This window comes from Mustela putorius, unplaced genomic scaffold, assembly GCF_011764305.1.
Source record: "Mustela putorius furo isolate JIRA1106 unplaced genomic scaffold, ASM1176430v1.1 tig00000056_pilon_pilon_pilon, whole genome shotgun sequence".
Lineage (NCBI taxonomy): Eukaryota > Metazoa > Chordata > Mammalia > Carnivora > Mustelidae > Mustela > Mustela putorius.
This window is the reverse complement of record NW_025421263.1, coordinates 4,965,223-5,037,311: the sequence shown is the minus strand read 5'-3', so window position 1 is coordinate 5,037,311 and position 72,089 is coordinate 4,965,223. Positions and strand designations below refer to the sequence as shown.

At 36.4% G+C, this 72,089-nt stretch overlaps 1 protein-coding gene across 1 annotated transcript; it reads left to right on the top strand.

Annotated features, from left to right (window-relative positions):
* Window positions 1-21,860: 21,860 nt before the first annotated feature.
* MAP9 (microtubule associated protein 9) lies at window positions 21,861-55,998 on the top strand. Its single transcript, XM_004772029.3, has 14 exons — window positions 21,861-21,975; window positions 22,797-22,946; window positions 23,714-23,798; window positions 24,920-25,240; window positions 31,152-31,381; window positions 37,243-37,336; window positions 38,813-39,051; window positions 41,089-41,159; window positions 42,184-42,352; window positions 43,313-43,402; window positions 45,042-45,203; window positions 45,335-45,480; window positions 45,671-45,803; window positions 51,945-55,998. Exons 2-14 carry the CDS (start codon window positions 22,872-22,874, stop codon window positions 52,065-52,067), a joined length of 1,938 nt encoding a protein of 645 aa, XP_004772086.1. The 5' UTR covers window positions 21,861-21,975; window positions 22,797-22,871; the 3' UTR covers window positions 52,068-55,998.
* The last annotated feature ends 16,091 nt before the right edge of the window (window positions 55,999-72,089 follow it).

Sequence of the window (72,089 nt, the reverse complement as noted above, 5' to 3'; positions counted from 1 at the left end):
TAAAAGTACTTTAATTTTAAAATCACTCATTTATTTTAGCAATGTAAATAATATCGAGGTGATTTTTTTCCCAACAGTCTTCATTTTGTTTTTTAGATTGCACTCCTAAAATGAATACGACATCGACTATTGAATTAAATGTTTAGGAGAACATTATAAGAGTAATAGTTAAGGAACTAAAAATAAAAACAGATCACAACAGAAAATGTTTACGTTGTATTTGGTTTTGTGTTCTTGAATTCTTTTTTATTTTTAGTTTTCTTGTTTATTTTGTCAATCAAAATAAATTACGTGTTTGTTTCTGGAAGCACACAATAGTCTTGATTACCCCATTAAAGGGAGTCAAGTAGAGACATTTTATGGTTGAAATAATTCCTCTAGAGCATAGTGTTGGAGTACCAGCCAGTATGTGGGACAGAACACTGCCGGCCTTAGGTGTCCTCGGGAGCCTCCGGTGAACAGCCATCATCATGCTGTGGGCAGCTCACAGCATTAACAGTTGTTCCTCATACCTCACACCACCTGACTTCCTTAAAATTTGTAGTAGCTCCTCTGCTCTTCCTACCTAAAGGTTTTCCTATAGTTTTTTTTTTTTTTTTCTTTAAATCCCCTAATTCTCTATATGATATCCTTCTGGCTTTCAATACTTGGAATGTTTTCTGCTCTTCTTACTGAACCCTGGCTCATGGAACATTTGTTACCAGAAGTAGTTCTGGGCCTCTCAGAGAGCTTCCATAACTACGCAAGACAACCTTCTCCCTCATAGCTCCAACACTACAGTTTACTAAAGCAAATATAAATTTTATGCTTCTGCTTATAATTGTAGCACAAATTGAACTATAGTGAATTCATAGTCTGAGCAGGTCTTCTTTATGAAAGTCAGGACATGGTTGAGAAAGTGTGAGTCCTAAAGAACTGGACATGAGAAATTGGGGTAGATTCAGAATAATCTGGTGACCTTTATCCTTTAAATTCCACTGTTACTGTCTGAGAGAAAGGGCTTGACTTTCTTAGTCTCAGCCCATTAGATTTCTTTCCTTGGAAATCCTTCATTGCCTTTATTTGAGGCATTTTTCTTATGCCTCAAAATGTATTCTCCATACTTCTTCTTTTCTTTTTAAAAAACTGTCCTTTTTTTTTTTTTTGTAAAATTTTATTTATTTATTTGTCAGAGAGAGCACAAGCAAGGAGAGTGGCAGCCAGAGGGAGAAGCAGGCTCCCCACTGAGCAGAGAGCCTGATGCGAGGCAGGACCCTGGGATCATTACCTGAGCCTAAGGCAGACACGTAACTGACTGAGGCACCCAGATGTCCCTGTTCTCCACACTTCTTGATAGCTCTAGATCTGTAACTAGAGTCAGACTCCTATATGCTGCATATGAACAAGAAAAAGTATGGACAAGGAAAAGGAAAATATTACATGAAGACCAAAATAATCACAATAGTTTTCAACATATTTCAGTGCAAACCTGGAGAATATTTGTGAGATTGCATTCTATCAGTGTTAAACTGGGGGAGGAAGTAGCCTAACACTCTGTCAGATGGAATTTTTTAATGTCATATTTATCAGAGTGTCTTTGTTTAATGTGTTAGCTCAAGCACTAGAAGTAATTTTAATATTGGTTGTCCGATGGAAATCTGAATTCGATGGTATTGTGTAGTCAATGAACTTGAGATTCCAGAACTTCCTTTGTACAACCCAAAGAAGGAATCTATAGAATAAGGAGTTGGAAATGTTGGAGTAGCTTTATTATGTGTAGCTTAGTCAACCAACCTTTAATACATGCCCCGAAGAATCCAGAAGGACACTCTTCTGCAGCACTGACATATGTCAGTGAGGGGAGCTCCAGTATCCTTCAAGAGCTCTAACATATTTCTTTGCAGGCTCGAAATGATGGTAGATATTATACCATGAAACACACTCCTTAATTTTACTTGGGAGGGAGTAGGATCTGAGAATGAGAGAGGACAAGTAACAGTCCTGAAGGCAAACATGAAGTTACAGGAGTAGGTGCTTCCTATTTTTGTGGCATCTACTCCAACTGCATTTCACCTCTTTCTCAAACTAAACAAAGACTACTTTGGGAATTTCCTAGGACGAGCTATGGGGGTGTGGGGTGGGAAAAAAAGCAGGCAATCTGCTGATATCAGTCAGTAGTGCACTGGTGCAAAATGACAGCGCCCAAAGGAGAGTGAGGGTGAGAAATCCTCCAGTGGGCAGCACTGTGGGCAGTTGATCAGCTTATTCACTCTTAGTATGATAAAGGAGGGATGGCAGCTCCTCTACAACAAGGCACTGATCTGTCTGATGATTTCTTGGAAATAAAGTATTACGGAATTGATGACAAGAAAGTTTGTGGATAGATCATTTGGAAGGGGTCCCAATTTTTAGTTTATTGTTCTGAGTGCTAAATATAAAAAAGCCAGGAAGACTCTATTCGTAATCAGATGGATAAGATTAGCTAATGCTCTGTGAATGTTAGTCAGCCTTTCTTCAGCTACCCCTGTGTTTATTCAAAGTGGAATCCTCAACAAGGAGGGTGATTATACACGAATTCAGCAAATTAAATTCATCCTCACCATGGCTGTTTTGGCTTGTTAATGTTGAATTTCTAACCTTCCGACAGCAGACACCAACAACACGCCCCTGCTAGGGCACCATATGCAGATGGGACCGACCAGTCACTTTTATACAGTTTGATTCTACTAGACTATACTCATCGTGGAGGAAGTTGAGATTTGTGATTACTGAAATATACATACTTGTTCTGCATGTGGCTTTGTCTTCTCTGTTTAGATTGCTCTGCCAGAAACACCACCCAAAATGTTTTTTGAATGTCATATTTACCATCATGGTGTCCATCAGAGCACTGAATTTGACTGAGGAACACTTTTTAACCGAAGAAAAAAATGATGTACTACGGTGACCCCATGGGATCACTGGTTGTGTCATGTTTTCCCTTACTCAGAAGCAACTGGCTCTCATGTAATGGTTGAATGGATCTCAGTTACTGTACTGGTCAGAATAGGGTACTCTCCCACATGATGCAGTACGTGCATTGAACTGGGACAGATATTATGGCTAGTTCTCCCAAAGGTACACAGTTTCAGGAACAAGCAAGGAAGAAGGAAATCTTAACTTATTGTTATTCCTAATGAATTACCTGAAGATCATGTTTCTCATCCCTGAAATGGTGGGTTCTTTCTGTTTGAAAGGTCTTGCTTCCCAAAAGATTAATGCTTCACCCAGGATATAAAACAATGATCCCGTGTAGAAGTTAAGACTATAACCTGGGCATTTGGGTTTCTTTTGCAAGAAGAGAGTAAATGATCTTGATTAATTAAGGGGCAGTTGGGTTGTGTCTATAGAGATAGGAGGAGTTTGGAACATATAGTATGTATTTTATAACATATAATGTATTATATAACATATAATAAATGACAGAAAATGTAATATAAAAAACTGAAAGGTATATCACATATAAACAAAATGCACAGCTCCATCATTGACTCTAACATTACGATAATGTTTTCCATGTTATCTTTATTAATCTTCTCAACAGCAATCAGAGAAAGGTATCTTCATTTTTTTCTGTTTTGCAAAGGAGGATGCTTCAGAAGGTTGAGCAATTTACCCAAATTCACAGACCTATTAAGTGGAAGAGCCAGGATTTTAACACAGATTTCTGATCCTATTGCCCAAATTTAACTGACAAATTAAAACAGACAAAATGCCACTATGCAAGACACATGAACACAGTGCCAAATTGCAACATCTACTTTAAATCTACTTTAAATGTTTACATTGAAATTGAAGATGTGAAGAAAAGTGAAAACATGAAACAAAAGTCTAAAAAACTTATAAAAAGAAAAAAAGAATACAGAAGATTTAATTTTAATAAACAAATAGAAAAAATTAATGGATAACGACACAAAAATGGTACATAAATCTAAGAGCTACTCATATAATTGAATAAAATTTGATAGGTTTATATCTAGTTTCAACAGGCATTGAGAAAATTTCTGATTTGGATGTCCATTGATTTACAACGAAGAATTGGTGGTCAGAGCCACAGGTATGAGTATGGTCTTACAGTATTATTCCTGTTAATTAATCAACACTCTTGCCCCCACTGAGTTGATTTCCAAACTTGTCTATTATCTTGTTTCTGATCTTTTTCCTTCTAAAATATATTTTGATTCATTTTTTCAAAAAATTATTTTCCTCTATCTGCCATTTGCACAAGTCCAACAATAAGAATATTCTAAACTTAAAGGGAGCATCAACAATTAATGCCATGTCTGAATCATAAATGTCCAATTTAATCTTGTAAAAAAATCTTGTAATCTCTTGAACCACTGAAAGAGGAATGTTCCACCCACAAACCAGTAAGAAAAAGCCAGGATACAAGAAGATAAGCAGGGGTGAGTTCAGAGATTTATTCTAACACACATGCAGTGCAATTGTAAATGCCCTCTATACTGTTTTTGACTATCATATTTGCAAGCACTTTTAATATATTTTAATATATTACAAAGTAGTCCAAGCTTGCACTATTTGGGGAGCATAGTAAGAAAAATCATAAAATACTCTATGCTGAAAAAGATACGGAATAAGATTACCGAAAGAAGTTACGGTAACTGATTCAAGAAACGATCTGTTCTTCAGTGTGAAATTAGCACCTTTTCTATTATCACCAGAAACTAAAAGTAGCTGAACTCTCTTATGTCCATTGCGCTGCCCTTGGGAAAGACTGTGAAGCAAATTTCACCCCTCTCCACTAAAAAATACAAAAATTGAAATAAGTGCAACCCTTCTCTGAAGTAACATTTGACTAGAAAGACATGTAATTATGTAAGACCTATATCATATCTACACACAGAGAACACACAATACCCTTAATTCTGAATCCATGGAAGTTATATACAAGAATTATTTCACTTTTTCTATAAACACCCACATATAATAGAGATTAAATAATGGAATCTATCTATTTTAAGATCTGGACAGTGTGGAATAAAGGTGGATACTCAGGGAGAAATTATCACATTGTATTTGGTTAATTATAGAAGGTTTTGTGGAGGATATAAATGTGGGAAAGAATTTTGAATGATGGTATGTGGGAGGCTTAGAAGAAATGGCATTTCTATTTAAAAGATGCTTCCAAAACACAGTGTATCGGTAATAATAAAACATAGGTTTGCCTGAAAAAGAGTGGGATTGTGGGGTTGGAAGCAGGTGTGTAGTCATGGAGTTCTGTATTTCTCTAACTTTTATTCACATTTTTGATGCTCTTAATTGTATCAACCCCTGCAAGATTAGAGTGCTTAGTCCATTTCTCTTTGTAAAGCTGTCACACAAATTGGAGTTGTCCTCCCATAATGGTAGAAAAATTAAATATTGTGTTTTTAGGGAAACTGGTTTCAGGTTGTATAAGAACTAGGAGATTCTTCTCTTTCTCCTCCCATTCTCTTGCCTTAAAGAGTGGACGACATTCAACAATTCAGTGGCTATCAAAATTTTTGCTCCTACGTACTGAAAAAAGTATATTTTATTATACCACCTCAACATATGTGCATATACAATATGTGTATTAAATTTCTATTTTATAGATATTATATTTGTATATTATGTAATGTATTATAAATATTTGTTATATATTTTCCGTATATAATATATTCATTATATATGTGGGAATATAGGCTTTCTGAAATAGCACATACTTTTCTGGTTTATAATGTCTGTGTATTTATGTACTGTTCTAATCTAGCTTATGCCAGGAATCTCTTTTTAATCTTGATTATGATCTAATTAATGTGATAAGTCATTAGTGGTCACATTCACAGTTTGGGAAATGCTGCCCTTCCTTGCACACAGACACTGATGTAGTTGAAAGCACTTTCTGCTTCCTCCTTTACCCTGTGTTTCATTCTCTCCATCTCCTGGGTAGCACTCCCTGGTTTTCATATTCTTCCACTCTACATATATTCCTATCACCTCCATTTTAGAAATAGACATCTAATTTCCAACTGATTTGTTGAACAGGTGAGGAGATTATCCATTCCTGTTTATTGTTTCCTGTGCCTGATCTCACTACTCCATTGGTTCTACCATTTCTCTGTGAAGTTCCAGAGAGCAGAACCTGCAACCGCACAGTGGTCCTCTTTGCATGCCTATGGTTAAAAAAAAAAATGAAGCTCCCCACTATTCCCCTTTTTCAAGATGTAGCTTATATTGACATGGATATAAGGAATACAGTAGAGACATCATCACTCTATGATGAGAGTGCTGTGATAGAATAAGGTAAAATCTAACTCCAAAAAATAGAAGCAATGCCCAAAGTTATAAAAGATTTCTTATTCAATGATAGTTTGAATCCTACTCAAAAACTATGAAAGACTGTGTGTGTATTTATGTGTTTTTGCAACAAAAGTCTAACTATAAAATCAAATAGAAATAAATATTCTTATCAATAACCAAATGTCTAAAGATAGAAACTAAAAGAAATGGAAACATGTCTGTTGGTGTTTCCTGTAATAGAAATGCAGCTTATCCTAGGATTTGGAATAATTTATATGTAACACTCAAAAAAAAAAAAAAGAAATTCTTACATTTTTGAAATTTACTCCACCTACTCTATCAATGTCCCCTAACTAATCCTAGAACTATTAGGACTATTTCTGTTTTCATTCTGACTCTATGCTTAAATTCTTTATTTGCTAAAATAAAACTATTACTATACCTTTCAGTAGTTCAATATTCGATGCGTCTGGTAATAGTAATTTTTTGCAATGTAATTCTGTTCCTCCCAAACCATCTTAAAGTTTATCTGTAATTTAATTATATGTAATTAAATTAATTATATTAATTTTAAATATATTTAATAGTGTTAAATTTTTTTCTTCAAGTTTTTATTTAAATTCAAGTTAGTCAATATGCAGGATAATATTAGCTTCAAGTGTAGAATTTAGTGATTCATCACTTACATACAATACCCAGTGCTCATCACAAGCTCCCTCCTTAATCCCTATCACCCATTTAGCTCATCCCCACCACCCATCTCCCCTCCAGTAATCCTCAGTTTGTTCTTTACAGTTAAGAGTCTGTTTTATGGTTTCCCTTTCTCTCTTTCATCTGTTTTATTTATTTATTTATTTATTCAGATTTATTTATTTATTTGTTTATTTTTGTGTCATGTTAGTCACCATACAGTACATCATTAGTTTTTGATGTAGTATTCCACAATCCATTGCTTGCAAACAAATAGCCAGTGCTCCATGTAATCCATGCCCTCCCTAATACCCATCACTAGGCTAACCCATCCATCCAGCCCCCTGCACCTACCTCCACAACCCTCAGTTTGTTTCTCAGAAGTACGTCTCCCACTCTGATTTCTCCCCTCTCACTTTTCCCTTCCTTTTCCTAATGTCCTCTATGCTATTCCTTATGTTCTACAAATAAATGGAACCATATGATAATTAACTTTCTCTGACTTATTTTACTCAGCATAATCTCCTCCAGTCCCATCTATGTTGATGCAAAAGTTGGGTATTCATCCTTTCTGATGGCTGAGTAATATTCCATCATGTATATGGACCACACCTTCTGTATCCATTTGTCTGTTGAAGTGTATCTTGGCTCTTTCCATATATTGGCTATTGTGGACATTGCTGCTATGAACATTGGGGTGCAGGGGTCCTTCTTTTCACTACATCTGTATCTTTGGGTTAAATACCCAGTAGTACAATTACTGGATCATAGGGTAGCTCTATTTTTTTAAATTATTTCTTTTTTTTTTTTAAAGACTTTATTTATTTATTTGTCATAGAGAGAGAAGCGAGAGCAAGCACAGGCAGACAGAATGGCAGGCAGAGGCAGAGGGAGAAGCTGGCTCCCCGCCAAGCAAGGAGCCGATGTAGGACTCGATCCCAGGACGCTGGGATCATGACCTGAGCCGAAGGCAGCTGCTTAACCAACTGAGCCACCCAGGCGTCCAGGGTAGCTCTATTTTTAATGTTTTGAGGAACCTTCACACTCTTTTCCAAAATGGCTGCACCAACTTACAATCCCACCAATAGTGTAAAAGTGTTCCCATTTCTCCACAACTTCTCCAACATTTGTGGTTTCTTGCCTTGTCAATTTTTGCTATTCTAATTAGTGTAAGGTGGTATCTTAAAGCAGTTTTGATTTGAATTTCCCTGATGGCTAATGTTGATGAACACTTTTTCATGTATCTGTTACCCGTTTGTATGTCTTCTTTGGAGAAGTGTCTGCTCACATCTTCTGATCGTATTTTGACTTGATTATTTGTTTTTTAGATGTTGAGTTTGAGAAGTTCTTTATAGATCTTAGCTATCATCCCTTTGTTTGTAGTGTCATTTGTAAATATATTCTCCCATTCTGTAGATTGCCTCTTTCTTTTGTTAACTGTTTCCTTTGCTGTGCAGGAGATATTTATCCTAAAGAAGTCTCAAAAGTTCATTTTTGCTTTTGTTTCCCCTGCCTTTGGAGATGTGTATTGAAAGAAGTTGCTGTGGCCGATGTCAAAATGTTACTGCCTATTTTTTCTCCTCCAGATTTTGATGGATTCCTGTTTCTTTTTTATTTTAAGGTTTTATTTATTTATTTGACACGGAAAGAGAGATCACAAGTAGGCAGAGAGGCAGGCAGAGATAGAAGGGAAAGCAAGCTCCCTGCTAAGCAGAAAGCCCGATGCGGGGCTTGATCCCAGGACCCTGAGATCGTGATCTGAGCCAAAGGCAGAGGCTTAACCCACTGAGCCACCCAGGCACCCCAGATTCCTGTTTCAAATGGAGGTCTTTCATCAATTTTGAGTTTATCTTTGTGTATGGTGTAAGAGAATGGTCAAGTTTCATTATTCTGTATTTAGCTATCCAGTTTTCCCAGCACCCATTTATTAAAGAGACTGTCTTTCTTCCATTGGATATTTTTTTTCCTGCTTTGTTGAAGATTAGTTGACCATAGAATTGAGAGTCCATATCTGGCCTCTCATTGGTCTATGTGTATGTTCTTATGCCAGTACCATGCTATCTTGGTGATCACAGCTTTGTAATATAGCTTGAAATCAGCCAATGTGATGCCCAGGTTTGTTTTTCTTTTTCAACATTTCCTTGGTGATTCCGGGTCTTTTCTGGTTCCATGCAAATTTTAGGATTATTTGTCTCAGCATTTTGAAAAATGCCATTGGTATTTTGATTGGCATGACATTGAAAATATAGATTGCTCTGGCCAGCATAGACATTTTAACAATGTTTATTCTTCCAATACATGAGCATGGAATGTTTTCCCATCTTTTTGTGTCTTCTTCAATTTCTTTCATGAGTGTTTTGTAGTTCCTAGAATACAGATCCTTTACGTCTTTGATTAGGTTTATTCTAAGGTATCTTGTGATTTTTTTTGCTATTATAAAAGGAATTGATTCTCTAATTTCTCTTTCCACAGTTTCATTGCTAGAGTGTAAGAAAGCAACTGATTTCTGTGCACTGATTTTGTATCTTGACACATTGCTGAATTGCCATATGAGTTCTAGTAATTTGGTGATGGAGATATTGGGGTTTTCCACATAGAACATGATGTCATCTGCGAAGAAAGGGAGTTTGACGTCTTCTTTGCCAATTTGAATACCATTTTTTGTTGTTGTTGTCTGATGCTGTTGCTAGGACTTCTAGTACTATGTTGAATAATCGTGGCAAGAGTGGGCATCCTCCTTGTGTTCCTGATCTCAATGGGAAGGGTCTCAGCTTTTCCCCATTGAGAATGATAATCACTGTGGATTTTTCATAGATGGATTTTATGAAGTTCAGGAATGTTCCTCCCTCCCTATACTCTAAAAAGTTTTAATCGGGAAAGGATGCTATATTTTGACAAGTACCTTTTCTGCATCAATTGAGAAGACCATGTGGTTCTTGTCTCTTCTCTTATTTATGTGTTCTATCTCATTGATTGATGTGCAAATGTTGAATCACTCTCGTATCCCAGGGATAAATCCCACCTGGTCGTGATAGATAATCCTTTTAATATATTGTTGGATCTTATTAGCTAGTATCTTGTTGAGAATTTTGGCATCCGTATTCATCAGCTATATTGGTCTGAAATTCTTTTTGATGGGGTCTTTGCCTGGTTTGGGATCAAGGTAATGTTGGCCTCATAGAGAGTCTAGAACTTTTCCTTCTGTTTCTATTTTTTGAAACAGATTCAGGAGAATAGGTTTTATTTCTTTTATGAATGTTTGGTAAAATTCCCCAGGAAATCCTTCAGGTTCTGGACTCTTATTTTTGGGGAGTTTTTGGTTACTGCTTCAATCTTTTTACTGGTTATGGGTCTATTCAGGCTGTCAATTTCTTCCTGTTTCAGTCTTAGTAGTTTATAGGTTTCTAGGAATGCATCCATTTCTTCCAGGTTGCTTAATTTATTGTCATATTGTTGTTAATAATAATTTCTGATCATTGTATTTTTTTTCCTTGTGTTAATCATGATCTCTCCCCTTTCATTCATAATTTTATTAATTTGGGTCCTTTCTATTTTTGGGAGGGATAATTCTGGCCAGTGGCTTATCGACCTTATGAATTCTTTCAAAGAACCAGCTTCTAATTTGTTAATGTGGTTTTTTGTATTTCTGGTTTCTAATTCATTGATCTCTGCTCTAATCTTAATTATTTCCCTTCTCATGCATGGGTTGTGTTCAATTTGTTGTTGATTCTCCAGATCTTTAAGGTGTAAAGATAGTTTGTATATTTGGGATTTTTCTTTTTTTTTTTTTTTTTAGTGAGGCTTGGATGGCTATGTATTTCCCCCTTAGGACCTCCTTTGCTGTATCCCATAGGTTTTGGATCGATGTGTCTTCATTCTCATTGGTTTCCATGAATTGATTAAGTTCCTTTTTGATTTCCTCATTGATCCAAACATTCTTGAGCAGGATGGTCTTAGCTTCCAAGTGTTAGAATTTCTTCCAAACTTTTTCTTGTGATTGAGTTCCAGTTTCAAAGCACTGTGGTCTGAGAATACAGAGGGAATATTCTCCAGTCTTTTGGTATTGGTTGAGACCTGATTTGTGACCTAGTAGGTGATCTGTTCTGAAGAAAGTTCCATGTGCACTCAAGAAAAATTAATCTGTTGTTTTAGGCTGGAATGTTCTGTATTGATCTTTGAGGTCTATCTGGTCCAGTGTGTCATTGAAAGCTCTTGTTTCTTTATTGATTTTCTGCTTAGTTGATCTGTTTATTGCAGAGAGTGGAATGTTAAGGTCTCCTACAATTAATGTAATATCAATATGTCTCTTTATTTTGGTTAACAGTTGGCTTATGTCGTTGACTGCTCCCATGTTGGGGACATAGATATTCACAATTGTTAGATTTTCTTGTTGGATAGACACTTAAAGAATGATATAGTGTCCTTCTGTATCTCTGACTATCTCTGTATCTTTAGCTTAAAATCTAATTTGTCTGATATTAGAAAGCAGCAGTAGAAACCTGCTACCCCAGTTTTCTTTTGAGATCCATTGGCATGAAAGATAGTTCTCCACCCCTTCACTTTCAGTCTGGATGTACATTTAGGTTCAAAATTAGTCTCTCGTAGACAGCATATGGATGGGCCCTGTCTTTATCCAATCTGTAACCCTGTGCTGTTTTATGGGAGCATTTAGGCTGTTCACATTGAGAGTGATTATTGACAGATAAGATTTTATTGTCATCATGTTGCCTGTGAAATCCTTGTTTCTATGGATTATCTCTGTATATCACTGTTTTATATAACTCTTGGGGTCTTTCTCCTTTTATAGAACCCCCTTTAATATTTCTTGCAGGGCCACCTTAGTGGTCATGTATCATTCAGTGTCTGCCAGCCCTGGAAGCTTCTTATCTCTCCATCTGTTCTGAATGTCAGCCTTGCCAGATAAAGAATTTTTAGCTGCATGTTCTTCTCATTTAGTACCTGAATATGCCTTTCCAGCCCTTTCTGGCTTGCCAAGTCTCTGTGGACAGGTCTGACATTATTCTGATGTTCCTCCTCCTGTACAAAAGGCATCTCTTCCCCCTAACTGCCCTTAAAATGGTTTTCTTGGTTCTAAGATTTGCAAGTTTTACTAGTGTATACCTGGGCATTTGTCCACTCTCACTGATCTTGGGGGGTGTCCTCCCTGACTCTAGGACATGATTGCTTGTTTCATTCCCCAGGTTGGAGAAATTCTCAGCTACAATTTGTTCAAATATATTTTCTAGTCCTCTCTCTCTCTCCACCACTTCAGAGATCCCAATAATTCTGACACTGGAGAATTTCATGGTGTCATTTGTTTCTCTAATTCTGTCTTCACGGATTTTAAGCTGTTTGTTCCAGGCCTTCTTCTCCTCATCAGTCTGTCTTCAAGATTACTAGTTCATTCTTCTGCCTCAGTTACCCTAACTCTTAGAGTATCTAGATTAGATTGTATCTCATTGATACAAGTTTTTAAGTTTTGCCAAATCTGCTATCACTTCTGCCCTTAAATTCTATGTTGCCATTAATAGTTTTCTCCAGCTGACTATTGTCTTCATAACTACTACTCTGAAGTCTATTGACATCATACTTAGATCCATATCCATTAGATCTGCTGGAAAGACCATTGTCTCTGAGTCTTTTCTTAGTTGAGAATTCCTCCTCCTTGTCATTCTGTTGAGTTGTGGTTGAGGGGATGTACAGTCAAAAATTTCAACCACTATCCAGGCAAGGTGTATCCTAGGAAGTTTCAGAAGAATAGGAAGTCACCACCAATAAGAAAAGAAAAGAAAAAAAAAGCCAAATCCATATCTTTTGTCCCAAGAGTAATATTTATAAAGTATAAAAACAAAACCAAACAAATAAACAAAATACCAACAAAAGAAAAAACAATTCAAAATAAAAAGGGGGGGTGGCAGGAAGGTGGTTATAATCCCTCAGTATGGGTGAGTAAAGGTATTTCAGTTCTTCCTGGGTGTATCTTCTTATCTTTGTTTGAGAATTCAACTTTCCAGAGATACACAGACATTAAAACTGGTATATATATGTGTGTGTGTATATATATATATATATATATATATATATGAATAATTGAGTAGGGAATAAAGGACTACATTGAAGCTTATATTTATATCTATATCTATATTATAGCTACAGATATAAAGAAAAAGAAAAAAGTGTATGAAAATGTTCAAGTTAAAAAGTTACTATGAAATTTGCTGTATTAAATATCTAGTTGAAATGATAAGTAGGTTAAAAAAAAACAAGAATCATGAAAAATAATTAAAAGAGATAGAGAGAGAAAAGTTGTATCTAAGAAATATACAGACCGTTAGACAATAGCTTAATATATTGTTTTCCCTGGTGTTGGGGTTTTACAGTTTTATGGGAACCCTGTGGTTGTTGTTTTCTTCTTCCTTCAGCTTGTCTTCTGGGGGAGGAACCTGCTTTATTGCTGTTCCATCAGTCCTGCTTGGGCATAGTTGCCCTGCAGGCTATCAAGGGACTGGGCTCCATAGAAACTATTTTGGGGGGCTTTTGTTCTCTGGAGGCTCTTATTCTCTGGTGGCTTTTCGCACCTTTTTGGAGGGTCAGAGCAAAGTAAACTATCCGCACCCAGACCTTTGCCTTAGAGAGAAACAGACTGCTCATCTCTGAATCCTCCAGAACACAGACACCCCTTCTGCAAGCTCTGGTGAACACTGCAGGCTTCCACAGGTAGTGCGTGCCCCCAAGTGACCCGTTCAGTGGTCCCCCAAGGTCCTTTTTGTCTCTGTACCCCTGTACCACCAAAATCATGATCAATACAGTCTGAGCAAGCCTGGCACCAGTGGCTGTGGATCCTGGGACTGTGGGCTCCAGTCCAAGGCTGGTCCTCTCTGCCGCAGTGGCAGAGGTGGCAACAGTGGCTGTGGTGACAGTGGTAGCCATTGGTCCCAGGGACCCAGACTCAAGTACTTCTGGGGTCCTCTCAGCCCCAAGGGGTGGTGGAGGCAGTCACAGAGGTGGGACCCAGGGGACCCAGGGACCACTGACTGAAGCTGCCAGCCCCAGGGACTACTAACTCAACTCCATGCTGGGTCCTCTCAGGCACAGGTGGGTGGCAGCTGCAGCTGGTCCCAGGACTGTGGGCTTAGATCTGTGCCTGCAGCACCCCAAGGTTCCCCTCCCCCATCCCAGCAATTGTCCATTAAGCCCTTTTGTTCTATTTGAGTGTTACTATCAGTCCCTCTCATCCCACAGCCACTGGTTCCCAAGGTATCACTGGTCCCCAAGCACAGGGCACTTTTGCATTGGGGTATTACTTTCCAATAGCTCCCTTCTGGTGGCTCCCTCCCCCTTCTGTTTATCCTCCTGATATCTTTCTTCACAATCCCACCTCTGTCTTTTGTACCTCTCAACTGATGATCTGCTGTCCCATAGAGATCTAAACATATATAATCTTACATCTCAGGCAGGGTTTATGGGTGTCCAGAGTGCTCTGGTGGATATCCAGCTCAAATCAGGGGACCAGTTGAAATAGGGTCCCCTACTCCTCTGCAATTTTGTCCCCCTCCTCCATCTGTTTTGTTTCTTAAATTCCACATGAATGAAATCATATGGTATTTGTCTTGACTTATTTTGCTTAGCATAATACTCTCTAATTCCATCCATGTCAGTACAATTGACAGGATTTCATTCTTTCTTATGGCTGAGTAATATTCCATTATATATCATATAAGTGGTAATTCCATTTCTCTAATTATGGAAAGAGCCCAAATGTCCATTTTTGTTTGAGAATTCAAATTATCAAAGGCATATGATCATAATATACTCTTAAACATCTCAGAAATACAAACACATAAGTGGGTAGGTTTCTATAGGTCTTCATATTATAAAAATATAGCTATCTGGAACAACTTCTGAGGTTTTGAATTAGTGAAAGTTACTCTTTTAGGTATCATTTCTAAACATTTTACAATTTTTTAAAAAAGATTTCATTTATATGACAGACAGAGATCACAAGTAGGCAGAGAGTCAGGCAGAGAGAGAGAGAAGGAAGCAGGTTCCCTGCTGAGCAGAGAGCCCGATGCGGGGCTCGATCCCAGAACCCTGGGATCATGACCTGAGCTGAAGGCAGAGGCTTTAACCACTGAGCCACCCAGGTACCCGTCTAATGATATTTGTAGTAAATATCCTTGCCATATACATATCTTTATTAAATTTAAAGATAATACAAAAGTGAAAAATTGTATGCTGGATGGCAAAATAAGAACTCAAGAAGTTTTCTATAGAGTGAAAGATTTAAAAGAGTTGCCCCAAACCATACAATGATATTTAACACATTAAAATATCACATACATTTTGATTCAAAGTTTCTTTTGAATCATATTGTACCTAAAAAATCACAGCATCTGGTTGATACAAGTCCACAACATGAACCAATGGTAGAACCCATCTTCTGGAAAGACATCAACATAAGCTCAGACTGTTAGCAGTTTTCATGCCTTAGAAAGGAATCATTCCTTTACATAGGTTAAACCACATCTAGGTTGTTATTCTGCTTATCTTTAGACACAACTTTTGAAGGACAAAATCAAATTATATTATCCAGAAAAGAACAACCAGGATGATAATGGACTTTTGAAACTACAGAAAATAGCAGTAAAGGAAAAAGGTAAATGGGGAGAGAGAATATGCTAAATATATCCAAAATGGAAATTTTGTCATGTGATAGAAATATTAGATTTATTCTCTGAAATTCTGTAGCATAGAACTAGAATCGATGTATATAAAGTAGGATAGCACATTTTGATTAAGTATGAAGAATAAAATTGTGATAATTAAAGCTAAGAATGAAAACATGTATCAGATCTTGGTGTATTCCATCTACGTCATTAGAAGTATTCCAACATGTATTTTCCCTTAACATTGTCAACTCATATACCAAGGATTATGTTATTATTTCTATGGCATTCTAGGATTCTAACTTATTCTTGCAGGGTGACACAGTTTCATTTAGACAGCAGAACTCTCTAAGTGAGACATAATGTTCTTAAATTGCTTTGTCTAAAAGAAAAGAATCTAAAACATACTCAAATATAAACTTCGAAACTGATATTCATAAACCAGATGCAAAATCATGTCTCATTACTTCATTCCATCTAAAACAGTGAGATTTCCTTTTTAAAAAGGTAAGTCCAAACTTCCAAAAGATTTAAGTTTTGCAATCTTAGCCCTCTCCAAAAAAAAAAAAGTGAAAGAAGAAGAAGAAAAACAAAATCTGTACGATCTGTAACCTTTTAGACATCACTTTACCAACCCCTGACATATAACATTTCAAAATGTAAAATAAAACCAACATAATAAAAAAACAGGGAAAAAAAATAGATTCACTGGCAGCAAATAGGGAAAATTTTATCTTATCTAACAGATAGTATTGGCTATCTTAAAGGGAAAATTTCGTGGGCTTTCATTATAGAAGGAAAAGAAACATTATAATATGTAATGCAGGGGGAAAAAAAAGAAGAAGCCTGCATCGGATTTTTATAGAATACATTCCTCTTTTTTTCCTCCATAATAGAAAAAAAAAATCAGCTGGCTATGGGTTGTACGGACATGCTGTTTAAAATGAAAGGCTGACATCTGAATCCAAGTCAAGGAATATAAGCATCACCTTATATATTTACTCAGGAATCACAAAAGTTCATTTTAAGGTTAAGAAGCTTGCATAATAGAAACTTTTTACGAATGTTTATTCTAAGTTTGGCTACAGTATATGTATATAAAATGCCTAAAATTGAATCCTTGAGTGGGCAAATGTAGTGTCTTTGAAGTTACGTAAACTATTTAGTAATGCTTTAGCATTCATCATTGCCTGTTTTAAACATGAAGAGTTTTAATTTATGTTATTTTTCAGTTCTGTGACCTGATGGATCTCCTTAAGAACACTTTATTAAATAGTGCCTTCCTAATGTTAGGAGTAATAGTTATGGAATTAGGAGATTTGAAATGTTTTATTTTAACCTCCAGAAGAATATTTTTCTGTTAGATTTTAAAATAATTCCTTTTTTCTTTAACCATTAATGTTTCCTTTAAAAAACTGAAGGAAATATTTTATATTCATATTTTTACTTGATGTGTAGTTTTTTTATTTGGTGCCAATATATGACATTTTTTAAAAAGAGACAATTAACCCAGGAATTATACAATAAAATGATAAGAAAAGTTTAGTCTACACAATTGCATCTTATAAGGGAGCAATAAGGTATCTAAGTCATGAATAAATTTAGGTGAACACTATTCTTATGTTATGTTCTTATGCATATGTTGTAAAAACCTTTGTGGAAGGCATTTTGGAAATGAATATAAAGCCAGCTAATGTATTTATACTTTGACCCAACAATTCCAGCTCTCATAAAAGCTGGAAATAATCTAAAGAGAGTTCAATAATAATTTTAGAATATCCATAATTGTATAACCATAGAGTAATGCACAATTAAAATTTAATTAACATGAAAAGATACTCAAGTGAAAAGACCAGGTTATGTGTAACCTGGACATTTAAATGTGAATAGGAAAAATAGTATGTAAAAGAATGCTAACTCTTAACAATGACCACGGCTGAGTTCAGGAGAGTAGAGTATAGCTTGGAGTATGAGCAGTTATGCAGGTCTTTTAAAAATATTTATAAAAAAAAATATTTTCTTGTCACATTAAACTAAATTCCTAACATTCTAATGTAAGGAAAAGGTTGATCATTCAAAAAGCTTTATAAAATTATTTTAAAAGTAGCTTATTTTTCAGTGTAATTTTTAATCACTCTAAGCATAATAAAACATCCCCAAAATATTAATGATCATGTTCTTGTTATATTCCAGGATGCTAAATCCTTTGCTGCCATCTTTTGGAAGTAGGTTACTAATGCATGCCACGGATTTCTTTTGACCTGGAAGACTTCCCAGATTAGGAAAATCTATATTCTCACAGAAGTGAAATGCTAAAGCAAAATTATATTTTCTCCATAGTGTTGAAAAATTTGTTTTATTCACACTACCTACAGCTGGATTCTGGCCTCTCTTTCTTTGAACATCCTGAAAGGGGTGATCTTTTACAAGGAAACTCTGACTGACCAATGCCTGGACTTTCCTCAACACTGTATCTTAATTCCTCAGAAACTCAAGCATTTTTTGTGCAAAAACAGTAATAGTTTGTCTTCTTCTATCCCCAAATCAGATTTGTCTTAAGGTGAAGGTGCACAAAGCAGGAAGGTACTGAGCAACTCCAAAAAGATAGATGAAAGAGGGCGCTACACTTGGAAGAAATGACATGTAAAACCATTTACACAATGTGGGCTAATAGATCAGGAAAGAAAGAACACACTAGCTTAACTTCCAAAGTAAGAATAATTTCATTGTCTGTATGAAAACATTAATAAAACTGAAGATTTCTTAAAACTTCAGTAGCATCATAAAGTCAATATAACAAACCAATCTTGTCCAACATTTCACAGACGAAAATAACTACCTGATTATCAAGTTGAATAATATTTTTTCAAAACTACCTGAGTCTCAAGATGGTACATTAGACATGCTGATATAATAGACTAACAGTGGCTGGTTTCCTTCATTAATTGGAAGCTGATAAACACTTTTAATCAGTGTAGTTGTTTATCACTGGCTTCCTCAAGATTCCAACACTTTCCTTCTAGAAGTTCTCACCCCGGAAGTCGGCACTGGCATTGAGTAATGCACTTGCATCTTGGTTGTTTACTCTCATTCTCTTCCAGCATGAGCATTCAGTGTTTAATGTATATATAGTCCTTATCATTTGACATCAGTGAAGATTTGCTTTTTTGTAGTGCACTTCTCAAAATGCTAGACATGTGCTTTATTTATTCACCCAGGACTGGCTGTGAGTACATCCTTCGTCTCTAACTTGCGCTTGTCAGTCACAAGACAATAAATAATTTGCTTGCTGAGCAGGGCAGGGAACTTTTGAAGAAGTCATTCCTCAGTTGCCTTATGATTGGAAATAGATCTTCTCATTCACCTTGTGACCTGAAAGGCAACACACTATCATTTTGTTCAAATTCTTATATCTGCAATGAGATAGACTTCACATTCATAGACCATTTCCTCTGCTTAAAATATACTTCTGATCTCTCTTACTTCCTAAACTCATTAATCAACTCACACTTAGTTTCTCTGTGAAAACTTAGTAGTGTCTTCAGGAAGAATTCTATGCTCTCTCTTGAGACCTTCTCTCTTTGTACTTCTACAGAGAAATTAGCACAATGCATAATCACTGTGTGCTTACCCAACCTTCCAGCTGTCTCTGGTCTATAAGATCTCTAGGCAGAGACCTACTCCGGTTTACATTTGAACTCTCCGGATCTGACCTAGAATGTTATTGATATGGATGTACTAAATGAATGAATGAATGAGTGAAGGCAAGGTTTAGAAATGAAAAGGGCATAAACTCAAAAAATACTTGCTAAGCAAATATTTCTGAGATCAAATATATACTTGAAAAAAGAAAAACAAAATAAAGAGAAGATGTTATATAAGCTACTGAAATTGTGTGTGTTGTAGTGCCTTTTTTTTTTAATTGAGTATATGTGGCCTTTGGGGATGTTTCAAAAATTATTTTTCATTTAAAATGCTATTTGTTTATGCATGAGTTCACGCAACAATTATGCATTTATTGCAAATTATGTGTTAGATAAAATCATAGTATTAATTCAGGTATTATATAATGTCATTTTTAACATATTATACTGAAGCTACCTGAAAATATTGATAAAGTACATAATATTCTACTGCTTAGGATAACAGTAGGAAAATACTGTGCTTTAGATTTTGTGTAGAAATAAGATTGAGGTCAGGTTAACTGCTTTTGTTTACTATAGCTTTGTAAGTCATAGTTGGATATTGTTTATTAATTATTTTGTATTAAGTTGAAATTAAAAATCCAGTGGGTTCTATGGAAAAGAGTATTTTAAAGGCTTTTTCATTAATATTTTGTGTGACTTTTATTTTCTTAAATCACATGTAAATGAAAACTACATATTAGGCAGGTGGATTAAAAATGAACAGTTTTTTTGGATGGATATAAATATTCAACATGAACAAATTAGGACTTTGCATATTAGGATGATGTAGATCCTGTCTTCTCACTGTGGGCTCAGGTACCACAATGGAATCATACTTTTTTTTTTTTTTTAAAGATTTTATTTACTTATTTATTTGACAGAGAAAGAGAGAGAGAGAGAGAGATCACAAGTAGGCAAAGATCAGGAAGAGAGAGGGGGGAAACAGTCTTCCTGGTGAGCAGAGAGCCTGATGCGGGGTTCCATCCCAGGACCCTGAGATCATGACCTGAGCAGAAGGCAGAGGTTTAACCCACTGAGGCACCCAGGCACCCCATCATACTTATTTATTAATAATTTATATGAATTAGAAAGTTAACAGTAACTGGTAGGAATGAGAAATCTCACTCAAAAATGTTTGAAAATTCCAAAATTAAGCAAATGTTGATCAAACTTCATTTTCCAAACAAGTGGAACATGAACCAAACACAATTTTGAAAAAGTTGAATTGTAAATGTTGTAAATGTTGCTAAAAGCATAATTTTTAACTAAATTTCATATTTTTTGTGCACATTAAGTTTTCAATACATTTGTTTATTAAACCATATATCTCAATGGGATTTGTTTATAAATAATTGTTGAATGAGTGAAAAATTAATAAATTTTAGAGATATGGGAAAAATATCAGGTACAACTTTAATTACTGGTCAATATATTTATTTGGACAATTTAGCTTGGATTAAATATCTTTTAAATTAAAAATAGTACAAAATCCATGTTATTTTATTTTTTTTTTAAAGATTTTATTTATTTATTTGACAGAGAGAAATCACAAGTAGATGGAGAGGCAGGCAGAGAGAGAGAGAGGGAAGCAGGCTCCCTGCTGAGCAGAGAGCCCGATGCGGGACTCGATCCCAGGACCCTGAGATCATGACCTGAGCTGAAGGCAGTGGCTTAACCCACTGAGTCACCCAGGCGCCCCAAATCCATGTTATTTTGAAGTCTTTAAAGAAGTGTTTGTCTTTTGTTTATTGAAGGATTCCCTATGCTAATTAAGTGATCTTGATCTGGGTTCCTTTAGCAGCATGTGGTGCTCCAGTATTAGACCATTTTGTTTATTGACTGGTTTGATTTTAACCAGATTATCCACTTCCCATACAAAGGGGGAAGCTTTAAAGAAATAATTGGAATGGGTTTGCGCCTGTGTCCACAAGAGATGATTTCTTTCCAGGTGCTTTGTGACTGAGTTGCATAAAAAGTGTATCTAATATTGACTGAATGCAATCCTAGGCGCCCTTGCAGGTATCCCACCTGCGTTATTCCATTGGGTACTCACAGCAACCCTCTAAGGTGGCTATCATCATCATTATATTTTTCCCAGAAAAGGAAACTGGAGCATAATTTGCCTGACATCACACGGGTATAGGGAAGGAGTATCGGGATTCAACAGAGCAGTTCCTCTCCTCAGCCCGCAAATATCACTATGTAGCTATTCTGTCAGTGCACTATTCCGATTCACAGAACTACATATCCCAACTCTGGCAAAACGGTAAATGTGCTTTGGCTCGAGCAGCAGGTGGAGGTAAGGATCTCACTCCACGAGAAAACACAAGGCTCCTGGTTCCGGGTGGGAGCCGGAGGGGCCTGTCTCCTAGGCAACAGCTGTAGCGCTGCGGACGACAGTGCACCCTTTTCCAGGGACCCAAAGGGGTGACGTCATTTCCTTCAGCCGTTCCTTCCGCAGCGCTTCAGGCGGAAGAGCGGCGTTGGACCCGAGAGACCTGGCGGTTGGGTAGTCACTTCCTTCCGGAGACGCGGTTTCCTAGCAACCGTCTCCCATCTCCGCTTTTTAGTCCCTCCCCTTTGCTCAGTCAGGTGCTCAGTCCGGTGCGGTCCCCGAGAGCCGGCAGGCCCAGGTCAGGACGGGAGGCTCCGGCCCAAGTCCAGGAGCTCAGTGGGAGGCGGGAGCCCTCCGTAGGATCGGCTGGGGTGGGACAGAACGCGGGTCTTGGAGGGTGTTGGAGGAACGGGACGTGGATGGCGCTCGGTGTGCTCGGGCCTGGCGAGTGCTGGGAGCTGGGCGGGGAGGCGGCGCGGTGCAGTGCGGAGCCGGCTGGGACCCAGCGCCCTGTGAGCACTGTTGCGAGAGGGAAGAGAGATTGGGGGAAAAAAAAAAAAAGATAGATATGTATATGTGTGTGTATGTATATATACATACACACACATATCTATATCGCTGTTGAAGTGTAGCATTATGATCTTTGTCTTTCACTAGAGCTGTACGCAAGCTTTTGCTTGTTGGCTTGTTTGCTTGTTTTGGTTGTCCTTCTAGCTCTATCTTTTAAAAATGCTGCCAATCGCCTTTAAAACAAAGTATGGCTGTTTCATGGGCACTATTATATTTTCTGTATGGAACAGAAGTGAAAAATAAGGTGGTGCATTTTAACTGGCAACATTTTACCATACTAAGCTGTTACAGTCGTTTATTTGCTCATCCTTAAAATAATTGCTAATTCTTTCAGGATAACTTCAATTTGACTTTTCCTTTTTTTGATAATAAACTTGTGAAAATTTTATATTTCTTTATAAGGACGCTAAATATTTAAGTGAATATGTAGCACAATGTTATGAGATGCTTTTCTTAATTTTTTTTGTTTGCTCTTTTTTTTTTAGCACTAAGGAGTAGTAATAGAAATTCTCAAATATGCAAAAAAGTCTGATTTGTTTTTTATTTCAGATATCATCAGAGTTTGAATTATTCCTATTATTTATTAGCTGTTTTATAAAGGTAGAGTAAAAATAAAAAAACACTATGTCCGATGAAGTTTTTAGCACAATTTTGGCTTATACAAAGAGTCCAAAAGTCACCAAAAGGACTTCTTTCCAGGTAAGTATTTCAAACATTTTTATTTTGAGTGATTTTAAAGGTAAACATTGTATTAGCAATGTTGGATTTGAAATGATTCTACAAAGGGCCCTGTGTAACACAGGAGTATATCTTACATTCCTTTGGATGTTTTATCAGGTGGTCCTGTTTGGGCTCAAGTGTTACTTACTAACTCTTCTGTGTGGCTTACAGACTATTTAACTAGCTTCACTACTAGGTTCTTACTAAGTTAAAAGTTTAAATCAACTTTTAAAAGTTAAGTTATATAGAAACTTTAAATTTGCATGTAGTTTTTTTCTGTTATAATAACATTTCAGTTTTTTCCATCCAGTCACTACAGTTTTGAACTCAGCCTCTAAGTTTGCGGTATTACATTTATTACTGCAGTGTGCTAAAACAAAAGATCTTAAAAAGTACCAGTTTCTTCCAAAATGCCAGTTTGTAATAAATCTTGTCTAAATTGAGTCCTATCTTGTTTATTACTCTCCTGCCTTAATTACACCCTGTAACTAATTTATTTGCTGTTGCCTATCTCCTCCTGTTGAACTGTAAGTTCCATAAGGAGAAGGGGCTTGTCTGTGATGTTACACATTGAGTCTGAGGGCTTGGGTGCATGGATTCAGGTAGGCTTTCATTGAATATTTGTTATATGAATGAAACCCGAGTTTGAAGCAGTTATTAATCAAGCGTTGTTTGTTTAAAGAATTAATTCTAAATATGAGACCTCTATGTTTGGATGGAAATTGATTTTAATTATCTCGTTTCAGGATGAGCTAATAAAAGCAATTACAGCTCGCTCGGCCAGGCAAAGGAGTTCTGAATACTCAGATGACTTTGAGAGTGACGAAATTGGTATGTGTCAATGTGGAAAAGTGAACCACTTTTCCTCTTTTTGTTTCCTTAGTTATGTTTAGCTCATCCCTTCAAAAATAATCACTTATGTCAAAATAACTGGTTCTAAATAATTGGTTCTAAATTTCCAACTTTTTAGTGAGCAAAAAGCCACTCGGAAGCTCAAGAAGTTGTATGATTATCTTTGTTTATTTCTGAATGGTGTATACTAAAAATATAAATTAACTGATAGCAGTTTTGAAGTAAAAGTATGCCTGTCTGCTATAAACCATGTTGGACACAACAGTGCCAACTGTATGAGACTCTACAGCGAATTAAAAACTAGAGCCCAGAGAACTAAACTTTAGTGCATGTCATAATCACTTTTATAATGCTTTTTGTAAATCAGACTTTCTTTTGGCTGTAATAGGTGTTTAGTTTTAAAAACCTAGCATATCAGTGCTGGTATGACTTAATTTTGTCTCTTTCGGTACTGTAAAAATATTAACATTTTCGGTTTCAGATGTAAGCACACAGAATTCCAAACTTGAAATTCAGTGCTTTATACTTTAATATTAAGTGAATAATTTTTAATGTTCTCTGTGAAAATCATCAGAACAGTAGTTAAAGTATTGCTGTATAGTTAAATTGGCATTCTTTAATACTCTTCTCACAGTAAAATCTAATATTCAGTATGGATGAAATTGTAGTACCAAAGTTTTTATGGAAAAAAATTTAATTAGCTAGTAATAATTTAATTAACTAGTAAAATCTTCCACTCACCGGTGTTTTTGATTTTATATAATGAAGTCATTTGCAAATAAAAGCTCTACAGTCCAAAACCTAATTTAAATAACCCAAGTCATCTTTATTTTGAGGAACCTTTGAATAACTTCTCAGAGCAAGTTTGGCACACAATTCACACTCACTAAGTATGTTTTGAATAAATTAATGAAATTGAATTTTTTTTTCCAAAAATACCGATAACAATTACCTAAGTTAGCTGTGTGTTAGAGCTGCAGATACTTGTCCATTCATTGTTGTAAATTCATTTCTAGTCTTTAAGATAATCTTTTTGATTAATATGACCTTCACAGCTTTAAAAAGGCTATTGAAAACATTTTTTCTCTTCCATTTTTCAGTTTCCTTAGGTGATTTTTCTGACACCTCAGTAGATGAAAATTTGGATAAGAAAAAGATGAATGATTTCCATTTATCAGATGATGAAGAAAAGAATTCTCCAAAACTGTCATTTTTGAAAACCAGGAAATCAAACAGTGACATAATGGAAGATGAGTCAGTATTCTCCACCAAAAATGTTGAGGAAATGGCACCTGAAGGCTGTGGAGATATGGCTGGAACTCCCTTATCTGAATCTCAAAATAAAGACCAGGAAATTGAAAAAGACGAAATTAAAATGAAACCTAAACCCAGAATTCTTCCAGTCAAAGGCAAATCTTCAGGTAATTCATGTTACTATAATTATATTTCTCTTATTTAATTTATTATTTTTAATTTTTAATTTTTTAAAAAGATTTTAGTTATTTGAGTGAGAGAAAGAGAATGAGAGAGAGCACACGTGGTGGGAGGGATAGTGGCAGAAGGAGAAGGAGACTTGCTTCCTCAGGTCATAACCCTGAGATTATGACCTGAGCTGAAGGCAGACTCTAAACCCACTGGCCACTCAGGTGCCCCTTGAAAACTTATTTTAAGATAATCACAAAATATCTTTATATGGTAGCTAGTAAATATTTAAGAAATAGGCATAACTTTGTAATTTAGAGTTATAAAGCAAAATAATGGAACCACAGAGAAAACTCATAATTCTGATGTCCGGTTGCATGTTAGTCTTGCATGTATGCTGGTGCCTAACAGAAGGCCAGAGTACCTTGCCCTCTACAGCTGTGGCTCCCAAAGTTTTTAGGTCCAGCCTTCTGAGGCCTTTGGGCTTCAGTTTCGTTTTTAGAGATGGGACTGCAATGCAGTCCTTTCTAATCCATTTTACACTCCAGAAATTAGTTACAGCAGGAAGGAACTAGTCCTTCAATCATTCCCATGCCATCATTTGCCAGAAAATCTTTTTGACATTTGAGAATGTGAAGGGAGAGAGTTTTGTTGTTGGTGTTGTTATTTAAGCCTCCAGCTTGCCTTACGGAAACAGAATCCCCATTTAGTTTTTCTCTGTTCCCTGGGAAAATCCACTCAAACTCAGTTTTCTGAAGGGAAGTTCCTGGTGTGATTGGGAGTAGAGTCATTTCTTCACAATTCTACTGAGCTCTAGACACAATGGAGCAAAGACGAAGTGAAGCAGGAACCAGCCTCTCAAGAGGTCCCCTGGGCCACCATAGATACAGAAACGGGCATAGAAGTTTAAGGTTTTGGTGTCTTCTAGGCATTTTTTTTCCTGTTTTATAGAAAAAATATTAGTTGATACTGACCTTCATAAAAATATCTTTCCTTTATATCATCATCAAATATTCTACTGGTACATATTTCATATTTCACATATTAGATATCACTAGTAACATCACACAGAACTTTATTTCGGAAATTTTAAGGGAACCACTCCTTCCCCCACAATCCCATTGACTTTCAAATGTGAACAGAGCAGGAACTACTAGGAGAAGAGCCATTGTATTGTTAATTATATGTGACCTTGGCAAATAAGGTAGGCCTTATTGTCCTCTTGAGGAGGACGATAAAACCTGCTCTTGTTCTACTGAATTTTTTCAAGAATCTATTGAAGTATATTTCAGAAACTATATAGTTCTACCAAAAATATAAGCACAAGACATAATGAAACAGAATTAAGTTGCTGAATGTACCTTCCCGGTGTACTGAATAGCACCAAAAGTGGAGAGAAAGGGACATAATGGAACTTGGTGAGTAATCTAGTAATTCACCATTTCCCAAAGTACATCCTACAGTCTGTTCTTTGGTATTATTGGAAAAACAAAGAATTTTAGAAATTTTAAAGTGATTTCTTAGTGGGAGAACTTCTTGGAGCCATTAATAAAAAAATATGAATGGGGAATCTTCAAGAAGGATAGAGCAGACAGTATTACCTGGTTCCAGTAAATTTAGAAATCTATTTTTGTGGATTGTATTTACCATATTTGTCTTGATTCTGAAAAGCTTTTCATTAGGTAAATAAGAAAATGTAAGCATACAGAAGCTAAAAGTTAGTCTTATGTAGAAGTATTAGTTAGAACTGGATGGTGGATAATCATCAATAATCTATTAACACTTTAAAAAAAAAACTGTGACAAATTAAAATTAATAAAGAAATACTGTCTTTAAACCACAAGATGGCACCAAGATTCTAAATACTAGACACAAATGTGCAATACTTATTTTTAATGTCATTAGCCATTTGTAATTTATTTTATGTTATATAAAAATAATTACCAAAAACAGTCATTTACACTTAATTAGGAAAGAAAGCATTTTGAAAATGTATAGTTGTATTTTTTTTTTCTTTCTGAAAGCTTGACAGTACTTCTAGGAGTGGAGTGGAATTTTGGTATAAAATATATTAAAGTCATTATTCGTAGACTCTTCAGATTGAGGAAAAAAATTGAGATTAGTGTTTAGTGCCTGGCATATACAATTCAATAAGTATTTTAGTGTAATCATAAGTGAATGATTTCATTAATGAAAGAAAGAGTGTGGTTCACAAGTTAAGCTTTATCCTTTTCTGAATTTTTAGACTTTTTTCTTTTTCTTATGAAGTTTGGAACTTAGTGTTTTTAATGTGAGATATTGCCAAGTAGCAATTAAGGCTTTATAAAAATATTGGAACCTGAAAGTTTACTTTGTTCTTGCTGTCTTTTGTTAAAAGTGCAGTAACTAGATTCTTCACTTGATTGAGCAACTGTCACATGGGGAATGATTGCAGAAAGTAATTTTTGCAGGATGTGTTGCTTTTATTTTAACATTAAAATGACTAAAGTCATGAACTTTGGAGCCAGGGTGCCCTTGCTTTAATCCCACAAACTAGAGTTTATGACCGTGAGCATATGACCTCTTTGTTCCTCATTTTATTTGTCTGTAAGATGGGCGTAATAGTTGAACCTGAACTAAAGGTTTGAGACGATTAAATGAGTTTATATATTTGAAGTATTTAGAACAATCTGGCATAAAGCACTTTTCTAAATGCTTTTATTACTTAGCATTTGTTCGTAAGCAGATCATTTTATTTTTCCATACATATTTATTATAAATATAAATTTCAGTATGTTACAAGCACTGTGATGATAACTAAGAATACGACATTAAAAAACATTGTACCAAAAACAAAACAAAACAAAAAAACCAAAAGACATAGTACCGATCCTCCAAGACTATCTTAGTCCATTTGGGCCACTATATGAAAGTACTATAGACTAGATGGGTTTTAAAAAATGGAAACCTATCTCTCACAGTTCTTGAAGTTACAAGTCTGAGATCACAGTGCCAGCACGGTCAGGTGAGAGCCCCAGATCTCAGACTTCACATTGTGTCTTTACAATGGTGGAAGGGGCAAGAGAGTTCTCTGGAGGCTCTTTTATAATCCCCTTCATGAAGGTTCCACCCTTGTGATGGGGTCACCTCCCTACTGCCTTAATATTATCACCTTTGTGTTTAGGATTCCAACCTAAGAATTTGAGGGGTACACAAGCATTTAGACTGTAGCAAAGACTTTACCATTTATTGGGAAGGTATATAAAAGGTGTAGTAAGAACGCAGGAAAGGAGGCACCTAAGTTTACTTGAGGGCATCAGGTAAAGCTTCCTGGAGGAAATGGCAATAATAGTTCTGACTGAAATAATAGTACCCATAGTCAGGAGTCTTGGTTGCAAATGACTTGACTCAAACTTCAGTGGAAAGAAATTTATCACCTTATTGAGCATGGATGTCAAAAGACCTCTCTTTAGGTCTGATTAAATTTGTAAACCGTAGTTTTATGTGATCTGCATTCTCTACTTCTAATTCTTCTTCCCTCCCTGAATTCCAGACCTCCTCACTATCTCCTCCCACCCCTGTCACTGGCCCAGTTACTCCATCCGCTGGTCCTGTATTTTTGTCATTGGGTCTCTTTGTCTCAGACTTCCCTTCACCTGGCAGGAAAGAATGCCACTAGTAGTCCCCAAATCATATCCTTTGGGCCTTGTGACCTTAAAGGCATATCCTCCAACTCTAAATAGAAAAATACTGACCTGACCATCTGCTGTGGACAGGAGAAATGATGTTTCTGTGATAAGCTGGGAGGGTGACATATACTCTGGGCACACCCCTCTCACTGAGGTACGGAGGAGATGTTTGTTAACCCACTAGAATTACAAGGATGGAGAAGAGGAGAGACTACCCCAAAGAAAACAGGAGTGACAAACAAACCAAAAAAAAAAAAAAAAGAAAGAAAGAAAAGTTTACCACAGTTATTAATGTTCACTGAGAGCATTTACCATGAGTCTGGCACTGTGCTATGCACTTCATTTTCTCACTTAGGTGCCACAGGGGCCTTGGGAATTCTTAACTAATTTTACTAATGGGGAAACTGAGCTCGTGGAGATGATATGGTCATGTAAGGTTATAATGCTAGTAAATGTCAGAGCCAAGATTCATGTATGAAATACCTGAACTAGACACACTCCTCCAGACAGAAGGTAGAATGGTAGTTGCCAGGTGCTCTGGGGTGAGGAAAAGGGGGTTTGCTGTTCAACAGGTATAAAGTTTCATTACGAAGGTGAATATATTCCAAAGATCTGTACAACACTGATTCTCTAGTTAACAGTACCGTATTGTACGCTTAAAATTTGTTAAGAAGATAGGCTGTAACCACAGACCTGGTTACAGACCTACCTCTTAACAATTTTGTAAATTGTTCTTGCCACAATTTACAAAAAAAAAAAAAAAAACCTGACTCAACACCTTCTTTTAGGCATTATATAATATTCTGCTTACACTGAGGCTCGAAAGACAGGCAAGCATTTGTCAGGAGAAGCAGCGGGAAGTGGACATTCTAGTTAGAGAGATGAGCTGGGTAAAGGTATGGTAGCAGGAGGGATTGCGGCACAGCAGGGAGACAGCAGTGAGCCTGGCATTTCTGGAACACAGATTACAGAATGGATGTGCAGGTAGATGAGGCAGCGCCAGCTGGAGAAGACCATAAGACCTTAAGCTTTTATTCCACAGGATTTGACGCTGGGGAGCCATTGAGGCATTTTATGGAAAGGAGTAATGTGATCTGATTTTCATTTTTCAAATACCTTCGAGGCAGTAATCTAGGAAAGAGCGGATGAGGAGCTGTGGGTGGGGATGCAGGAAGTGGGTTAAATGAGAGATGTAGCAAGAAGAATCAGTGGGGTATCCTGACCCATTAGATAGAGAGGGAACATCTGGGATGGCTTGAACATTTCGCCAGGTTTAGAACACAGCTAAAATTTGCAATTGAAACATTTATAGTAGTGCCACTTGGTATGATGATGGGGTCTTCTAGCAGTGTTCATAAGGCCATGTGTAGATGAAGAGGAGGAAGATGCTGATTATTTTAGTTTGAAATTTTGTTAGAGGGAAACACTGGTAGAACAGTGAAGAAATGGATATGCTTAACAGGTAAAATTTGGGCAAAAAGTTTATGTAAAAACTTTCTTATATTTTGAGGGCTGGACATACACCAGCCCTAGATTGTTGTTTTAAACTTGGAAGTAATGGAAATAGTCACTGAGAAATTTGTAATAACTGCAGAAAAGTTTTATGGGCAAAAAGCAGCAGCTCATAAATGTTCTTCATTCCTCTGTCCAGGGAGAGCGAACACTTCTGCCCCAAGTACCGACATCATCTTCGAACTTGTAACAGAACTTACCTTTCTCTTAGAATTTCTGTTGTTTAGAACCACCTCCCCTCCCAATCTGTAAAACCCTGGACAGGGCCATGGTCACTGTCTTGACTATCAAGTCTGGGAATGTGACTAATCTGTATGCGGCCTAGCCACAGATACTGGCTGAAGGCTCATAGATGAGCCCCCTCCTGTTAAGAGAGGCAGAAACTGGGGCATAGTTGGTGGTTTTTTTGTTTGTTTTTTTGTTTTTTTTTAATTTTTTGCATGCTAGGAGAGTTCATAAAATTGAAGCGTTAACTTTTCACAAAACATAAGTATGCTGGTTCCTTCCAGGATGGCAACTCCTTTTAATAAAGAAAATTTGGTCATGAGCTGTTGCTTATTTGTGCTTCTGGGAGCTCTGTGTAGAGAAGGGTTGTGGGCTGCTTCTGGCTCTCCAGGACAGAGAGCCACAGTACGCAGGCACAGGAAGGAAGTGGGGCGGCGAAGTGTGGTAGATGAAGTCATGGGCACTGTTCGGTATGCTCACCTTAAAACGGTTTATTTTTCAACAGAAAATGGCAGCAGTCTTGAAGCAGACAAGCACTTTAAGCCTTTACCTCGTCCACGGAGCATGTTGAAAAAACACAGCCACAGGGAGGAGAAAGATGGGCTAGGCAAAGATGAGACCACTGCCCTCCATGAAGAATTAGAGGCACACTCTGCACCCTCCCCCTTTCCAAAACTAAGTGACAGACAACTAGAAGCTATGAAAAAATTGTTCTCCGAAACCCTCGATCCTGAGGTTAGCACTACTGTTGAATTGCTGGCTTGTGCTCTTGAACTGAGGTCTTTGCAGCTAATTATGGAAAAGAGAATATTTGTGTGCATGTATGTGCATGTGTGTGGATGTTTGTGTGTGTCATACATGTTTTCTTCAGCAGTTGATAGGGAAATCTAAAGTGTTTTTTTTTAATAAACAGTATTCCACTGAGTCTAAAACTTCACCAACTCTAAGATATAACAAAGATGTAGCATTATTTTATGTACTGCTAAGAAAGGAGAAAACTATAGACACCAGTAATTATAAAATGAATCATCCAATTGCAGAGAAAGTAAAATGTGAAAAAAAAAGTTGCCCTTTTGAATCTGTGTGATACTATCTTTCATCGTAAGAATTTATAGGTTTATTCACATACCTTTTTTTTTTTTAAAGATTTTATATATTTATTTGTCAGAGAGAGAGAAAGAGCACAAACAGGCAGAGTGGCAGGCAGACAAAGAGAGAAGCAAGCTCCCTGCTGAGCAAGAATCCCAAAGCGGGACTCGATTCCAGGACCCTGGGATCATGAACTGAGCCAAAGGCAGCCGCTTAACTGACTGAACCACCCAAGTGTCCCATATTCACATATCTTTGAATTATATTTTTTATGGCTAAGGATAATATAGCCAATGTCATTTTATTTATTTGGTTTTATTCACTCAACAAAGGTATATTGAATGATCATGGCATTGTCCTATATTTTGGGGATCTGCCAGAATGGGAGTAAATGTGACCCTTTGGGATTTCATCAGGGAGTTTACTATGTATTGTTATTAGGAGAGAATACTGGACCTCCCCTCTTTACATTGCACTGTCCCTAGTGAACTGCCACCTAACATTTAGAATGGGAAGAACACTCTGTCTCCATAATCTGCTTGAGCAAACTGGGGGAAAGGAATGGAGCGGTACCTGACTAAGCTTCTTTCTTTTTCTCCTCACTCCTCTGCTGTAGTGATGTGTGTAAAGATCTGGTCCCTGGAAGGTGGTACAGAGGGAAACTGGGGGTAACTCCTGTGTGTTATGACTAAATAAATAAACCTTTCCAGTTCAGACAAGGAAGTATGAGCACGGTAGACAACAGGTTCAAATCTGGTTTCGTAGTTTAGCTTTGCCAGTAAAGCTGACAATTTGATATAAATCTTTCTGACCTCGATGTGCCCTTTCCTAATTTGTTCTGAAAAATTCAAGAAAAGAAAAAGAGGTGTTCTCAAACCCAGTCATTTTATATTTAATAAAATGATCTGTTCAAGCAGATTTCATGTTAGTTTACTGTAACTGCTATAACAAGCTGCCACAAACTCCAGACAGAAGCCTCCAGTCTGGAGGCTAGAAGTCCAATGGGCGGTGCCATGTTCTCTCTGAAGCTTCTAGAGAAGAATCCTTCCTTGCTTCTTCTGTTGGTTACCAGCAGTCTTTGGTGTTCTTTGGCTTGTAGCAGCATCACATCCTTCCTTTGCTCCATCATGACGTGGCCTTCTCTTCCCTGTGTCTCAGCGTCTCCCTCTCTTTTCTCTACAAAAAGGCACCAGTCATTGGATTTAGGGCCCACCTATTCCAGTATGTTTTCATTTTAACTACTGCCATTTGCAAACACTTTATTCTCAAATAAGATCACATTCTAAGGTTCTGGATAGACATGAATTTCAAGGGGACACTATTGAAAGTGGTACTGGTGCCTCGCTTTAAATGCTCTTTGCTAACATTTCCGTATCCCTTGATTTAAGGGGGAAAAATGATATTCCTAAAGTTTTTAAAGTAACATCACATTATGACAAAATTTAATCAAATAAGACACCAATTTATAATCCCACAATCTCATAGTAACTATGTTTATCAATTTTATTTCCTTTTAGCCTGTTTTTCTAAACTTTTTTTTTTTATCACATTTGTCATCTTAACATAATGTTTGTATCATACTTCTTTTTTATCTCAATATTAGATCATGAAGTGTTTCTATGCTGCTGGGTGATCTGGAGACCATATTCTCCTTACTGATTATAACATAGACCATAACACAAAACTTTTATGTTATTGTGGGGTATATTGGATAAAACCTAAAGAAATTTTTTTAAAAAAAGAAAATACATTTAAAGAAAATATATTTAAAAAAATGACAGTGAAAGTGAAAGGCATCAAAAAAATGGGGTGCTCCTGAAGCAGTGCAGAGAGGGAAATTTGTAGTTGTCAATGGTTTTAATAGAAAGGATAAAAGGCTTATAAGCAATGAACCCATTTTCTAACTTAAGGGTATAAGTAAATTAAACCCAAAGCAAGTAAGAATAATAAGGGGGCACCTTTAAATGTATTTTCTAATTTTCTTTTTGACTGGTTATTTTGTGGTGATTAGTTTTATTTTCAAATATTTGTATCTTCTCTAGATGTAATTTTGTATTGATTTTTAATTTGATTTTGTTATGAGCAGAGAATATATCTTACTTGATTTCACATTTAAAAAATTTCTTTAGGTTTTTTTTAATGGCTCAGCCTAAGTGTATCTTATGAAAGTTCAATTTGCATTTATAGAGAACGTAACTTTTGCAGACATTGGGTGTAATGTTCTATAACTTCAGTTTGCTCAAGGTGGCTGGTAATGTCTCTGAAATCTTCTCCATCCTCATTGTTTTTGGGTCTAGTTGTTTTACCGAATATTGACTAAGGGGTGTTGAAATCTTCAGTTATGTTTGTGAATGTGTCTCCGCTTCCCTTTAGTTCTGTCAGTGTTTTATGACTCTGTTATTAGACACATACACATTTATTATCATTATGTCTCAACCCTATTTACATTATGAAATGTTTCTACCCCTGGTAATACTCCTTATCTTGCAGTTTGCTTAGTCTGATTTCTTAGCTTTCTTATTACTGGTATTTGCACAGTGTACCTTTTCCTATCATTCTCTTCAAACTACTTTTGACTTTCTTTTTTAATTTTTTATATTAACTCTTTTGTAATAATTATTTGGTATTACCTTTTTTTTATCAAGTCTGACAGTTTACTTTTTAATTCTATTCCATTTGTGAGTGTATAGTCCATTTACTTTTTTTTTTTTTAAAGATTTTATTTATTTATTTGACAGAGATCACAAGTAGGCAAAGAGGCAGGCAGAGAGAGAGAGAGGAGGAAGCAGGCTCCCTGCAGAGCAGAAAGCCCGATGTGGGGCTCGATCCCAGGACCCTGGGATCATGACCTGAGCCGAAGGCAGAGGCCTTAACCCACTGAGCCACCCAGGTGCCCCGTCCATTTACTTTTAATTTGGGACTGATTTGTTGCTGTGGGTTTTCTGTTTATTGCATTTTATTTAGTTGATTTATTCTTCCTCTATAATGTTTTCCCTGCCTTTTTTGTTTTTTTTTTTGAGAGTTAACCACATGGGTTTTAGTTTCCAATTTTGATTCCTCTTTTGCCTTTTTAGCTGTACTTATTTGTGTTATATTTTTAGTAGTTGCTCTGGATTTCAAGATGCAGCTATGAATTATCAGTCTACTTAGATACTACACTATTTCATATTTAATATAGAAATCTTGTGATAGTGTAGTTCCATATATTCCCTCGTCCATCCTGCTATTGTTGTCATATTACGCTACATTTATATATGATATGATCCTCACAATTCAGTGTTACAATTTCTCTTTAAACATAATTTTTTGTCTTCCACTTTTAATAAATTAAAGGAAAAAAATAAATACAGTTTTCTTAAATTATATATAGCATTTCTGAGGATCTTTATTCCTTCCTATAAGTCCAAATTACCTTCTAGTATTATTTCCCTTCAATTTTAATAACTTATTTCTGTTTCGCTAGTGATGGGTTCTGTAGTCTTACTTACCTAAAAAATATTTATTTCATTTTCATTTTTGAAGGATTGATTAGCTGAATATATGCTTCAGGGCCAACAGTTCCCTTCTCATCCTCGCAACTCTTTATAGGTTTCCATTTTTCCTGGCCTGTATTATTTCTGGTGAGAAATCAGTGGTAATCATTTTGTTGCCTTCCTAAATATATCTTGTTTTGGGTTTTTTTCTGGTTGCTTTTCAAAAATTTTTTTTAATTTTGTATTATAGCATTTGACTACAGAGTAACTAGATGTGTGTGTTTTTAAAAAGTATTTACTTGGGCTTCTTTGAGTTCTCAGGATGTATAAGCTGGTACTTTCTAAGAAAATGGGAAGTTTTAAAATACTTTTTTCCTGCCATAGTTTTCTTTTCTCTTCTTTTAGTACTCAAATCTTTGGTATGTCTCATCTAATCTCTAAAATTCTGTTCATGTTTCTTCAGTCTTTATTTCCTTTGTTTTTCAGATTGAATAATTTGTATGGCTCTGTCATCAAGTTCACAGCCATGTTCTGCCATCTTGATCTGCTGTTATCTATCCAGCAAATTTCTTACCAGCAAATTTCTTATTTCAGTATTGTAGTGTCCAACTGTATAATGCCCATTGGTATTTTTATATTTCTAGTATCTAAGATCCCATCTGTGTCAGCCTCCATGCGTGCATTTCCTTTAAGTGCTTGAGCATATTTATAATGCCTACTTTAAAGGTTAATTGTAATATATGGGTCATCTCTAGGTTAGTTTCCAAGGACTATTCTTGTGATTTTTGTTTTCATGAGTATGTGCCACCATTTTCCATTTCTTTACGTATTTAACAACTTTTTGATTGAATACAGGACATTGTGAATGATTATGTTATAGAGATTCTAGATTCTGTTATGTTCCTCTGAATGGTGTTTTAGTATACGGATATTGTGGCTGAACTCAAATTCCCAACTCTGTCTCCCTTGTTGCAGATATCTGCTTAGTTCTTTCAATTTGTAACTGCTGTGATTTTATAGGATCTTTTCTGATGTCTTTTCTATGCCATGCATAGATGAGCAAAGAATTTTGAGTGAATTTTATATGAAGATTTTGGGGTTCATGCCTACTGCAGCTCTTCCTCAAACTTACTGGCTGATCTTCTAGTCCTAGACTCTATCCTCTGCTCCCTTAAGCTAGCCCAGTAAGGCTGTAACCTTGTACCACTCGAGCTGCACAGATGGGTGAACTCACTCAGACATAAAGCTACTAACTTGCTAGTCCCCTCTGCAAAGCTTTGTCTCTCGAGGTAGATTCCTGTGTTTCATCCCTTTTGTCATCTTCCTAGATGGTTTCTATTTATTGCTTTTAACAAATAATTGTATTTTTACCATAAAACATTGTGGAAATAAAAAATAGAATTTATTATTTATACAACAAAGTCAAACTTCTTACAGTGTGATACCATCAACTTTTGGCTAGATTACTGTTCTCTAAAGAGATGTGTAGTTCACACACACAATTATTTTATTTCAGATATACTTTTCAGAATTTTGAGGAAGACTCAAGTGCATGAAATCTATACTATTTCTATCTAAATATTTGGTAGTAGCTGTTTACTTGGTTTTATAAATTGCTTTCATTTGCCAAATTAGTAATATTTGACACCAAGGGTTTTTGCCTACTGTCTCCTTTATGCTTTCTTAGAAATAAGAATTAGAGAAAAATATATCAAATCTTCATCTCAAATATTTATGAGATCTGATTTGAGATTAAGAGTTTTGAAAATCACTGAAAACAAATATCGAGATGCTGGCTCAAGAACTAGAATAGCTCTTTAGTGATCCCTTTTAATGATCAAGCCATCAAGTCTTCCACGTAAAGCATGTTAGCCTCCATAGGCTTAATGCTTTTGGTGTTTCAACAGCAAACTCCTAATTATGATGATTTCAGACTTTTAAAATGGGCTTAATAATGCTGTTGCCCTACCACAAATCTTAAGAACTAAACCTACATTGTAAATTCTTTCTTTCTTTCTTTCTTTTTTTAAACAGGAACCATGTTTAACAAGTTTATCATCGCCATCCCTTAAAGAAAGTCTTGGAGATTCCTTTTCACCAGGATCTGGAGGAAAAGCATCCATAAAAGGTGGTTGTATCAGATTATTACATCTTAGTTTATGTGTGAACTCTATACTGCTTAGAATCCTATTTGTAAAAGAAAGAATACATAGTTATAGGAATGACAGGTTTGTATTTGCCTCAAATTGTGCTATTTACTAACCATGTGATTTTAGATGCAGAATTAGACACAGTTCCAAGAGTAAAGCAACTAATCTCTCTGACCCTGTATACTGATCTTATAATGGGGATCATAAGAGCAACCCACCCCACACAGTGGCCATCAGAACTAAATGGGTTAATGATACATGTAAAGCACTGAGAACAGTGTCATGGTAAGCATGCAGTTAGTGTGAGGGGTAATGTATGTCTTTCCCTAGTCCTATGACTTAGAGCTTCATGAGAGCTAAAAAGGCATCACTGTTTCTAGGACCGAGATGTGTAACATTTATTAAGTGCTTGCTGTGTAGTATAGTTTTTGTCATTTTACAGATGAGAAAAACTGAAGTGCAGAGATATTGAGAAACATACCCAAGGTCAGTAACGGAGCTGTAATTTGAATCTTTGGCTCCATAGTCGTTCTTTTAACTGTACGCATTGATTAGCAGCTCTAAAGAATCCACTGATGGTACTTGGAGTCATGAGTGCTCTCCAGATGAACAGGTCTAACTCTATTACAAAATTATCTTAACTCCTGCTTACTGCAAAGCAGGTTTCAAAGATGGCTTTAATGAAAGCAGCAGAATTAAGACTTTGACAATAAAGAGACAAGGTTGCCAGCAGGTGGCTCCGAGTAGAGCTGAGAGTTGGTGATTGATTTCTTTCTGTTAAACGTTCCAAAGTGGGGCAGACAGAATAACAGAAGCAGTTCTGTGATAGCAAAATGGGATCTTCTCATGCCAGAGCCTGAGACTGTCCTTTGGAGCATGGAAAGGATAAGCAACAGGCTCACCTTTAGTGCCTGTTAGTAAAGGCAAGCATCTTAACAGGGATAAAGCTGTCTAGAGGATGGCTTTATTTGGTGTGATGACTCTTCTAAAAGTGCATGGGTTCTTGGTTCCCCTGCACCTATACAAGTTTACAGCTGTACTGATTGTGCCTCTGGTAACGTAGAGATGTGTGCCTCCAGCTTACATAGCCTCTTGTTCCAGCTAAGAAGGCCAGACTTTGAATAGAATAGATATTGCCAGCCTACTTACTTACTTACTTGGTTTATCATCAACAGGAGCTTTTGGTGTGTCTTTTGCTTTAGGATAGTTATTCCATTTTTTTACTCATATATTTTTTCTAAGTGTTAGGTATGTCAGGTGTTTTTGTAGATTGAGTAGCCATTTTCTCTTTCATAGATCACTGGAGAAAAGTTTACTCAGGTTGAATACAGTAGCTCTCCTTTATTGTATTCTGAAAGACAAAGAGTTTGTAAACACTCCTTTTAGTAGAAAGCAAATGAATCTGTCACTAGTTCGGAAGGGAGTTTCAGTTTTGTGACTCTGTCTCAAAATAGATCAGAACGAAGAACTCCCTGAAAACCACATGAGATCCAATGAAAATGAAGAGAATTCATTTTTGATAGACTTTGTCACTCCTCCAATTGAGAAATCCCAGGAAAGTCAAGTGATTACTGATGACCTTGAAGAAGAAAAGGAGAAAGCTGAACTGATGATGAATGACTTAACAGTTGATCCACCATTGTTGAAAGATCAGAGTATCTTAATATCTACTGATGCAACGGAGCCTTCAAAGGTATTTGTATGAAATTATGCCTTTTATACTACAGTTTGAAACTCAAAATAGACGCTTTAAATATTTTATCTGCCACATTATGTACTTCTGAATTGTCTGTGGAAAACTCATTTTTTGATAATGACATATTGTTAGGTAGACAATAGAGTCAGTAGAGTTTTACTTTGGTGGAGGTTTGCAGTGAATATAAAAAAGTCAGTATTTCCTTAAAAATTATCAAAGGCATATGATCATAATATACTCTTAAATATCTCAGAAATACAAACCCATAAGTGGGTAGGTTTCTATAGGTCTCCGTATTATAAAAATATAGCTATCTGGAACAACTTCTGAGGTTTTGAATTAGTGAAAGTTACTCTTTTAGGTATCATTTTTAAACATTTTACAAATTTTTTTTTTAAGATTTCATTTATTTGACAGACAGAGATCACAAGTAGGCAGAGAGTCAGGCAGAGAGAGAGAGAGGAGGAAGCAGGCTCCCTGCTGAGCAGGGAGCCCGATGCGGGGCTCGATCCCAGGACCCTGGGATCATGACCTGAGCTGAAGGCAGAGACTTTAACCCATTGAGCCACCCAGGCACCCCGAAACATTTTACAAATTTTAAGGAAAATCCTTACGACATGTTATCACCGTCTTGCTTACTTAAAAGGATGGACAGGATTATTATCACAAACGTTATTATTACTATTATTACCTTGAGAACCAAATGTTCGGTGTGTAGGATTACTTGTCACTATACTACAAGGTGTCAGAAAACTATAGTTTTTAAAATTTATGGTACAGTACTTTTAGTCTTTATTCCTCTTAAATTTAGTCTTTATTCCTTATAGCTATAGTTAGCTGGTAGCTATGTATACCTAATCTTGGGGAAGGTAACAGTGCTAATTGAAAACTGTGGTTGAGTAGGACTTTTATAATACAGAATATTAGTGCTAGTGCATTGTATTAAAATTTATGGAGATGGTTCATTAAACTATGTTCCAGTTATATTGTTCCTAACCACTTTCTTCAGGAAAAATCACTTATGCCAAGTTAGTGATGTGCTTACATCTGTGGTCTCACTTCAATGCTAGCACTGATCTGTCTCTGTAAAGTAGAGAAGTTACTCCTTAAAAAGAAAAAGGGTATTCTGGAACTTACAGACAGGATCCTAGAAATGTCTAATAGGGGCAATTCTCAATAACAACAGGGAATTTTGTATAACAAGTAAGAGTGTAACATTTCGTTTGATTGAATCCTTGGCTTTATCCTTACTGTGTCCTGAGGGATCTTCCTCAAGTCTAAATCACATCACTCCCCTGCTAAGTCTCAATTGGATTGTCATCAGAAGAATAAAATGCAAATTCCTTCCCACATCCTCAGGACCTCACACTGTTCTTCTCTGACTATATATTCATCCACTCCCGCTGCCATTTGCTGTGCACTGGTGTCGTTCATTTTCTGTTTCTCAAACTATCAAGCTCTTTCCCTTCTTAGGCTCTTAGTACTTATTGCTTCTTTCTTCCCACAGACCTTCCTTGATGCGGGCCCCTTTTTACCCATCATTTTACTTGACACTGCTGTCAAGACCTCAGGGAGGCCAGGGGCACCTGGGTGGCTCAGTGGGTTAAGCCTCTGACTTCGGCGCAGGTCATGTCTCAGGGATCGGGCCCTGCATTAGGCTCTCTTTGCTCAGCAGAGAGCCTGCTTTCCCCTCTCTCTCTGCCTGCCTCTCTGCCTACTTGTGATCTCTGTCAAATAAATAAATAAATAAATAAAAAGGAAAAAAAAAAAGACCTCAGGGAGGCCTTTCCTGGTCACTGTCATTAACGTAACCCCTCACCCTAGTCACACTCACTGGACCCTAGTTTATCTCCATTATGACTCACATTTGGCTTTGTGTTTCACGTCCTAAAATGTAGCATCCTTATTAGTTTCCAGTAGCTGCTGTACTTGACACATAGTAGATGCTCTAAAAACATTAATTTCCTGGCCTCTAGGCAGGTAACTATGACAGTTACAGTGAGTAATCCATCTGTGGTATTTTCTCTTTAATAGAAAACAATTGAAGATAGAAATATGAAGACTAAAAAGTCAACAAATTCTAGAGCTTCCAGTGCATCTGGCAGGTAATAAAGCTGTCGTTATCCCTTATTAATGAATGTACATTCCAATATAGCTAGTTTTAATTTAACTTCTGTAAAGTGAATTTCATTTGGTATTACTTGATTTTCTTTAAACTCTCATCTCATGAATGAATGAGTTCATTACTTCATGATAAAACTCCTGAGTTGATCATATTCTTTTATGAAAAGGAGTTGGTTAGGAGTTCTCTATGCTCTGCATTGGTCCTACGATGGAGTTTCTGTCCTGTTTTTCCTGAGACAGTTCATATCAGTAATAAAGCTGAAGTCCAGCATCATACTTCTCTATTAAACACCTTTGTCTCACACATGAAAATTGTACTTAAAACCTTGAGGTTCTGTGGACTAAGTTGGTTTATTGAGATGAAAAGACTCTATATTGCTTCATTCACACTGATGATAACAAATGCCTAACTCATAAATGATAATCAGAACCTTCTCAGTCTTTTCAATTACCATAAATCAAATAAAACTAGAGTCCGCAAACTTTAACTGTAAATTGCCAGTTAGTACATGTATTGGACTCTGTAGGCTGTATGGTCTCCATTGTAACTACTCAGTGCTGCTGGTGTAGCAGGGGAATAGTTGTGGTGCAGTAAACTTAAAAAATAAATAGACGGTACCAAACTGGATCATGGGCCATATTTTCCTGCCAATCCCTGAAATAGAGGATGCTGTTCTAATTTTATATTTAGAGTTGTTTTTTGTAACAAAATGATACAAGAGACTTAAAATCTACTTTATTAATACTTTTTTTTCCATATAACTTGAGATGTAGTCCATTTTTCTTGAAAATGTTCTAATTATAAATATCTTGAAAGAGCATCCATTTGAAGCTCTTAGTAGATGAAGAAAAACTATCATTTTTCTATTTTATCATCACTTCCAAAGTACTTATAATTTATTAATTTACAATATAATTTCAAATATAGTAGTTGTGAATTCTAGTGAATTTTTCTTCTACCAAGTACAACTAATATTTTCTGTTGATTTATTTGGATCTTTTCAGATTAATGACCCCTGAGTTCTTAAAGAAATCTAATTCTGTAAGGAGACCTCCGTCAACAACTACCTCTTCTCACTATTTAGGGACTTTGAAAGTCTTGGACCAAAAGCCCTCACAGAAACAGAACATAGAACCTGAAAGAGCAGACAGCATAAGGGCAGCTGTTTATCAGGTAAAAAGGAAAACATATAACAAAAAATGAAGAACTGATCACGTAATAAGATTACCTATTTACCAAGGAATAAAAAGACCCTATCATAAATGATGGCTTAATACTTAATTTATTAGGAAAGATGTTCTTTTATAATACCTGAGCAACCCAGAGTTTTTTTTGTTTTACTAGAATACTTCCTTCCAAGCTTTGCTTAACCGATCATGGTTGTTTAAGAGAATATGCCATAGCAACTTATGAAAATACGATAAAAGCAAAAATACTGTTAAGGTCTATACATGTTTTTATACTTTTTCTCCTTAAAATGTATATTGTTAAGAACACAAAGAGTTTTACTTTTTTCCTAAGACTTTGCATTAAGCTTATACTGAACAAGACTTTCCTGATTTTTTTCACAGTTCCCAAAGACATCCTTTTTTTTTTTTTTTTTTTTTTTTTTTTGGTCTTGTTTGTTTTACAAAATAGTACACTAGTACACTTTAGAAAATTATACTTGTAAATTTTGGAGAAAAATGTTAATTTATGTAGCCATTATGTTCAATCTTCAGAGTCTGTTGTTAAAACTAAGATAAATTTTATTTTCTTAACTCATCTTTATATATTAGAATATTATCAGAAAAAGAAAAGTGATACTAGTTTATATGGAATTTCTACATTTTGTATTTTGCTTTTTTAAAATTTCTTGGGTGCTCCTGTGGCTCAGTTGGTTAAGTGTTTGCCTTCAGCTCAGGTCATAATCGAGTCCCACAACAGGCTCCCTGCTCAGCGGGGCATCTGCTTCTCCCTCTGTCCCTGCCCCCTGCTTGTTTTCTCTCTCTCTCCCTCTCTTTCTTTCTCCCCCCCCATTCTCAAATAAATAAAATCTTAAAATAAAATTTCTATCAAATATTTCAGAAATGAGTAAGAATTCTGAATCATTTGGGAAACTGAATGTTATATACTTTTTTCTTGTTTTCACAGGAGTGGTTAGAAAAGAAAAATGTGTATTTACATGAAATGCACAGAATTAAAAGGATCGAAAGTGAAAACTTAAGGATCCAAAATGAACAGGTATTCTGAAATATAGAAATGGAAAATATTCTGGGTTTTTAAGTTAATAAAATATCTCTGAGTAACATTTCTAAATCCACTGTTTTTTAAATGGCAAAATAACATGGATATAAAAGAATTGATTACTGATTTTATTTCTCTGGCACTTCATACATTTTTAGTTTGATATAAATATAACCATCTCACATGAAAACAGATATGCAAAGATTTCTGATTTTTGTATGTGTGGAATATATTTGACACTACTGATTTAGGAACTTAACTATTACTTGGGCTACCTATTCACTCTTACTTAATTTTTCACTGTTAAAATTGACTTCAGTCTTACAACTTAGCCAGGAACATAAAGGATCAGCAGATATGAACCTCCATTTTTCCTCTTTTCCATCTTGAATTTTATCTATGTCCTAAAGACTAACGTCTATGGAGGGGTGCCTGGGTGGCTCAGTGGGTTAAAGCCTCTAGCTTCGGCTCAGGTCATGATCTCAGGGTCCTAGGATCGAGCCCCACACTGGGCTCTCTGCTTAGCAGGGAGCCTGCTTTCCTCTCTCTGCCTGCCTCTCTGCCTACTTGTGAGCTCTGTCTGTCAAATAAATAAATAAAATCTTTTAAAAAAAAAAAAAGACTAACGCCTTTGGGGAAAAAGAAAATACTAACGCCCATGTGAGCTCTTGACTGGTATCCTTCCCACTTACTGGACGTGGACTCTTATTTTACTCTGGTCTGTACTTCAGTCTCTACCTCTGACTCCTGCCTGGTGGTCCGCAACATGCTAAGTTCCCTCCCGACTTCTGAAATAGAAACCCTTCCCTGTGCTGTCCAGTACTAAAGGGATTCAGAAGGAAACGGGGTTCCCCAATGCCTGGTACTGATGGAGAAGCATGCAGGGGTGTGCCTGCATCCCCATCAGCAGTTCTGTGGCCTTAGATGGCTGAGCTGCAAGCCTTCTGTCATCGTCACCACTCGCTGAGGTGGCTTGTACCTTTACTTCTAAAGCGTGTTTTTTTATAAGACTTCATGTCATTTAGCATTAAGTAATAAGGCAGAGAATATAATGGAATTAGATGGGGGTAAGTCAAAGTAATAACATGCTTACCATACCCTCATCTACATTTTTCTCAGTCTGGCACCGAGCTTCAGCATCCCGGCTGTGTTCATTTTGTAACAGTTTTATGCTTTGATGTCAGTCAAAATTCAGGTTCAAAGCAAAGATCCGGGGCTTTCTGCAGGACTTGGCCAGTTGAGTTCACTCTTACTTTATAAGCCTGAAACTTTCCTGATATTTTCCTTGTAATGGAATGTTTTATTCTGAGCATTTTGCAGTAGCACTCAGGCCATTATAGTTTATTTTGATAACGTTTGTTTAGTAGGCTTCCAAAAAAGAGTTCTTTCCCATGAACAGCAGATCAATATCTGATAAACGGGTTTAGAAAAGGATATTTTAAACTGAAATGAGTAATTCCGATGACACTTTTTTTCTAAATTCACTTGTCTCAACCATTCTAAAAAAATTACCTACTCTGAACAACAAGGTCTAGAAATGACGATGATGAAGGGAATTCAACACAATCAGTATGTGTCTGTATCTGCCGCTGTCTGTCCACTGTTTATATGTCTGTCTCTTATTTTTTTGAAACAGAAAAAAGCTGCTAAGCGAGAAGAAGCATTAGCATCCTTTGAGGCCTGGAAGGCTATGAAAGAAAAGGAAGCAAAGAAAATAGCTGCCCAAAAAAGGCTTGAGGCCAAAAACAAGAAGAAAACAGAGGAAGAAAATGCCGTGAGAAAGGAAGAAGCACTGCAGGTACTCGGCGGCTTAAAGTTCTTGGTGGCATGATTTTGCCTTCTCTGACTACTGGAGATTAGTGACTAGCTCTGGCTCTCCTTATTGATCATTTTCACAGTTAATAAGAAAATCACTGTGTACTTTTTCAGGCCTTTGAACGATGGAAAGAGAAAAAGATGGAATATCTTAGGGAGAAAAATAAAAAGGAGAGAGAATATGAAAGAGCGAAGAAGCAGAAAGAAGAGGAGACGATTGCTGAGAAAAGGAAAGATAACCTAACTGCTGTTGAGAAATGGTAATCCCAAATGAGAGCTATTTGATAGTTTCCAAGTGAATAACACTTTAAGGCTCTTGAAAAGATTATTTGCTTGAAATTTACTAAAACATTGCCATCTCATTATTGCAAAGCTATATTCAGGAATCTTAATTTTTTCTTATTCTATCCTCCCCTTTAACCATCCGGTGTTCTGTAATATCCTACATAGGAATGAAAAGAAGGATGCTTTTTTCAAAGAAAAGGAGAAAGAGAAAATAAATGAGAAAAGAAGAGAAGAACTGAAAAGAGCAGAGAAAAAAGATAAAGATAAGCAAGCTATTGATGAATATGAAAAATGGCTGGTAGGTATTGTCTGTTAATGCACTTGTGTCTTGTGAATGCCCTTTATTCGTGACTTTCCCATCCAGTTCTCTCTGTCTCTGCCTACTGACCATTTTTACCTGAAGCTGCCTTGTGGAATCTCTTTCTCTCCCTGTGTCCATCCTATTTTCTTTGATTTACTCATTTCTGTTGATGCTTTTACTCTTTCCTCAAGCACTCAAATGTCAGGCAGAATATTCTTCGTTATCTGCATCCTGATGCATTTACTTACCAATCACGCCTGTTCTTCCTTTGCAAAGACTATTCTGTCTAAAATCATGGAGAGCTGACAAGTGCGTTGCTGACGGTATGCCAGGCTATTTTAGGTGGGACTTGTCATGACACATAGTAATACGGGATTGAATAGTGAGAAAGTTACTCCATTTTTTAAATTCTCTTTTGATCTTTCTAATGACCTCAAGGAGAAGGTTTCATTTTGGTGTTTTTTAATGAAAGAAAGTAAGTAGAAAGTGTGGGAGGAAAATGTCTAGCTGGACTTAACATTATTTTGTTTTTTGTATTTTTTGTTTGTTTTAACGTACTTATGTTTATGGTCACTTTTCATTGATGTTAAGCAAAATACCATTTTCTGGCTTAAAATATCATTATAAATATGCATGTTTATCAATATTTGGCTAAGAATGCATTCATATGAATAAGTACTTTATATATGAGTTGGTGATACATTCATCTGAGTGGTTAGCACATTCCATGTTGCAGCAACCAAACCGTGTAAAATTGCTCCGCTGGGTTTGGGATCCAGTAGGGTATCTTTCTAGTAGGAATGCTTGTCTGCCTTTTTTTTTTTTTTTTTAAATCCACATCCATCTGCTAGTTAAAAATATCATCCAGGGTATTTTGTGGTTGTATTTCTCTGGTTAGGACTGAACTTGAGCAGCTTTTCATTTGTATAAGGGTCTTTTATAATTTTTTGTGGAAACATAATTTATAGACTTTCCACATTTTTCTGTTGCTCTTTTTCTTCTTGATTTTTAGAAGCTTGTTTAAGTATTAGGGAAATCAACCCATCATTTCTGATAGGAGTTACAACTACTTTTTCCCCCATTGTTTTGTTGGTCTCTAAACTTTGCATATAGTATTTTATGCCATGAAGAACTAATTTTATTTTCTGATGTCAAACTTATCAATCTGTTAGGTTCTGATTTTCAAGCATAATTGAAAAAGCTTTCTTTATAACTTGAGGCTAAAAGAAGTACTCCCATTTTTCTTCTAATAACTTTCTAATTTTAGTATCTTGACATTTTAACATTTGATCAGCTTGTAATTTACCTTGATAATAGTAATAGTGATGATAATATGATTCTGATTTTATTTTTTCCAAATGCATTTCCTATGAAATAGACTATCTTTTACTCATTGATTTGAGGTACCGCCTTTGTTATATGATACCTTCCCAGATTTTAGGGTCAATTTCTTGACTTTCTGTCCCATTGGTCAATCTCAAATCTCATGGTACATATTCCAGCACTGTACTGTCTCATTCAGGGCTTCATATGTTTTCGTATCTGTTCTGGTTAATCTTCCTTCCTAGCATGTCTTTCAAAGTATTTCTGACTGTTACAGTTTACTTTTTCACATCAGCTTTAAAACCAACAGTAGCTAGAGAGGCATGCAGGACACCAAGCAGTCTATTTAAAGATAGGGTAAAAAGATGAATGAAGCACTTAGGAATAAACTTAAGAAATGTATAAGACCACTATGAAGAAAATTTTAGAATACTCCTGCAGGACACAAATGAAGACTTGAGAACCTGGATCCAAACTGCTCTTGGATAGAAACACTCAGTCTTATAATGATGTTATAGATGTCAGTGCTTCCTGAAGCAATTTACAAATTTAATGATTCCTAATAAGTTGGCCAACAGAATTTCTTCTTGTTTATGTGTTGATTTTAGTGCTACTTTATGCTAAGTCCATGCAGAAAAACAGTAAGGAAAAAAAGGTGATCAGAATTGGTTGGATGGTTTGAACGAAAAAGGTAGTGTTTTGTGATGGCTTCCTTAAACTCTTAAATAGTCCTTGGTTCAAGAATAATTAAAAGTCTTCTTCTATCAAGGAAGCATATACTAACTGTGCTATATCACTTAGGGCAACTAAATTGGCATGTTTTTCAGTTTTCACATACTTTTGATGATGGGAATAGAATTTTCTTAATGACTAAGTCACTGTTAGGTACATTGTGTTTTATTATAGTATTTAACCACTTTCTTATTCTAATCAGTCCTCTGGAGAACAAAAACTTATCAAAGATGAAAATAACTTGTTTTGATATGTAGTACAACCTTGACAAATATAATGCTACTTATTAAAACATCCAGTCACATTACAGATCTAGTCCTCCAACTTGCCAATTTCTTATTGCAATTTGTTTCTAGAAAGAATGGAAAAATACCCCCATATGGAAATCTAAGAATTTCAACTTTAATGTAAAGTTACATCTCAAGATTTTGTTATAAAACCTGCTTTAAGTAATGAGCATTGGATGGGTTATCGTTTTAGGGGAAAGTTACAGTCCAAGATCAGTAAGACTCTCTTCTTTATGCTGGTTCCCAGATTAATGAATAGTTACCATTAATAAGGGAATGAGTAAAAAATTCACACTCCAAAAAACAGTACTCAAAAGGACTGTTTAACAAGATTCATTTAATGATTACTCCAGATAACCTTTTTGATCATCTTAATTGATATTAAGATTGATAAATAGTTGCCTGTTTCCTATTCTGACTTAGCACCTGCTTTTAAGAGCAGACTTGTTTCATGTTTTCTTCTCTCTCCCCATGTGAAATGGAATGGACAAAAAGAGCATAGTATGTGCAATCAGTTTCTGTGGACTCAGCCCCACACTGCTTTTCTGCTCCTTAGCTAGAAAGTGTGTCTCTCTCTAAGATACTACAGTGTTTAACAGAGGCCCAGTTACAGTTTTTGTTGTTGCTGTTTTTTTTCTTAGTTAGGATTCTGAAAGGAGAATCACTCTTTGCTTTAGTAGGAATATCAAGTATGGGGCAAAATGTTAAGACAGTAAAAAGAATTTCATATCTCTTTTCATTCCCTTTGTTGTATGTGAATAACTGTATGCTTATGGAAACCTTGCATTATCGTATTCTTCTTGTGACACATCAATTCCATACACTTGCTGATGAAAGAATCATAGACACCTCATAATGTACCAAGATGCTGCCCCTCCCAAGCTGTCCAGCCTGTAGAGGTGACACTATCTAAGGTTCCTGGATACTGCTGCTCTTTGAGAAAATCATCAATATGAGGAAACCACCAAATTCTATAGTGTTAGCAGAGACTTAGAGAAATGAAGAGACAATCTGAGCTGTAGGATGAAAAGAGCTAGTGCTGCTAACATTTCAGGAATTCCTGGATTAATGTTTAATTTTCATAGTAACCCTCACATAGCCCTTTCTTTGAAGGGAGTATGTGCAGGGAAACAAAATGATTCTAAAATTCATCCAGCATAATAATAATGGGAGAATATAGAAGGTAATATTTCCAAAATAAGATGAGGTAGAAGACTGTTTCTATCAAGCAATAAAGTATAAATTTACCGTCCTACTCTCCCATGAACCAGCATTCTCCTTTCCTGGATTTGTCCCATCACTTTCCAAGATGTATAATTCTTAATTCCTCATTTGCCTCCAGTTGTGGTTCCACATCTCACTACCCCTTTTTAATAGCTAAACTTCTAAGGAAGTTTTATTTACACTCCATACCCTTTTCACCCTCAGCACACTCCAGCCTTGTCTCTTTCGCCATCACTATACTGTAACTACGCTTCGAAAGTTAGTTTTGCCAAACCATCTAGCAATCCAATGTGTTGTTTCCTGCTGCATTCCCCAGACCTCTCAAACATTCTCCCTAGCCACTTTCATCTTCTGGCAACTGTCACCTCCCCTGGGTACCTTGCTCCCCTGGTGTCTCTCATTTCTCTGCCTTTCTTCTCAATGGCATTTGTTGACTTCTCTTACCTGTGTTCCAGATGTTACCATTGGCCTGCAGGCCCCACACCACCTCACATACCCACCTGTCTTTTCTGGTACCCTCTCCTGTCTTCTGCCCAGTTTGAGTCACACTGGCTAGCACTGGCCCTCTTGTTTTCTTTCACATCCCACGTTTCTCCCACGTGTCCGAGCCCTCACACATACTGCTCGCGCTCTGCTTGGAATGCTCTCTCCTCAGTGCCTCTCACAAGGGGCTTCTCTTATCTGGCTTGTCTCACTTTGAAATGACTTTCCCCTGAATCCACTTTTCTTTGAAGCCATGCAGTCTGTTTTATCCTTTAGCAATCACAACAATTTTTTTTTATATGTTCCATAGAAATTTTCACAATTTGAAATGATCTGTTGTTTGTTTGTTAACTGTCTGTTTTGAAAATCCCCTGAGGGACAAGGACCAGATTTGTATTTGGGATTTTAGAATCACGTTATATGTGGTCCCCTATAATATACTGCTTGACCCAGAGTAGGATCTTGGTGCTTAACAGTTCGATGAATGAACACAAATCAAAGCAGTATAATACCAGTAAATAATAGACGCCCCCATCCCCTGCCCCAGGACCTCTCAGAACCTGTGACAAGGAAGGATGTGCTGCTATATAATAAATAACACAAATTAATGGATGCAAGGAAACTGTAACTTGGGTTATTTGTGTCACATTTGGGCATGAGATAACTTCAAAGCAAAGCGAAAGCACCTAAGCATTAAATATAAAATGCCAAACAATAGAAGAACTGAAGGAAAACAAAACACTATCAAGTCTCACAGGGATAAGATGCTTTTCTAAACCAAGAAGTGCTATAGAAATAAAAAGAAAAACATAAATAGATACTGAATTTAAAATCACTAATATGTTAACATAAAAAGTCCATGTAGGTTCTGCTTGGGGTGGTGGGTTCCTACAGCTGCTTTAGAAAATAAATCATTTCCCAGCAAATTATATTAATACCAGCAGATTCACTCCTAGGCAGATACTTGGAGAGAAAATCTTGACTTATAAGTACAAGGCATCAAACAGGGATGTTTACTAGGGGGGAAAAAATCATGTTTTCAACAACACAAAAATAGGTTAACAAATAGTGATAAGTTGACATGCTGGAACTCTATGAATATTCTATGGAATATCAATGAACTAGAGCTGTAATTCACATAGGTGGTTCTTAGGAATATTAAGATGGATAAAAAAGGAAGCTGCAAAAGTACAGCATGTTACATTTTTCTCTAATTATAAAAACATGCAAAACAAAATTACTTGTTTTGATATTAATACATTTATAATACAAGTACTAAGAGATGCGCTGAAATGATAAGCATCAAGTTGAGAGTAATGGTTACCTCACTGGGGTTGAAAGGAAGCAGTATGATGGAGGAATGAACACAGAGACCTTCAAAAGTATTGGTCCTTGTTTTATTTCATAAGGCAGATGGTGGGCACACAAGTTTTGATTACATTACTCTTTAAACAATTGTCTCGGCTGAAATAGTTCATTTTTTTTTTTTTTTTGCTAAAAAGGACAGTAATGTAGGTAAAATGTGTGCTGCAAAGATAATATATATCATATGAAAATATGCAAATTACTAAGCATTAAAAGCATCGATACCCATAGCCAGATAATTAAGCAAAAAAATTCACGAAAGGGCTAAAGAAAAATATAATGTGCTCAAACTTAATAATCAACGAAACGTGAGACTTAATTTTCAACTATTTATAACAATTTTGAAGTGTCCCTGCTGGTCATGGCATATTCAACCTTTGCACCCAGTAAATTAAGTTCTGAGATTATGTTCTCAAGTCATCACTAACTTCTCATAATTTTCTCTTTGAGTTATGGAATTATAGGTCTTTTCCCCCATTTTTCATAATTTTGTTTAAATATTATCACTTTAAATATTAAAAAATAAGTGATTAAGTGATGCATTAGTACCTATTGGTAATATAGATGAGCAATATACTCAGCCGCTTTTCCTTTATAACCAGTTAAATAGGAAGTGACATTTTAATGTCTTATAATGGGTTACTTTGTTCTTTAGCAAGCAACTTGATTTGAAAATAATGTTCATATATGTATATACATTTAAAGTTTTCTATTTTCTCTTTAGGAAAAGAAAGAAAGGCAGGAAAGAATCGAACGAAAACAAAAGAAGCGTCATCCCTTTCTGGAAAATGAGGCACTTCCTCCCTGGAGCCCTCCAAGCAGAACTGTATTCTCAAAAGTGTTCTGATACTTCTCAGCTTTACATAATTTAGTTATCAATTCCCCATTTTAGCCACTATTTATTCAATTACTTATAGTTAGAAAAGTCTATTTTTATTAAATGCCAGCCGTTTCCACGAACAATGGAAAAGATGCTTTGGAGTTTAATCAGTGAAATAACTGAAAGCTTTTTTTTGGACTGTAGGTAAACTGCCTCAGATGAGAAGCTAATAATCAGATTGCTCTTACCATTTGAATGACCATCACGTCCTGACAGTCCTTACAGTCAGATGATCCATGGTCACTTTCCTGAAGCTGTGCATGGTATTTAAGTGTGTTTATTCCCCAGAATAGGAAACCATCTAGGTGCTATAATCATAGAAATTATTAATGCAATCTGTGAATGATTGTGCACCTAGGTTCAGGTTTTAAAAGGAATCATCTCTGGGGGTATGCATATATGTAAATACACATACATATTTATGTATATATATATATATATTTTTTTTTTTTTAAACTGATCTTTAGCTCAAGCAGTTGCACTTGCACTGTGCAAGTTAGAGTTTCAGTCAGTTAAGGCAGTAGGTCAGTAGAACTCGAATTGTTGAGGCATTTTATTTCAAAAGTTTGCCTTATGTTTTATCTGTCCCAGACTTAAGGTGACAATCGTAGGCACTTTTATAATGAGTAGACCTCTAAAATGTGTCTTCTAAGTTCTATCTCACTTTATTATTCCAGTGGAACCAAAAATACATCCATTTCTTGGTAGTAATACACTTCACGCAATAGTTATGGAAATTCCATGAGAGTTCAAGGTCATTATCACTGTTAATTTTTTCCAGACTAAAGCCATGTAATTTTCAATGTAAATTTTCATGTAAACGTAATTTTCAATCTCTTAGCCCTTCCAGAGTCTTATAGTTTATATTTAGAAGACACCTATATAGAAGGCAATTTGTAGAAAATGCCCAAAGAATCTTTATTTATTTATTTGATCTCTGCATATCTTTAAATTAATTGGACTCATACTTGAACTGGTCAGCTGATTTATCACAGACCGAATGTATGCTCTCAGAGCTGCAATACTACTTTTGCCAATGGTGCAGCGCAATGATGGATGAGAATAAATAATTACTATTTATTAAGCACCTAATGTATGCTTGCTGCTGGATCTTTACAGATGTCAATTCTTATCTTTAGACAATTATTCTGTGTAGGTGTTATTTTGCAGATTAAAAAATACTGAGACTCAGAGAAATAACTTGCCATACATTTAGCATGTGATTGAATCAGGATGAGAATTAAGTCTTTCTCCCTCCAGAATCTGTATTATATCAACTTTACAAACACATATCACCTCTGGGATCCTAAAATCATGTATTGTTATCCGGAGATTATCTTCCTTTTAAGAAATATCTGTTTGTTATTTAGAGATGTTGAACTTCATTAGATCTATAAAGTAGAAGAAGTTTCCATAATAGTTGAAGATTTAGTCAAATGCCTTGTACCTAGCGTTAGAATGTGAGGAAAGCCAGCAGGTTGTAGAACAGAGGCTTTGAGATAGTCACTCAGGAAGTTTCAGAGGATTAACGTCACTGCGGTGCATGTGCAAAATTAGGGAGATACCGTGGGTCACTTTCTATGATCACATCAGTGCTACGAATAAATTGGTTTTAAAATTATAAACAAAACTAGAAGCACACTGCCAGGAACTAGGAGCATACTTCATGAAATTGAAACTGTTATCCTCACTATGTACTATCAAAACATGGGATTTAGCTCATCTCTTTTTCACCAAATACATATATAGTGCCTACCAGAATGAATTGTTGTTTTTGATATCCAATGAACTATTCACAGCTAAAAAGGAATTTGCAAATTCCAGGGAAGTAAAAGGAAAAAAAAGATCGGGGATATGTGTCATAAATTTCATATTAAATATTTGCTTATACTTCCCAATTATTTTCTTCTTCATTATCATATTCAGTAGCTTGCCATTATCCCTTCTTAGTGTTGTGAGCACTGAATGAAATTAGTAATTAAAGTAAACCACATGGCATTGTTTTCATTTAGGGACTGTCAAGAGCCCTGCATTTCCCCACTTCATGTATGTGAGAAGGTTAATGTAGGCAGCATTGATAATGGTTATTTGACATACATTTTTAGTAAACAAGAAGAAATCTCCACTTTCCTGGCCAGTCCAGCACTCAAAGGAGAATACGGAGATGACCTGTATTAGGGAGTTCCTAAAAAGAAACGTAAATACTAATTTCTTAGCACTGCTTGTGAAATGGGATGAAAAGAGAAATTGAGGTGTTTGCAAAGACCCAACAAGTTGTTTCCCTCAAATGGGGAAGTTTGTCTTACTATGATAAATAATATATTATTTCCCATTTACAGCAACCTGTGCTGGCCAGTTATCTAGTTGAATGAAACCCTCTTTTTTCCTGCAGCAGAAATAAAGTTGAGTTTTGGGAGCTGGGTGAAAATAAAGTCCTGCTTATTTTCTGAGATCGAAAGGAGCGAATCCAGCCTGGTAGTATTCTCGTGAATATATTTATCTGTTTAAGGGGTATGAGTTCCCCATATGTCCTTAAAAGTATCAAATGTAAATAGACATATTTACTCATTAAGTTTTCATTAATTTATAATAAGAGGGAATTCAAATTAAGGACACTAAAAACCTATACATTTTCTGGTGAAGCTTCCAGTTTTGTAAATTGTATTGATCACTTGACACTTCAAAGTAAAGAAAATAGGAATTTAATGAATATTCTAAAACATTACTGAAAAGAATTTCCCTAGAAATTTACTTATCAGTACAAAAAATAAAATATTTTACACAATGTATTTTCCATAACAAATAGTGTTTGTAGAAAATAGTGTTACATAAATAAAGAGAAACTATATGGCATTTTAGATCAGAAGGAAGAGGCAGTTTTCTTGAAGAAGATAAGAAATGTTCAGGGATAACAATTTTTCCATGATTTGTATTATATCACATTTTGAAAATGTTAGTGGCTCATTTATTGTTTTAATAGTATTGAAACTGATATTTTTCACTGTTGCCAAAGCAGTAGCTGATAATAGTTAAGTGTCCATAGCTGTATTACCTTAGAGTGATAAAACTGCATCTGGGAGTGTTTTAATACTTTAATAAAACAGGCCCAAACCCTCTTTCCAAGTTGAACAAAATTCCTCTGACTTGCCCACGCCCATACCACTAACCAGAAGAATCCAGAGTTAGAGATGAGATGTCCAGTTTTCTAGTTGTAATTTGCCCCCATCCCATAATTTTGAGAACCCAATAAAACTTTTCACACTAAATTTTGTATCCATGGTCATTATCAGCTTGGTTCATTGTGATCCTTTCAGATGGTCCTTATCCTTCCAGTGCCTTCTCCATAACTCCACCAGATCAAGGCTCTTTGGACACCTACATGACTACTTCATGGGTGGTAGAAACTTATGGACGTAAGTTTCTCAAGCCCTAAGTCACAGGCGAAGATACAATGGGAAAAAGGAATTTCACAAAATGGGAGAAATTGCATGTCAAAGTAGTTCCCGAGAATAAACCCGTACAGAAAACAAACTTCCCTGATGTCATCTTGGCTCTAATTTCAGAAGTGCTATATTAATAGGTATTTAGTCCCATATGCTCCCATGTTACACAAAGCAAAGATATTATCAGTTGCCCTGCTTCCTAGGTACACTGGCTGACAGAATAATGAATGCTATATAAATGCTTAACTGGAGACTTCCCTGAATTCTTTCTGTTTTAAAATTTCAGGTGATTTGATTATTTTGAAACATGTTACATGTAATTGTATAATGTTAACTAAATTATTGGTATTAAATTTAGGATGTTATTTTAAGAATTACCTGAGATGTACTTACTGTCTGCTTTCTAGTATCATACTTCATGTTGTGCTGAATTAAAGTTAACCATTCAAGATTTATTTTATTGGGTTATGATGTTATTTATTGATCGTGCCAGATTTCATTTCATAACTTTGGAAAACGTGGTATGAGTTTCATTTCTGGGCTAATGATGAAATGATCATTGCCATTTGCAGCAACATGGATGGATCTAGAGAGTATAAATGCTAAGTGAAATAAGTAGTCAGAGGAAGACAAATAACCATATGAGGTCACTCATATGTCAAGTTTAAGAAACAAAACAAAGACCCCCCCCCACACACACACACAAAAAAACCCAGACTCTTAATTATAGAGAACAAATAGAGGGTTACCAGAGGGAAGGTGGGTGAGGAGACTGGTGAAATAGGTGAAGGGGATGAAGAGTACACTTACCATAATGAGCCCTGAGTAATGTATAAAATGCTGAATCACGGTATTATACACCTCAGATTGACATAACACTGTCTGCTAACTACAGAACTTTTAAAAAAAGATGAAATGATCATATTATGCTGATACATCTTTTACTAGAAATGCCTGAAAATTTTTCAAAACTGACTGAAAATTTGGATATAAACTTTTCTTTTTCTTGAAGTAATACATAAGTTACAAAGGTAATGTAATTATAAATTTACCAAATAATTAGAAAGTGCAAATAGCAAAAATAACCCATATTTCCATCTCCCCAAAATAATCATAGTTAACATATTTTGTACTCTTCCAGCTTTTAATTTCCAGTGCCTTTTTTCCTATAGTTGGAATTAAATGGAGAGTGAAGAAAATAGAAATAAAATTCCTTCTCTCTCTCTGTTTTTCTCTGTGCCTCTCTCCCATGCCACCTGTGTGTGTATACCTATGTGTTGTATTTCTGTATACATAGGTCTTTGCATATATTTATTAAATATAGAGTAATATCTATAAAATATATAAATATAAAATACATATATAAAATTTATTTATATAAATATATATATATTTGAGTGCAAAACTCAGGAAACCAAATATGCAGTTTTGATCTTATTTTAATTTTAAAGAATAAAAATGTTTGAATATATGTATGTATACATATGTGTTATATTTTTATAAATTTCTGGTTACCAGTGTTTTCCACTCAACAATAGATAATGAACATATGCTATTATGCATTTTCTAATAATCTTTGATGCTGCAACTACAGTCTAACCTATTTTGGGCAATTTGCTTCCTTATAATTGTTTACTATAATAAGTAATAATACAGCCAACATCCTTGTAGTCACTACCCTTGTTATCAAGAGGGTGGACCTCATTAAATCTATAAAATGAAAAAGAATCCATAGTATTTAAGGAGTTAGTCATATTCTTTGCATCTGCTATTAAAATGTGAGGCGGGACTCCTAGGTTGTTCAGTCAGTTAAGGGCTGGGACTCTTGATTTCGGTGCTGGTCCTGATGTCAGGGTCATGAGGAGCTCTGCATTGGGTTCACACTGTGCAAGGAGACTGCTTAAGATTCTCCCTCTCCCTCTCTCCCTCAGTCCCTCTCCCTGCCACCCGACCCCTTTGCATTGTCTTTCTTAAGGGCGGGGGTGGAGGGGGAGGGCCACAATGTCAGGAAAGCCAGCAGGTTGCGAAACAGGCTTTGAGATAGTCACTTAGGTTTCTCAGGATTAACCTCCCTAAGGCGCATGTGCAAGAAAAGAAAGACATCATGGATCACTTTGTCAGATCCCATCATCACTACAGAAAAAAGAAACTTCATAAAACTAGAAACTTTTTTATATTGCCAGAACTACAAGGAACTACACAGGAATGGGAGTTGTTTAATGGGTACAGAAATCCAGTTTCTCAAAAGGAAAGAATTCTGGAGATTGGCTGCACCTCAGAGTGTGTGTGCTTAGCATTACTGAACCGTATGTTTAAAAATGGGTGAGACGGTAAATTTTATCTTACGTGTATTTTACCACAATTCAAAAAAAAGAAAAAAAACTGCACAGCAAGACAAAATGCTTACTCATTCATCCATGGGAGAAATACAGAGAAAACTTCTCCCCTAATTAGAGAGATGCCTTTTCCTTTGGTCTGATCAGATCGACTTGTTTATCAGGGACGACACATCCTTGATTCAATTACAGTTCTCAGGAATGTCCTAGCTGCTCAGTTTAAACAGAGATTGAACACTGAGTAGAAAAGAAACATTTCAACCACACCTTCTGATCATTCCTACTTCCAGATTTTTTTTTTCTTGGATATTCTTTCCCACCTAATTTTGAGATAAGCTTTAGGCTTCTTTTTGAAGCTTTTAAAACAAAATTACAATTCTTGGTAGAATTGCAATAATCGGGCATAGTAAGAAAATCTGTTGGTTAGAAAAAGAATAAAACCAATCCTGTTCTGAGGCTGATTAATATTCACTTGTATTTTGTACAGAGAGCCATTTTACTCTTAAAATTAATGAATCTATTGTGCTCATGGGTTCCCTTTGGGGAAAATCCACTGTGATCCCTACACATCTTCCATATACTCAAGAGTAACTGTTACCTTCTTTACTACATTGTTCCCTTCTCTTAAATAACTGTTATGGAAGGTCTCACCTTTGTAGGCGAATGTATGTATCTCCCCAACTAAAGAACTTTATGAGGACAGGGAATGATATTTTATATATATTATATATTTTATACATATTGGCATTTTTCCTTTATCAGTGGGGCCTGGATGAATATTTCTTGGCTGATAAAGAACAAGTTAAAAATAGAGTATAAAAGACTGCATATGTGTTTATAATGACCATAGTACACATAGAGCAAGGACCCTGTTATTTGATAAATTTATATAAATTATTTTATATATAATTAAGATGGCTTTAAAATGAGTATGATAACTATTGCAAATAGCTTACAATTTTATTTTAACATTTTTTAACATATATCACTTATCACTCATTATCACATTATTTTAACATGTATCACTTTTTCAGCCCAAAACAAAACAAAATTTTTAAAGTGGAAAACTCTCTGTGTAGGTGTATGTGTGACTGCATTAAGCTGGAAAACCACACATATATTCTAACATTCACAATTAAATAGCTTGAGCCCTATCAAGAGAACTCTTTCTTTCTTGGTATCCTTCCCATGGTACTATTCAGCAACCAAAAAGAAGGAATGAGGGAAGAGAGGGAGTGAGGATGGGAAGGCCGGAGGAAAGACAGCAAGCAAGCCCAGGGCTCACTGGCTCATTCATGCTAAAGGACAAATCTTGGTAGAAAAATCCATGAACTAAAGCTTAAATTCAGATATACCAAGTGTGGATCCTGAAACTAGACTCAACAGTGAGCCTTCATTCTGGGTGAGTGGAGGGCATGGTCACTCTGTAGCTCCTTTCATCTCATTACCAAATTTAGAACTCAGAGTTACATCTTTAAAGCTTGTGATTGTGATTTCCACAAGGCTACCAGATGTTGATTATCCCATATCAAAACTGCTCGTTCGTCAAACAGTGAACAAGCTGCCATGTGTGGGACTCCTCTATGGACGTTAGGGAGTTGGCAATAATAACCCCTGCTTTCAAAGAACTTATGGTAAGGTCAGGAGGAGGCAAACAAAAATCACCTAAGCAAATATACAAATAAAATAATTTCAGTTTCTGATAATACTGTGAAGAAGATAAAGTAGTTTAGTGTGATAGACCATGACCAGGCGGTGGAAGATTTCTTTTCAGCAGGCATCTCTGAAGAAAAAATGTGGGAGTTGTGACCTGAAATGAGAAGGCAGCACTGGGAAGACTCGTTGGAAGAACAGTCCAAGCAGCAAGAACATTGAGGGCCAAGGCTTCAAAGAGGGAAAATGCCAACATGGTGGGTGGCAAACAAGAAGCAGAGAGGAAGGAAATGAGGCCAAAGAGGAAGGAAGATTATATAGACAGTCTGAGGAATTTTAAGAAGTCTGTGTTTTATTCCAAGTGCAGTGGAAGAGTTCTAGTTGAGGTGAAGTGATGTGACATACACTCTAAAAAGTTCTCTCAGTCGGTGCCCTTGGGTGGCTCAGTCAGTTAAGTGTCTGCCTTCTGCTTAGGTCATGATCCCAGAGTCCTGGGATTGAGCCCCACATTGGGGTCCCTTCTTGGAGGAAAGTCTACTTCTCCCTCTCCCACTCCCCCTGCTATGTTTCCTCTCTCACTGTGTCTCTCTCTGTCAATATATAATAAAATATTTTTTAAAAAATAAAATAATAAAATTAAAAAAAAAAAAAGTTCTCTCAAGGCTACTACTATGTGAGGAGTAACCCGTTGGGAGTTTTCTTTACTAGCCCAGATAAAGAGATTTGGTTTAGGGTTGTAGTGCTAGAGGTAATAAAAAGTGGTTGGATTTGATATACGTTTGGAAGGTAGAGAAATAGATGTTTCTAATGGATAGAATCTGAGGTATGAGGGGGAAAATCGACAACAGCATCAGGGATTCATTCCAGCCTCAGTGAATGAATGGATAGTGATGCCCTTTATTCAGAGAGGTTTGTAGGTGACAGATTTGGGGATGCAGGATATGGGGGTGGATCTGACGTTTGCAGGGATGGATGCCAGAAGTCTCTGAGCCTAGTGAAGGGATTAGGGAATGGAGAGGCCAAATGACCCAAATCTGCGTCCAGCCCTGCATGCTCTTTAACTGACACACACTATACAGAACCCCACAGCACACTTATTGTTCCAGAAGGTTTAGTCAGTTCAAGGGACACTTCAAGCATGGGCCATGATATTCCTGTCCCAGGAAGCAGTCATATCCTAAGACAACCCATGTGGTGCTGCTTCTAGTCACAGAGGCTGATCAGCACTTCTCTTGCTGTTCAGAAAGCCTTTTTTTGCCACCTTTTCCCACTACATTGAACAGGAGGCACTTCATTACATCATGACGAGGGGTCATGCAAAAGAAGTATCTCTGTCTTTTTACTTCCGGGAAGCTGCTTGGCCCCCCTGCAACTTTCCCCACTCTTTTCCCAACAATTCTCCAATTTTACGTAATAATAAATATGTATGAAGATCGCTGTTAAGCGAAACGCAAACACAAACTTCATATTGTATTCCAGAGCTAAAAGCTGGTAGGTTCACAAAGTCCTAGATTCACAAGGGTGACATTGTGGTAATAAATAAATATTTCATATTCGTTTCTGGCACAGAGCTTCTAAAAGTCTTGGAATCTGTTAAGTGATAAGAGCAACGTTGGTGTCTTTTGTTATGTTAACAAGTTGACTGTACTTCTGGAAGCAGGCTGGTTGCTAGGAGACCCAGCCAAGGGGTTAGAGAGTTGGAACTTTCAGTCCTGCTCCTGGGAGGAGAGAGGGGCTGGAGGTTGAATCAATTGCCAGGGGCCAATGATTTCATCAGTTATGTCTTAGGAAATGAAGTCTCCATAAAAATCGAAGTGAAGGAAGTTTGGGGAGCTTCCAGGTTGGTGAACATATAGTGATTTGGGGAGAGTAGCACACTGGGATGGGGCATGGAAGCTAGGCAAGCACCCTACCCCATACTATCCCCTACGGATCTCTTACTGAATCCTCAGGCTGTTCCTGAATTATGTATTTTTATAATTAACCAGCAAACTAGGAAGTAAAAAGCTTCTCTGAATTCCATGAGCCACTCTGGCCAATTAATCGAACCCAAGGAGGGGGTCTTGGGAATCTCCAATCAGAAGCAGAGGTGATAAATAACCTGGATTTGCAATGGGCATCTGAGGTGGAGGGGAGGCACTAGGGGTTAAAGGGGTGGGGAATCATGTGGGACTGGGCTCTTAACCTGTTGAATCAGATGCTGTCTGCGTACAGAGTGTCAAATTGTAGAACATTCAGTTGGTGTTGCAGAATTTTTTGTCAATGGTGTGGTAAAACCTCCACACATTGGAATTAAGGTACAGAATCCATTCAACAAGGTATAAAAGTGTATATAGTAAAAAATGTCTCCCTTTGCTGTTCTTGGCCACCAGCTTCGCTTTCCAAAAGGCAACTGTTATTAGTTTTTTTGTTTGTCCTTCCAAAGATATTGTATATATTAAAAGCATATAATTATTTGTTCTTCTTACCACCCTCAAATGATATTATAACGAGTGTACTAGGCCGCATAGTATTTATACCTTGGAAAACTTTCTGGACTAATGCATATAGAAATACTTTTTTCTTACAGTTTTATGCCATTGCATTACATGGATATTTGATAATTTAATTGGACAGTTCCCTTTTAAAAGACCATTTATTTCCAATCCTTTTCAGGTATTACAGTGTCAAATAAAAAAATCAGACATATAGTTACATGACCATTAATATGCTATTTAATTTCTATACAAGGGAAGCCAACCAATAAATTGATTTCATCTTAAAAAAAGAGAAACTACCATGATTTATATAAAAGGAAAAGTGAAGAGGAAAAAAGGAAGAAGGAAAAAACACCAACCATGTGGAAATGTGACCTATATTTTCCTCTCCTTCAGTAAACTGCTGATTAGCTGGCTGTTGTCTGGGGTCAATGGGGATATTGTGCCTTGGACAGCTGGATAGGCCATTGAAGGAAACAATTTCAGTTACCATGGAGTCTTTAAAAAGCTTGATTTTTTTTAAATGTTTTCATCCATTCTTTATTTTATTTTTTGGTTTTTTAGATTGTTATTTATTTATTTGAAAGGAGAGAGAGTGAGCAGGGAGAGCAAGGGAGGGAGAAGCAGACTCCCCACTGAGCAGGGACCCCCCCCCCCGCCCAATACGGAACCTGATCCCAGGACACCAGTATAGTGACCTGAGCTGAGGGTAGGCACACAACTGATAGAGCCCCCCAGACACCCCAACCTTGAGATTTTTTAACCCTAAAATATACCTGTCAAGAAATGTCTCTCAGTGGTTTTGGTTGGCACTTTGTCTTAATCAGGCCAGGTCTGCACAGGTCCCTTCATCAGCATTTCTCACAGACGATATTGTAAAGTATCGTGGGCACATCATTTTACACGTGGATAAGCACCATCATAGCAACAAAGTTGAGAACTCCTTTCAGTGCTGCACTGAAAGATTCGTGCATTTTAACAATGAAAGCTATTGCCATATTGTCCTGCACAGAGGTTGGACCCACCATGAAAAGAGGCAGCACATGCTTGCCTATGCAATGTGATAGCCTCCTGTTCTTCTTTAGCTCTAAATCACATTTAATTCCTAGTTTTGCAATCCACACTGACTTGGTTTAGAACACATAGGTGTATTTCACTTTCGCCAACAAACGTGACTCCTTTTTTTTTTTTTTTTAAACATAAAGCCATCTCTATCTTCAGGTTTCCCACTTTAACCAACATGATTAAGAGAAACATTTGGCTCTCCTTTGGAACTTGACAAGTATGTTGATAAGGCCAACTGTCACATGACCTCCATACTGAACAGGCAAAAAAGGAGGGATAAAGATCGTGACAAATTAGGGATACAGGGACGCCTGGGTGGCTCAGTTGGTTGGACGACTGCCTTCGGCTCAGGTCATGATCCCAGAGTCCTGGGATCGAGTCCCGCATCAGGCTCCCAGCTGCACGGGGAGTCTGCTTCTCCCTCTGACCTTCTCCTCACTCATGCTCTCTCTCACTGTCTCTCTCTCAAATAAATAAATAAAGTCTTTAAAAAAAAAATTAGGGGTACAGAGTATAGCTTTTTGTCAGCAACAGAATTCATAATTTTTACATGTTTAAGACTTTCTAGATGAACAACGGCATCACCTAAAGAAACAAGACTCTCAGCATTAATACTGCGAGGTCCGAATGAAACAACCCTGCACGTCTTCCTGGTTTCGGTTTTCTTTCCCCCAAATTCCAAACTGCCAGGTCAGGGCACATGAAAGATCAAAAGCACACTGATGTGGTACAGAGACAACAGTCTGTCTTTTTGTCAGGGCAGTCAGGAGAGGCTTGGGGCAGAGCTCCGGTCAAGTGGATCATCTCCAGCTACAAACTGCTCCATAGGTGTTTCTAGAAGGGTGCCCCAAGGAGGTTTGCATGGAAACCACTCTGTACCTGCAGACTGCTACACAGTGAAGAACAATGGAATTCACTGCTCTACCTTGACTCCAAAGACCCTCAACCATATGCCATTTATTTCAATAGCTAACTGTAATGGAAGGGAGTTTGCTTCTTGGGTCCTCAGGAATCACAACTATGGTGGGCAGCCCAGGTAGAACCAATGGAAGTTGGATAGCTCCTGGAAACCAGGGGGAGTCTTCCCAAGGGCACAGTTCTGTCTTCAAGTATATGTTGACTTCAGAGTTTGTGTGAGATTTTAGTAACATCCATACCGCCTGTAGGCTCATGGCTCTGACCTTTCAAATAATTTGGGTGCCATTTTTACAAGCCAGAGTTCCATGATTATTTTGATATACTATATCTAACATGAAAATAGTTTATAAGTAGAGATTAATTTGCTTTGCACAAGAAATTTTAAGTTTATAACTGTTAATGAAAGAAAAGTCTGTTCAGTTCCTTAAATAAAATTCCAATTGTAATGTTCTGATTTATGCCAAACAACTTGATATAAATTATAATCACCAATTTGTAAGGTATGAAATATCTATTCAAAAATTTTATCCAGTGGTTTCTTGGTTGGTTCAGTCGGTTGAGCATCTGACTCTTGATTTCAGCTCAGGTCATGATCTCGGGATCATTAGATCAAGGCTTTTGTGTGGCTCGTCACTCAGCATGGAGTCTGCTAGAGATTCTCTCTATCTTGCTCTTCCTCTATCCCTCTCCCGACTCTCTCTTTCTCAGATTAAAAAAATCTTTTTTTAAAAGATTTTATTTATTTATCTGGCAGACAGAGATCACAAGTAGGCAGAGAGGCAGGTAGAGAGAGAGGGAAGAAGGCTCCCTGCGGAGCAGAGAGCCCAATGCAGGGCTTGATCCCAGGACCCTGAGATCATGACCTGAGCTGAAGGCAGAGGCTTAACCCACTGAGCCACCCAGGTGCCCCTCTCAGATAAAAAAAATCTTAAAAAATATTTTATTATTTATCAATATTAATAATATATCTTGTCTGCTGGGATTATTAGGGGTTTGATGGGATTATCTTTAAATGTCTTGATTAGGATTGTATCTGGACATCTCATCTAGAAACCCTGACTTAAAGAAATCATGTCCATAAAAGACAATTCAAGTCTGTCATTTTAAATTTTAAAATATTTTATTTTGAAATGTTATACAAAATTGTTATTTAACTTGTTCTCTATTAATTTATGTTTTTAAATATATATGGAAAACCCAATTAATTTTGTTAGCCAAGCCTGAGACAGGCAACCTAAAACACTAAGAGTCATCAATAATAGCATTGTTTTCCTGATGTCAGATGAAACATCTTGGATACACAGCTTCATCCTTCCCCAAGAATGATGTCTCATGTCTCAGAAATACATAATCAAAGTTGTGACTCTTCCAGAACGAAGATTTGGCCAGGTCAACTCACTCTCCATGCTAGTTATAGAGGCAAATGAGGAAATTTTCACTGACACTTCCCTTTGTTAAAGAAGAAAGAAAAATATGTAATATTAAGTGGATAAGCTTAATTTAAAAATCCAAAGGGAGGGGAAAGCAGCATTGTGAGATAGAAGAGTAATTTTGGCAATATTAATGATTCTATATGATATGGAAGCCCAGGATATGATAAGTATGAGTGAAGTTATAGAATAGAGTATACCTGAATGGACCAAGCAGAGTTTATCCCCTCATGTCATTTATATTCTAGAAGGGAAGAGAAACACTGAACAAACAAGCACATTTATAATGTAACGCCCATCAGTTCATAGTATAATAACCTCTAAGCAGGTTAAGGAGATAAAATAATAGAAGTTAATAGAACTGTGGAGGATTATCAGATGTCCATCTAAAGAGACTAATTCCAAGCAAAAACCTAAAAGGAGTGAATGAGAAACCATGTTAGTACCTGTAGAACCGGATTTGGACCAGTCAGATCTCATGGGGCATGAAGTAGGCTTTGGTTTCATTCTAGTATCACAGTATAAAATCGGAGAATTAAGACCAGTGACCTCACAAGCTCTTAAGATATGGAACATTTCCTTAGGTGTTTGGGTGGACAATATACGTCAGGGGGCAAGAGTATAGACGTCAGAAGCTATTACAATCATTCAGGGGATAGATGGACAGTGCTTGAAGGAGGAGTTGCATCATCAAATTCCAGATGTGTTTCAAGGGAGATGCTGCACCATTTACTCACGGGCTTGGGGAAGGTGCGAAAAAAAATAGAAGAGTAAAAAAATGGGCCAAACAACAGACTCAATGCCATTTATCAAACTCCGTGTCCCTTATCAAATAATGGTGACTTTATTAAACTGGGGACACTCAGAAATCAAGTTTGAGGGGGAAGCAAAAAGTTTTTTTTTTCTGTAAATAATATTTTCAAAAGGAGAGATCATGTAGTTTGAATATTCAAACCAAAGGAGGAAAGCTCCAGAAGTATAAATTTGGGTATTAGCAGCATAGAGATGGTATGGTGTAAAGTCATGGGATTAGATAAAATCACCTAGAGGGTGAGCATAGGATAAAGAAGACAAGGGGAATCCCAGACTAAACCCTAGGGTGACCCAACATATCAAGGTCCGAAAGATGAAAGGACACGGTGCATATGATTGGAAACATAGGCCAGTATGATAAGAGCTAATCCAAGAGAGGTGGGTTCTCTGGAAATCAACAGAATGAAGTGTTTCCAGAAACGAATGTTATACAGTATCAAATCTTTCTGATCGATCAAGAGATTAGGAGACTAACTATTGGAGATGTTGGATAAAACAGAAGTTCGTGTAACCTGAAAATAAGATTTCAACAGACTGATGGGATGAAGACCTGTTAGGGGAAGGGGGAAGAAAGGAAATAAAATTATAAGTATACACCACTCTGTCAATGTGCCTTGCTGTAACCAGAAACAGAGAAACGAGAGTGGGTATCATTGCTGAAGGGGACGTGGGGTCAAGGCTGGGTTTATTTGTTCATAGAGAATTTATAGCTTACTCGCAGTAATTATTTAGCGAAAATGAAAAAGAATTATGCCTCATGTGCTTTTAGGCAGTACAGAAATCAACTAATTTAGATGAGAATTATCTATGCCATTCACACAATATTAGTATTTCCCCCCTCAGCAAGCACAATCCAATAAGGAAAAAAATGTCTTGAGTAATAAAAATTAAAATTCAATGCCTACATATGGCAAAGATTTGTTAACCATCAAGGTTTTCAGGTCAATGTTACACATTTCTGCCCCTGCTTTTAAAAACAGAAAACAAAAATATTAACCAGGGGTGCCTAGGTGGCTCAGTGGTTTAAGCCTCTGCCTTCAGCTTGGGTCATGATCCCAGGGTGCTGGGATCAAGCCCTGCATCGGGCTCTCTCTTCAGCAGTGAGCCTGCTTCTCCCCAACCCCGGTCTGCTGTTCTGCTTACTTGTGATTTCTCTCTCTTCAGATAAATAAATAAAATCTTAAAAAAAAAAAGTATTATTCAGTCATAAAAGCTGGCAACATGAATGCTTATTTGGAATATTTACAGACAACAAAAAAAAAAGCATGGCTATGGATAAAATTCCCAAGGTAACAAATATGTCTACTTAGGAATTCCTTTAAATAATTGTAATTCATATATTAACATATAATTACAGAAAATATATTAATTAAATAAACCTATACACAATTTTTTTATGTTGAAGGAAAGATTTACAAGGAAAATTAACAGAATATATGAATACTGCAGATTCATGTATAATACACCAAAATCTTCATTAGTTGCTGAATGTCTCAGCTTAAAACTACCCCCACATCAAGAAAAGGAAGGAAATGTCAATCTTCAAATCAATGATCATTATTGCCATCCATGAGTCATGACAGCAAGTCAAATCTCTCATAAAAATATATAAATGTGGCCTCCAGATGTTTTTGACTGGATGAAAAGTTTATTTATGAGTCATATAGGAGAGTTGCTTAATTAGAAACTCCTGGCAAGATGAATAAGAAGCAGCAGCTAATGTATTCCTCACCTGCTAACACATACTCAAACTAAACAAGATCGGATTAATCAAAACCTAAAACTAAGTTAAATTGAAATGTAAAATGTTGATTGAATAAGCCAGTATATGGGAGACTTGGAGGGTTTAACCCTGAACACTTTCATAAATATTTTGTTGTTGTTGTTGTTGTTTTCTTTCCCCCACATCATTTTGAAAGTATTTGTACACATCTATGTTTTTATCTCTTTCTTACTGGGTCATGAACAAGAAACAACCACTTGAATGTAACTGGGTTTTCATGCTGCAAATGGTCTTCCACATGGAAGCAGAAGTTAAATATAGCTCTTGCATAAATATGATTATTTATGTTAATTTTGGCATTCGGTAAAAATAGACTACTTTCTGATTTCTTTCTGAGTCTTTTTATCTCCCATATAGACAATATGTGGAATAAATTTACAATATGTGGAATAAAAAATTTAACAGGTTGGAGGTCATTATTACCCCATTGTCATTTACTTAACAAATATTTATTTTCCCATTCTCCTTTGATAACAGAACCACAATTATGTCTAGGGCAACAAGGTATCTGGATAAATAGAAGCTTTCCTTTCTTCCTATGGCTCGTGGTGACAAAGGACACACTTGCAGAAGCCTGTGAGATTTGAGCTGATGTTTGCCGAGAAGTCTAGATAAGTTTTTACTTTTCTGAAAGGAGACAGATGCAGTGGGCTTTTCTGCTTCCACTCTGGAACATAGCATGAGAGCTGCATCAATCACATTGCAGGAAAAGCAAGAGTTTCCCAGACACACTGGCTGCTGAAATAAGGCAATAACTGCTACTTCTGGATCTATGTTTTTTTTTTTTTGTTTGGGGTTTTGTGTTTTTTTAACCTATGTTCTTACAAGGAAATTAAACCCCTGGTGTTTAAAGCTGCTGGGAACAGGCTTTCAAGGACTTGGAACCAAATGAAATTCTGACTGATACACTTTTGTACTATTCATACACATGCCAATGTTACATAATTTATATAATATTTGCCTTTAATATTTATTAGTGTACTGGTGTATTGGTCAAAGTAATGCTAGCTACTCCACCAGATGGAGTCCTGAATTTCAGTGGCCTTAATGCAATAAAAATTTATTTTTTATGCACTTTAAACCCTGAGAAACAGGGTCAGGGGTGGGCGTGGAGATGGTGGTTGGTGGTGGTCCTCAGTGCCTGAAGTCAGAGATCCGGGATCTTCCATCCTTTAGCAAGTGAGCTAAGAGGGGAAAAGAACATGTAGTAGAGAAATTCATGGAAGGATCTCATATGCCAGGCCTGAAAGTGGAGATTCACTTTTATTCTACCCACTGCAGTGGTGGGAACTCAGGACCTGGCATCACATTGCTTGGGGAAAGGTTAGCACAGGTAAGCTAACTGTAGATCCAAGAAGAAAGGGAAATGTTTAATAAATCCTCAGTCTCTGCCATGAGTAACAAGCATAGTTGGATGTGTATCTGTCAAATTGGTATCTTCTTTTGTTGAGTGTTTATAATTATGTTATACGTGTCTGTGTATATATCTATATTAGACTTTAGCACCTACTAGATGTTCACTTTAATCTAAGCACTGTGCTCGATATTTTTCATGCATTTTATCATTAATCTTTCTATCCACCCTGTGAGGTAGGCACTACCATTAAACAGGGATGCTGAGACTCAGTATGTTTCAATAACTCACCCAAGAAAACAGTCAGCAGTGTGGGAACAAGGAATATTTCTTTGTTCTGGCACATATTGTGTTTTCAAAGAATACTTTTGAAACTGTAATGCATCAGTATGAATTATGTCATATCCACTGACAGACTTGACGATATGTATTGATGTCACCTGTGTAGATAGACTAAATGTCCTCCCTCCTAAATATTCCTTTGTTTATATAACTGCCAACTATATTTGGCCTTTTAGAAACTGGAGTGATTTTCAGGATTATTGGAGGTGAAAATGCCATTATTTATTGGAGGTGAAAATGCCATTATTTCTAAATATTTATTTGCATAAGCAGCCATCTCCAGATATATGGATTTTATCTGAATGTAATTCATAAGTAATTGGGTAATACCTTGATGTGTCCTACAATTTACAACATACCTCTTCCTCTTTACCTTTCAGCTTTCTGGCACGATCTGAAGGTTTCCTATATTCTTCCATGGCCTCACAAGCATTGTTGCTATTCAGGACAGCTCTGTCCTTTAGTTGTTTATGAAATGGTACTTGGCCAAATATTCTTTTAATTCCACCAGCCTCGAGTCGTTGCCCATTTGCTTCTTGCTCAGTGAAGCACGTTTCCCCTTTCCTAACTATCTAACTCAACACATTGGTCTCCTATTTATAATAACCAAGATACTATGATATTTACATAAATATATCTCCAAGAAGGTACTTTGTGGATCAAATATCAATTTTACAAAGTAACAATGACATGTCCCCACTTTTACCTATTTCCCACATGATTTTACCACTCTACAGAAAAAGTGAAATATAAATTATGGTAACAACCATGGAAAATAATGACGCTTTTCCTTGTTACATGACAAACTAAACGACATAGCATATAAAGGATAATTTGCCTTTATTACCAGTATTTAAGAGATCTTTAACTAATGAGTTTGGTTAATATCATTATCTCAGCTTTATACGTGTGGGACCTGAATGAAACATATTAAATGACTTGAATTCAAACATAAAATCATATTTTGACCCCCTTAATGTTTTCAATCCATGGATGGTTATCATCCACACATGTATGTTCAAAATCAACTGATAAACAAGGTCAAGTAAAATTTACAAGGGTGATTTTTAGTGAGCTTAAAAGAATTATTTCCTTTTGAAATATAATGTACATACAATAAAATGCTCTTATCTTAGGGCTGTCATTCAATCAGCATGAAAAATGCATGCCCTCCTGACATCCACATCCATAATCCCAGAGAGTTCTCTTGTGTCCTTTTTAGCCACCACCTTCCCTCTGCCTCCCATGCAATCACTGGTCTGATGTCTATAATTGTCGTTAATTTGTGTGGTTTCAGAATTATATACAAATGGAAATATATGTATGTACTTGTTCATTTCTTGCTTCTTTCACTCAACATAACATTTTTAAGATTCATCTTAGTTGCTACATGTATCATCAGTTTGGTGCTTTTTATTGTAGAAAATACTACTGAGAAACCTATTATTGATATATATCATTTGGTTATCCGTTAGACTGTTGATTGGATGCTCATTGGACATCTGATTGTTTACAGTTTTTGATGATTATCAATAAAGCTGCTATAAATATTTTTGTTCAAGGCTCTTTGCAGACATACAGCTTCACGTCTTTTGTGCAAATACCTATGAGTGCAAGAAAGAATTCTGGGAAGATGACAGAATACGGAGGATCAAGAATCTGTCTCTATGTCTAGACAACAACTGTATTGGCAGAATCTGTCTGATGTAACTACCTTGGAATTCTAGAATCCGTTGAAGGCTTATGACTTCCAGGGGAAGAGTTGGACAGTAAACCGGTTAATTTCACTCAATCTGCTGCTTCCTTTGGACTGGAAATTAGTTTCCGTCTCATCTCCATTTATCCACCTGACCCTTACTCATCCTTTATGGACCAGCTTAGAAGATTCTTCCTCCAAGCAGTCCTCCCTGGCAATGTCAGTATAGATTGACTATCTCTGTGCTTCCATGTCAACCAGAAATATTCCTATATCCTATATCTAATGCATAATATCTTGTTTAAGATTTTCTGAATCTTCTATGCCACTGTGAGCTCAAAGGAGACATGGAAGTTTTGTTTTTGTTTTTGTTTTTCTAATTTTGTTCTCAGAACCATGCCTAATCTCTAGTACATGCTCAATACACATTTGTTGAATGAGAGATTTGTTAAAGAGAACAAATCATATGAAGACCCTAGGATTTAGTGCTACATCCGATAAGCTGTCCCTGAACTATGATCAGAGAAAGGAGATTGTGGAGTATTTTTCAGGAGAAACCAACCCCTGATAAGAGGTAGGAGTGACTTCACAGTCCTATCATATCAGGATGATGGTTTGAGCCAAATAACATTTTTATTGTGACCAGAGCTTTAAATTTCCCCTATTACTGAGGAATTTG

What these genes read in the sequence shown, in the direction of transcription:
- MAP9 (XM_004772029.3), top strand. Translation starts at nt 22,872, where the DNA reads ATGTCCGATGAAGTTTTTAGCACAATTTTGGCTTATACAAAGAGTCCA. An exon ending in CTTTGAGAGTGACGAAATTG is followed by an intron (nt 23,799 to 24,919) that starts GTATGTGTCAAT and finishes TCCATTTTTCAG; the next exon opens with TTTCCTTAGGTGATTTTTCT. An exon ending in TAAGGGCAGCTGTTTATCAG is followed by an intron (nt 42,353 to 43,312) that starts GTAAAAAGGAAA and finishes TTGTTTTCACAG; the next exon opens with GAGTGGTTAGAAAAGAAAAA.